Source organism: Acanthochromis polyacanthus, chromosome 16, assembly GCF_021347895.1.
Source record: "Acanthochromis polyacanthus isolate Apoly-LR-REF ecotype Palm Island chromosome 16, KAUST_Apoly_ChrSc, whole genome shotgun sequence".
NCBI classification, from domain to species: domain Eukaryota; kingdom Metazoa; phylum Chordata; class Actinopteri; family Pomacentridae; genus Acanthochromis; species Acanthochromis polyacanthus.
Genome location: NC_067128.1, coordinates 37,844,907 through 37,898,181, shown reverse-complemented (window position 1 = coordinate 37,898,181; position 53,275 = coordinate 37,844,907). Strand labels below are relative to the sequence as shown.

Below are 53,275 nucleotides of genomic sequence, written 5' to 3'. Positions count from 1 at the left end.
CTACTACCAGTATAAAGGTACTACTGCAGTACTACTACCAGTATAATGGTACTACTGCAGTACTACTACCAGTATAAAGGTACTACTGCAGTACTACTACCAGTATAATGGTACTACTGCAGTACTACTACCAGTATAAAGGTACTACTGCAGTACTACTACCAGTATAATGGTACTACTGCAGTACTACTACCAGTATAATGGTACTACTGCAGTACTACTACCAGTGTAATGGTACTACTGCAGTACTACTACCAGTGTAATGGTACTACTGCAGTACTACTACCAGTGTAATGGTACTACTGCAGTACTACTACCAGTATAAAGGTGCTACTGCAGTACTACTACCAGTGTAATGGTACTACTGCAGTACTACTACCAGTGTAAAGGTACTACTGCAGTACTACTACCAGTGTAATGGTACTACTGCAGTACTACTACCAGTATAAAGGTGCTACTGCAGTACTACTACCAGTGTAATGGTACTACTGCAGTACTACTACCAGTGTAAAGGTACTACTGCAGTACTACTACCAGTATAATGGTACTACTGCAGTACTACTACCAGTATAAAGGTGCTACTGCAGTACTACTACCAGTGTAATGGTACTACTGCAGTACTACTACCAGTATAACCCACCAGAACCTCCTCAGATCATCTGGTTCTTCATCTCCAGTAACTTTATTAATGATCAGAGTTCTACCTTCAGACTGGGAATATTTCCAGAGTTCCAGGTCCTTGAAGTCCATAGAGGAGAACGTTTCCTGGAGAATGTTCTAGAGTAGACCTAGAGACAACTGGACAGTTGTCGGTAGGTCTACTCAAACTTCCTGTGAAGGAACAACAACTGGTTCTCCTTTCTCAGGTTATGATGGTCTTCAGACGGTCAGGAGGTCAGATGTTCTGTTCTGATGTGACTCAGCAGACCAGCAGTCTCCATGTTGGTCTGGAATCTAAATCTGTTCTTCTCTAAAACCACAGCAGAAACCCAAAGATCAGAGAGAACCTTCAGAGCTGATGCTGGTGTTTCCTGCATGTTCTGCTGCTCTGTTGGTGTTACTCCTGAGATCAACTGAAAACCTGAAAACAACCAATGAACCAACCAATGTGGAACCTTCTCAAAGTTTAATAGTGTGGATCAGACTTTATTCATGTAGAACGTTCTCTGATTTTAATCACATGGAACCTCCAACCAGCAGATGAATGAAACGTGTGAGAACGTCAGCCCTGAAACAGAACCCAGACGAGAACTTCCTTGTTACATAAGAGTCTCAGCTGCAGCTGTTTACTGAGCCGCTGCGTTCAGGTTCAACTCCGACATTTCATTTTCCTGGAGCCTGAACGTCACACGCTGGTTTCTAACTCTCCGTGGTTCTGCTGCTAGACGTTCTTTAGCTGCAGTAAATCTGTCAGAACATGAAGAACGAATGCCTGCTGAGGGTTTAAAGCTTCAAAAACACGTTTCAGTGTCGCCGAAAACACCGGAGAAAACAAATTATGCAACAGATTGTTTGAACTTTCTATCAGAGTTTGGTTTGGCTGCAGCTCAATAAACACAGAAACACAGATTAAGATTCAGAGTCTGGTTCACAGTCGGGGCATTTTATTCAGAAGTTTGTGCTGAAAACGTCTTCATTTATGTGAATTAAAACACTGAATCCTCTTGATAGCAGAGATTTAAAACAGGACAACATGCTCACATGTAAATCTTTAAACATGTAAAATGTAAAACTACAAACTGAATTTAAATTAATAAATTAAACTTGACCTTAAAACTTGCTTTACCTTTTGTTTCCAGTGGTTCATGTTTGTTCATGTTGACTTAAAGTGTTGTTAAAATTAGTTCCAAGCATCACATCTGCAGAACCTCTAGTTTATTAGTATTAAATATTATATTAAAACTGTATTTTTATCTAATTTACTGTAAATATTTAAACTTTTACTTTATCGTTATTAATTATTTTATTAAAAAGGTGTTTTTATTTAATTTACTGTCAATATTTAAACTCTGAGGACCAAATTTTGTGTCTCTGCTTCAATAAAAGCTAATTAAATACAGGCATGTTTTCTATTCAACCTGCAGACACGTGACCTCCTGCTGTTGTTTGGCGGTGGCGCCCCCTGCTGGAACAAAGAATCACACGCAGCGATTCAAAGTAAAAATGATAGAATGAAATTAGAATCGAACTAATTAATAATTGTGTACAGATCTGTATTTTTTTTGACACAGCTAGTTAACGCTTTTAAAATGATAAATTAACCTCCAGTAACCTCTCAGCAGCGTCACAGATTTTGTTCAGGCATCTTCCCGGAAGCCTTCCGTGCTGACGTCAGACTGTGTGAGGACCCCAGGATGTCCATGCTAGCTGAGCGTGAGTAAATTTCTGCTTCACTTTTAAAGCTTAATTCTCTTTTATTTCACTTTAACTGCGTGTTTAAATGTTCTATCCGGTCAGTAACGTCCTGCGGTGGCTGCTGTCTGAACGATGAGTACCGGAAGTGTTCCGTTTTCAGTCGGTTACCGGTTGTTAGCATTAGCTTCAGAATGTAAACACGTGTTTTCTCTGGAGCCGAATCTGAGCTTTAAAAAACTCACCTTCAGAGCTAAAAAAAAGTCATCTTCAGCTCAGTTGCAGTTTAAATAAATGATCAGAACTTGCGGGTTTTAGTGTTTAGTTTCATTTCTTTATGTTTTAAGCCTCAGTAAACCTGAGACTGTTTGTTTTCAGACTCTGAGGAGCTTCAAATGTTTTAAACTGAACAGTCTGACAGAAACTCAGCTGAAAAGCTAAAAACTCAGCTGAGGTTCTGTCAGATTCTGTTCACTTGGAGCTTCAGGCTTTTTTCCTCTGTTCTTATAGTAAAATGCAGTTTCTTGTGACCTGGTTTCTGCTGAGAAGCATGATTTACTGACTCAGAATGTGTGATTTTTACTTGGTTAAAACAGCTCATGTTTCTCCTGAAGTCTCTAAAGACCGAATTTGTCCTGAACTGATGCTTCCAGGACGTTTCTCTGCCTCACAATCAGATTTATAAGCAGTTTTCTTGTAGAAGAGATGAGAAGCTGTCCTAATATCCAGGTCGTGTTTTTATATTTTTAGAAGATCTTTAGTGTCTGATCAGTGTTGGTAGGAGTCCCTCTGAGAACGAGTGTGTTTAGGATCAGATTATTTCAGTGTTTAGGTTGAAATGATCCTCTTCAGTTTGTCCAGATGTTGGTTCTGTCATCTTTATTCATGAACCATCAGCGTCACATCAACCGATTCAAATACTCGATAATTTAAAAAAAGAAGAGATCAGGACATTTAAACTGCATGGATGAGTTTAAACTAAAATAATATCAGGAGGAGGTTTGCTCCGAAAGCTGTCTGATGGTTAAATAACATCAGAAAAAAACTTGAACAAACAACAGATTTAGTAAAGAAACAAACAGCTGATGTGAAGGAAACTCATTAATTATAGTCTGTAACGGTTGAACTCACTTTAAGATGTAAAAACAGAACATTTTAGAGAAACATGGAGGAGAAAAACATTCAGCTGGTTTTATTTGATGGACTTTAAACTGAACCTGGAGGCGGTTTTAAAATGCTGCTAAAATAAATTAGAGCATTATTTATGTGCAGGTTGTGTCCCGGTCTGTTGTGTTCACCGTTGTGTCGTATTATCGTTGTGTTATCGTTGTGTTGTGTTTTCAGCCCGCAGGAAGCAGAAGTGGTCCGTAGATCCCAGGAACAGCGCCTGGAGCAACGATGACTCCAAGTTTGGACAGAAGATGTTGGAGCGGATGGGCTGGTCCAAAGGAAAGGTCTGTTTAGATCCATCAGAACCTTCTCAGACCTCCACCGATCCTAGTGACAGCTTGATCAATAAGTGATTAAATATCCAGCTGATCCAGATAATAAACTACATCTGAGCTTCATCTCAACCTCTCTGGTCCTGAACAGCTCCTCCATCCATCAGGAGAACCTTCTAACCCTAGACGATATTTAATGAAACCAGTTTTATGTTCTGCACAGACTGAAGTTCATCCTGATTCCAGCTGCTGGAGAAGCAGCTCAGTGTTTGTCTGATCTCAGCTGTGATTGGTCGACGTTGGTCACATGTTGGTTCTGTGTTCAGGGTTTGGGCCGGACCGAGCAGGGATCCACCGACCACATCAAGGTCAGCGTGAAGAACAACAACTACGGCCTGGGAGCCAACGCCAGCCACGAGGTGAGCAACATCTGGACCAGAAACATCTGGACCAGAAACATCTGGACCAGAAACATCTGGACCAGAAACATGTTGATCAGAAACATCTGGACCAGAAACATGTTGAGCAGAAACATCTGGACCAGAAACATGTTGAGCAGAAACATCTGGACCAGAAACATGTTGAGCAGAAACATCTGGACCAGAAACATGTTGATCAGAAACATCTGGACCAGAAACATGTTGATCAGAAACATCTGGACCAGAAACATGTTGAACAGAAACATCTGGACCAGAAACATGTTGAACAGAAACATCTGGACCAGAATGATGCTTTTAGTTTTGTGTAACTGAGGTTTAGTGCACTTAGTCTATCAGAATCAGAAACACATAATTATCGGGTTAATCCAGGTTCATCTCGACTTTGTCTGAAAACACTGAGAGTCGTTTTTAAAAGTGCGTTTGTTTTCTCTGATGTTCTCTGATGTTCTCTGATGTTCTCAGGATAACTGGATCGCTCACCAGGATGATTTCAACGAACTTCTGGCTCAACTGAACAACTGTCACAGTCAGAACAACAGCAACGGTACGGACACACAACGGACACACAACGGACACACAACAGAGGACACACAACAGAGGACACACAACAGAGGACACACAACAGAGGACACACAGAGGACACACACACAGAGGACACACAGAGGACACACACAGAGGACACACAGAGGACACACACAGAGGACACACACAGAGGACACACACACAGAGGACACACACACAGAGGACACACACACAGAGGACACACAGAGGACACACACAGAGGACACACACACAGAGGACACACACACAGAGGACACACACACAGAGGACACACACACAGAGGACACACACACAGAGGACACACAACAGAGGACACACAGAGGACACACACACAGAGGACACACAGAGGACACACACAGAGGACACACAGAGGACACACACAGAGGACACACACACAGAGGACACACACAGAGGACACACACAGAGGACACACAGAGGACACACACAGAGGACACACAGAGGACACACACACAGAGGACACACAACAGAGGACACACAGAGGACACACACACAGAGGACACACAGAGGACACACACAGAGGACACACAGAGGACACACACAGAGGACACACAGAGGACACACACAGAGGACACACACACAGAGGACACACACAGAGGACACACAGAGGACACACACACAGAGGACACACACAGAGGACACACAGAGGACACACACACAGAGGACACACACACAGAGGACACACAGAGGACACACACAGAGGACACACACACAGAGGACACACACACAGAGGACACACACAGAGGACACACACACAGAGGACACACACACAGAGGACACACACAGAGGACACACACACAGAGGACACACACACAGAGGACACACACAGAGGACACACACAGAGGACACACAGAGGACACACACAGAGGACACACACAGAGGACACACAGAGGACACACACACAGAGGACACACACACAGAGGACACACAGAGGACACACAGAGGACACACACAGAGGACACACAGAGGACACACACACAGAGGACACACACACAGAGGACACACAGAGGACACACACAGAGGACACACACAGAGGACACACAGAGGACACACACACAGAGGACACACACAGAGGACACACACAGAGGACACAGAGGACACACACAGAGGACACACCACAGAGGACACAACAGAGGACACACACAGAGGACACACACACAGAGGACACACACACAGAGGACACACACAGAGGACACACACAGAGGACACACACACAGAGGACACACACACAGAGGACACACACAGAGGACACACACAGAGGACACACACAGAGGACACACACAGAGGACACACACAGAGGACACACACACAGAGACACACACACAGAGGACACACACAGAGGACACACACACAGAGGACACACACAGAGGACACACACACAGAGGACACCACACAGAGGACACACACAGAGGACACACACACAGAGGACACACACAGAGGACACACACAGAGGACACACACAGAGGACACACACAGAGGACACACACAGAGGACACACACACAGAGGACACACACAGAGGACACACACACAGAGGACACACACAGAGGACACACACAGAGGACACACACACAGAGGACACACACAGAGGACACACACAGAGGACACACACACAGAGGACACACACACAGAGGACACACACAGAGGACACACACACAGAGGACACACACAGAGGACACACACAGAGGACACACACAGAGGACACACACAGAGGACACACACAGAGGACACACACAGAGGACACACACAGAGGACACACACACACAGAGGACACACACACAGAGGACACACACACAGAGGACACACACACACAGAGGACACACACAGAGGACACACACACAGAGGACACACACACACAGAGGACACACACAGAGGACACACACACAGAGGACACACACACAGAGACACACACACAGAGGACACACACACAGAGGACACACACACAGAGGACACACACACAGAGGACACACACACAGAGGACACACACAGAGGACACACACAGAGGACACACACACAGAGGACACACACACAGAGGACACACACAGAGGACACACACAGAGGACACACACAGAGGACACACACAGAGGACACACACACTGCCGGTCTCTAACATCTCAGTGGACCTTCAGCTCTCATTCTCTGCTTCATCTCTTCGAGGAGCTTCTGCAGCGTCACAGTATTTATTTATCCACATCAGACTCTGAACTGCTTGAAGACTGTTTCTGGAGAACTTTCTGAAGACTCCAGCTGTTGATCCGGAGTTGATTTTTGACCACATGTTTGGTAGAGATGCCTGATCATCACTGTGGAGTCACAACGACATCCTACCATCATCTCAGAGTTTGTTCCTGAAGATGAAGGTTCTCCTCCATCCTTCAGGTTCTAATGATGCGTTGGACGGTTCTTAACCTGATTTTCGTCGTTTCATCTCCTTAGTTGTTTTCTTTGCTTGATGCAGGCCAATAATCTGACCCTTCAGAGACAGATGAACATCCTTTATGACCAGGAGATGAGAAGCTCCTCCCTGCATCAGCTAGGGTTAAATAAGGTGTTGTCATCACTGCAGTGATTATCCAGTGGAAGGTTCTGACCCGTTTGCTCAGTTAAATCCAGGGTGACCCAAAAGTTTGGAAACAAATGAAAGTCTATAATCTAAATAACAGATTAGTGTAAAACAAACATATTTCCACATGTTCATGTTTGTTTCTTACACAAAGACGTGAACGTTTCCACCAACTGGTTACACTGGTATCTTCTGGAATGTATCTTCATTCATGCTTATGAAGGTTCCTCAAACTGGACAGTAAATGTTGCCTCATAGTACTTTTGGATGTTTAAAAAATTAACTGTCAGATACTTTACCATCAAGAGTTTTGAAATCTGACAGTGATGGCCTGCATTTAGAAGTTCTGCTCCAGCAAACCTGGACCTTATGCTTCTATTTATTGTCTTCAGAGTTATTGCACTCTGCAAATACTATGCTTTTAAGTTATTATGCTATAACAAAAATGGGTAAAATAAGAGTGAATTCATGCACCCCCCACTGAAATAGACACTGCAGTTAAACTTTGTTTCCAGACTTTTGGGTCCCCCTGTAAGGTAGAGGCTGTTATTCTGGACAGGAAGTGTATTAATGATGTATTTACACAGAACCAGCTGAGAACCCGTGGAGGGTTTGCTGTTGTGTGTAGAAGTGGTGCCACTGATAGAAAACGTGTTTATTCAGCCATGTGTTGCTGTTGGACAGAAGGGGGCGCTGCAGTGTAACGTTCAGGAGAGAAACTCTGCCACACTGAGCCGAAGCTGGAGCTTTGATTTTATTTAAAAATGTTTATTTATTGTTGTTTTGTTCATGTAGAAAGTGCAGCAGACGACCAGAAAGGATTCAGTCTGGAGGAGAAATCCAAGACCTCCAGGAAAAGGGTCCACTACATGAAGTTCACTAAAGGTGGGTTCAGCCTCCATTAGTGGTGAAAGAATAAACCAGAACCTCCTCAGAACATCTGGGTCTTCATCTGCAGTAGCTTCATTAATGATCAGAGTTCTGCCTTCATCCATAGAGGAGGTTCCACATTTATCACCTTTTAATGGACTTTTTCAGAACTTCATCTGTCCAGCAGATAGAACAAATACTAAATGGTTGTATTTATCTAGAGCTTTTATCCAAAGCGCTTCACATGATACGTCACATTCACACACTGATGAAGCTGCCATGCAAGGCGCTAACCACGACCCATCAGGAGCAGTTAGGGGTTAGGTGTCTTACTCAGGGACACCTCAACATGAACACAACGGGCCGAGGATCAAACCAGCAACCTTCCAGTTACAAGACGGCCACTCTACCCACTGATCCATGCCCCCCCTACCATGACATTTAGGAGGAGAAACATCTGAGTTCTGGTAAAAACTGAGTCCAGATCAAACTAAAAAGGGATATTACCACAAAAACACAGAATCACTACAAGAGAGTCAAAATGATCAGAAAAACTCACAAAGTCATCGTAAAAAGATGCTAAACTACCACAAAAATACGAAAAATCAACACAAATAAGATGAAAAATCACAACAAAAATGCAAATTTTCCAGAAGAAACCAGAATTATGGGATGTATCCTAGTGTGACCATCAGTAGGAGGTTGAACTATTGGAGATGATGGAAGGATCATTTATTAACATCTGATCAGACTGAGGTAGAACGACTAAAACTAATCCAGAAACTGTCCTTAATGTTCAGCGTGTGTCTGAAAGCACCAGATCAGGTTTACATCCATCCACAGTGTGAAGAATAAATCTGGTTTCTGGTCATTTCCTCCATAAACACACTTCTAAACGTCTAATGAAGAACTGGTGAAGATCAGGAGTCTGAACGTCTGATAGAAGCTCTGAGGAACATTACTGTGGCTTTACCTGTAATGTTCAGATCAGCTGTGAAAGTCTTCAGGTTCCTGCCTGGACTCTGCAGTCGTCCTCCACTATCTGATCCCAGATCTGCTCAGCAGCTTATTTATAACCGTTCAGTAACGTCCAACCTCAGGAAGCTCAGACCTGCTGGTCAAGGACACAACTGATAGGAGGCAGGAGGAATGTAGTGTTCACTGACCCACAAAGACATGCAAAACAACCACAGAGAGACAGAAAACAACCACAAAGAGACACAACATGACCACAAAGAGACACAAAACAACCACAGAGAGACAGAAAACAACCACAAAGAGACACAACATGACCACAAAGAGACACAAAACAACCACAGAGAGACACAACATGACCACAAAGAGACAGAAAACAACCACAAAGAGACACAACATGACCACAAAGAGACACAAAACAACCACAAAAAGACACAACATGACCACAAAGAGACACAAAACAACCACAGAGAGACAGAAAACAACCACAGAGAGACACAACATGACCACAGAGAGACACAAAACAACCACAGAGAGACACAAAACAACCACAAAGAGACACAAAACAACCACAGAGAGACAGAAAACAACCACAGAGAGACACAACATGACCACAGAGAGACACAAAACAACCACAGAGAGACACAAAACAACCACAAAGAGACACAAAACAACCACAGAGAGACACAACATGACCACAAAGAGACACAAAACAACCACAGAGAGACAGAAAACAACCACAAAGAGACACAAAACAACCACAGAGACAGAAAACAACCACAAAGAGACACAAAACAACCACAGAGAGACACAACATGACCACAAAGAGACACAAAACAACCACAGAGAGACACAACATGACCACAAAGAGACAGAAAACAACCACAGAGAGACAGAAAACAACCACAAAGAGACACAAAACAACCACAGAGACAGAAAACAACCACAAAGAGACACAAAACAACCACAGAGAGACACAACATGACCACAAAGAGACAGAAAACAACCACAGAGAGACAGAAAACAACCACAAAGAGACACAAAACAACCACAGAGACAGAAAACAACCACAAAGAGACAGAAAACAACCACAGAGAGACACAAAACAACCACAGAGAGACACAAAACAACCACAGAGAGACACAAAACAACCACAGAGAGACACAACATGACCACAAAGAGACACAACATGACCACAAAGAGACACAACATGACCACAAAGAGACACAAAACAACCACAGAGAGACAGAAAACAACCACAGAGAGACAGAAAACAACCACAGAGAGACACAAAACAACCACAGAGAGACAGAAAACAACCACAAAGAGACACAACATGACCACAAAGAGACACAAAACAACCACAGAGAGACAGAAAACAACCACAAAGAGACAGAAAACAACCACAAAGAGACACAACATGACCACAAAGAGACACAAAACAACCACAGAGAGACACAACATGACCACAAAGAGACAGAAAACAACCACAAAGAGACACAACATGACCACAAAGAGACACAAAACAACCACAAAGACACAACATGACCACAAAGAGACACAAAACAACCACAGAGAGACAGAAAACAACCACAGAGAGACACAACATGACCACAGAGAGACACAAAACAACCACAGAGAGACACAAAACAACCACAGAGAGACACAAAACAACCACAAAGAGACACAAAACAACCACAGAGAGACACAACATGACCACAAAGAGACACAAAACAACCACAGAGAGACAGAAAACAACCACAAAGAGACACAAAACAACCACAGAGAGACACAACATGACCACAAAGAGACACAAAACAACCACAGAGAGACAGAAAACAACCACAAAGAGACACAAACAACCACAGAGACAGAAAACAACCACAAAGAGACACAAAACAACCACAGAGAGACACAACATGACCACAAAGAGACAGAAAACAACCACAGAGAGACAGAAAACAACCACAAAGAGACACAAAACAACCACAGAGACAGAAAACAACCACAAAGAGACAGAAAACAACCACAGAGAGACACAAAACAACCACAGAGAGACACAAAACAACCACAGAGAGACACAACATGACCACAAAGAGACACAAAACAACCACAGAGAGACAGAAAACAACCACAGAGAGACACAACATGACCACAAAGAGACACAAAACAACCACAGAGAGACAGAAAACAACCACAGAGACACAACATGACCACAAAAAGACACAACATGACCACAAAAAGACACAACATGACCACAAAGAGACACAAAACAACCACAGGGAGACACAACATGACCACAAAAAGACACAAACAACCACAAAAAGACGCAAAACCACAAAGAGACACAAAACAACCACAAAGAGACACAAAACAACCACAAAGTGACGCAAAACCACAAAGTGACGCAAAACAACCACAAAGTGACGCAAACAACCACAAAGAGACACAAAACAACCACAAAGTGACGCAAAACCACAAAGTGACGCAAAACAACCACAGAGACACAAAACAGCCAGAGATGCAAAACAACCACAGAGACACAAAACAACCGCAAAGAGACGCAAAACAACCACAGAGACACAAAACAACCACAAAGAGATGCAAAACAACCACAGACACAAAACAACCGCAAAGAGACGCAAAACCACAAAGTGACGCAAAACCACAAAGTGACGCAAAACCACAAAGTAAACCACAAAGTGACGCAAAACAACCACAAAGAGACGTAAAACAACCACAGAGACGCAAAACAACCACAGAGACACAAAACAACCACAAAGAGATGCAAGACAACCACAGACATAAAACAACCACAGAGACACAAAACAACCACAAAGAGATGCAAGACAACCACAGACATAAAACAACCACAGAGACGCAAAACAACCACAGAGACGCAAAACAACCACAGAGAGAGACAAAATGACCACAAAGAGAGACAAAATGACCACAAAGAGAGACAAAATGACCACAAAGAGACAAAACAACCACAGAGACACAAAACAGCCACAAAATGACACAAAACAACCACAGACATAAAACAACCACAAAATGACACAAAACAACCACAAAGAGACACAAAACAACCACAAAGAGACACAAAACGACCACAAAGAGACAAAACAACCACAAAATGACACAAAACAGCCACAGAGACACAAAACAACCACAAAGAGACACAAAACAACCACAGACTGTGTTTCTATGACCTAAACCTGCAGCTGATCCTGGTTTTCCTCGTCCTTGAACACGTGTTAAAGTTATTATTCCTCCATGTTAACGTGTTTGTCGTCGGTCGGATCAGAATCTGTTCTTCATCTGCTTTACGTCATTCAGAGCTTCTGGTTTCCTGTTGGGGGCATCTGGCTTCTCCGTTTACTGCCCCAGAAACAGAACCTGAGCTCTGATAAGGAGGAACCTCAGACCAGATGAACACAGGGAGCAGGTTCCTGGACTTTATGTCCAGGTTGTCCTCCACCTCCTTGTGATTGTGATAAATCAGGAACACCTTAATGGAATTTTTGACTCGGCGATGAACTGATTTCATAGTTCTAACACATTTTGTTCAGAACTCCACGATTCATTTCTTGATTCTGCTTCATCTTTACCAGGATAGAGACATGAGTGGAGATGTTTTAAAGGAGAGGATATCAGAAGAGCTGCTGATGTTCCTCAGAGCTCCTAGAGGAGAAGAATGATGAAGGGAGGAGGAATAAGTAGAGCTAAGGTAAAGGTTAGCTAACTTTATTCCAGCAGATAGAGCAGTGAAAACAGTCAGGCTTTAATCTTACTCTTTCAAACCCAACGGAGATCTCAACCTGGACTTCATGTCGTCTTTTTGGCTGATTTCTTCTGCCGTTGTTTTGACGTTTCTTTGCTCCAGATCTGGTGAGGAACATCACCAGATGTTAGTAAATGCTGGAGACAAAGACAACCACAGAGACACCGTATGTGGCACTTTCATTTTTAATATTTTTGAGGTAGTGTCTACAGATACGGACCCGTACCCGTAGCCTGTGGCCTACGGATACGGCACTTTCCATTTGCCAGACAGATACGGACCCGTACGCGAGTCTCGCGAGTCAGGAAGCTGCTAACCACTGCAAACTGTTGAAAGGTAAGCAAAGGTTAAGGTTAGGGTTAGTGTTAGGGTCAGGTTTAGGGTCCGTACCTCCAGCGTCTACCGGGAGTCACCTGACCAGATCTCGCGTATCTGATTGGCAAATGAAAAGTACGGGTCCGTACCTCTAGCAACTACCTATTTTTGACAACATTTTGACATTTTAAGTAAGTTTTGACTCATTTTAAAAAATTTAGTCACTTTAGACAAAGTTGAAGTCATTTTTATCAAAGTTTTGTCATTTTAGCCCAAATTGGAGCTGATTTGTGAGTCCCACTGCCAGAACACATCAGAGTTCTGTCCTCCTTCAGTCTGGTTCCTCAGAGCTGCTGGACTTTAAAATGAACCACAGAGAAGAAAATGATTCAAAGAGTCCAGGTTTAGTAACAGCTGATGTTCACAGATGAGGTTGTCTTTTGTTCTTCTAATCGTTGGTTAGAAGCTGATTCTGGAGCTGGTTTCTGGGTGGATCTTTAACAGGAGCTTAGTTTTTATTTCAGTGTCGGTTAGAAACCTGAGCTGGCATCAGATCAGAAGAACACGTCTGACCTGTCGGTTCACCTGTTTCTGGAAACTCAACACCTGAGAGACGCAACACACACGCGTGTTCCTGTCTGAGGAAACCTGAGTTCTGAGATCCGTCAAATGTTTAGATCCTGTGAGTGTTTGAGGTTCTGTGTGGGGTTGGGGTCCGGTCCAGCCGTTCCCTGGACACGGTTCCCTGGACACGGTTACCTGGACACGGTTAGCTGTCTCCAGGTAACGGCTGTTTGCATGTTTCAGACTGAAGCTGCTGATGGATCTAGAGCTGCTAAGCTGTTAGAGAGGCTGGAAGGTCACTGACACTCTGCTTCTCTCACAGAACCTCCAGGTAGAACCATCAGGTAGAACCTCCACATAGAACGTTCTGGTTCTGAGAATGTTTCTACAGTGTTCTTACATTGTTCCGGTAGCGTTCCTGTAACCGTCCGTCAGCACTGTGCAGAGCCTCTCAGAGCTTCCAGTGTTCCTCCTGTTCCTGTAATGTTCCTCCTGTGTTCCTGTAATGTTCCTCCTGTTCCTGTAACGTTCTTCCAGTGTTCCTGTAATGTTCCTCATGTGTTCCTGTAATGTTCCTCCTGTGTTCCTGTAATGTTCCTCCTGTTCCTGTAACGTTCTTCCAGTGTTCCTGTAATGTTCCTCCAGTGTTCCTGTAATGTTCCTCCAGTGTTCCTGTAATGTTCCTCCTGTGTTTCTGTAATGTTCCTCCTGTGTTCCTGTAATGTTCCTCCTGTGTTCCTGTAATGTTCCTCCTGTGTTCCTGTAATGTTCCTCCTGTGTTCCTGTAATGTTCCTCCTGTGTTTCTGTAATGTTCCTCCTGTGTTCCTGTAATGTTCCTCCTGTGTTCCTGTAATGTTCCTCCTGTGTTTCTGTAATGTTCCTCCAGTGTTCCTGTAATGTTCCTCCTGTGTTCCTGTAATGTTCCTCCTGTGTTCCTGTAATGTTCCTCCTGTGTTTCTGTAATGTTCCTCCTGTGTTCCTGTAATGTTCCTCCTGTGTTTCTGTAATGTTCCTCCTGTGTTCCTGTAATGTTCCTCCTGTGTTCCTGTAATGTTCCTCCTGTGTTCCTGTAATGTTCCTCCTGTGTTTCTGTAATGTTCCTCCTGTGTTCCTGTAATGTTCCTCCAGTGTTCCTGTAATGTTCCTCATGTGTTCCTGTAATGTTCCTCCTGTGTTCCTGTAATGTTCTTCCAGTGTTCCTGTAATGTTCCTCCTGTGTTCCTGTAATGTTCCTCCTGTGTTCCTGTAATGTTCCTCCTGTGTTTCTGTAATGTTCCTCCTGTGTTCCTGTAATGTTCCTCCTGTGTTCCTGTAATGTTCCTCATGTGTTCCTGTAATGTTCCTCCTGTGTTCCTGTAATGTTCTTCCAGTGTTCCTGTAATGTTCCTCCTGTGTTCCTGTAATGTTCCTCCTGTGTTTCTGTAATGTTCCTCCTGTGTTCCTGTAATGTTCCTCCAGTGTTCCTGTAATGTTCCTCATGTGTTCCTGTAATGTTCCTCCTGTGTTCCTGTAATGTTCTTCCAGTGTTCCTGTAATGTTCCTCCTGTGTTCCTGTAATGTTCCTCCTGTGTTCCTGTAATGTTCCTCCTGTGTTCCTGTAATGTTCCTCCTGTGTTCCTGTAATGTTCCTCATGTGTTCCTGTAATGTTCCTCATGTGTTCCTGTAATGTTCCTCCTGTGTTCCTGTAATGTTCTTCCAGTGTTCCTGTAATGTTCCTCATGTGTTCCTGTAATGTTCCTCCAGTGTTCCTGTAATGTTCCTCCTGTGTTCCTGTAATGTTCCTCCTGTGTTCCTGTAATGTTCCTCCTGTGTTCCTGTAATGTTCCTCCTGTGTTCCTGTAATGTTCCTCCAGTGTTCCTGTAATGTTCCTCCTGTGTTCCTGTAATGTTCCTCATGTGTTCCTGTAATGTTCCTCCTGTGTTCCTGTAATGTTCCTCCTGTGTTCCTGTAATGTTCCTCCTGTGTTCCTGTAATGTTCCTCCTGTGTTTCTGTAATGTTCCTCCTGTGTTCCTGTAATGTTCCTCCAGTGTTCCTGTAATGTTCCTCCTGTGTTCCTGTAATGTTCCTCCTGTGTTCCTGTAATGTTCCTCCTGTGTTCCTGTAATGTTCCTCCTGTGTTTCTGTAATGTTCCTCCTGTGTTCCTGTAATGTTCCTCCAGTGTTCCTGTAATGTTCCTCATGTGTTCCTGTAATGTTCCTCCTGTGTTCCTGTAATGTTCTTCCAGTGTTCCTGTAATGTTCCTCCTGTGTTCCTGTAATGTTCTTCCAGTGTTCCTGTAATGTTCCTCCTGTGTTTCTGTAATGTTCCTCCTGTGTTCCTGTAATGTTCCTCCTGTGTTCCTGTAATGTTCCTCCAGTGTTCCTGTAATGTTCCTCCTGTGTTCCTGTAATGTTCCTCCTGTGTTCCTGTAATGTTCCTCCTGTGTTTCTGTAATGTTCCTCCTGTGTTCCTGTAATGTTCCTCCTGTGTTTCTGTAATGTTCCTCCTGTGTTCCTGTAATGTTCCTCCTGTGTTCCTGTAATGTTCCTCCTGTGTTCCTGTAATGTTCCTCCTGTGTTTCTGTAATGTTCCTCCAGTGTTCCTGTAATGTTCCTCATGTGTTCCTGTAATGTTCCTCCTGTGTTCCTGTAATGTTCTTCCAGTGTTCCTGTAATGTTCCTCCTGTGTTCCTGTAATGTTCTTCCAGTGTTCCTGTAATGTTCCTCCTGTGTTCCTGTAATGTTCCTCCAGTGTTCCTGTAATGTTCCTCCTGTGTTCCTGTAATGTTCCTCCTGTGTTCCTGTAATGTTCCTCCTGTGTTCCTGTAATGTTCCTCCTGTGTTCCTGTAATGTTCCTCATGTGTTCCTGTAATGTTCCTCATGTGTTCCTGTAATGTTCCTCATGTGTTCCTGTAATGTTCCTCATGTGTTCCTGTAATGTTCCTCCAGTGTTCCTGTAATGTTCCTCCTGTGTTCCTGTAATGTTCCTCATGTGTTCCTGTAATGTTCCTCATGTGTTCCTGTAATGTTCCTCCTGTGTTCCTGTAATGTTCTTCCAGTGTTCCTGTAATGTTCCTCATGTGTTCCTGTAATGTTCCTCCTGTGTTCCTGTAATGTTCCTCCTGTGTTCCTGTAATGTTCCTCCTGTGTTCCTGTAATGTTCCTCCTGTGTTCCTGTAATGTTCTTCCAGTGTTCCTGTAATGTTCCTCATGTGTTCCTGTAATGTTCCTCATGTGTTCCTGTAATGTTCCTCCTGTGTTCCTGTAATGTTCCTCCTGTGTTCCTGTAATGTTCCTCCTGTGTTCCTGTAATGTTCCTCCTGTGTTCCTGTAATGTTCCTCCTGTGTTCCTGTAATGTTCCTCCTGTGTTCCTGTAATGTTCCTCATGTGTTCCTGTAATTTTCCTCCAGTGTTCCTGTAATGTTCCTCATGTGTTCCTGTAATGTTCTTCCAGTGTTCCTGTAATGTTCCTCCTGTGTTCCTGTAATGTTCCTCCAGTGTTCCTGTAATGTTCCTCCTGTGTTCCTGTAATGTTCCTCCTGTGTTCCTGTAATGTTCCTCATGTGTTCCTGTAATGTTCCTCATGTGTTCCTGTAATGTTCCTCATGTGTTCCTGTAATGTTCCTCCTGTGTTCCTGTAATGTTCCTCATGTGTTCCTGTAATGTTCCTCCTGTGTTCCTGTAATGTTCCTCCTGTGTTCCTGTAATGTTCCTCATGTGTTCCTGTAATGTTCCTCCAGTGTTCCTGTAATGTTCCTCCAGTGTTCCTGTAATGTTCCTCATGTGTTCTTGTAATGTTCCTCCTGTGTTCCTGTAATGTTCCTCCTGTGTTCCTGTAATGTTCCTCATGTGTTCCTGTAATGTTCCTCCAGTGTTCCTGTAATGTTCCTCCAGTGTTCCTGTAATGTTCCTCATGTGTTCCTGTAATGTTCCTCCAGTGTTCCTGTAATGTTCCTCCAGTGTTCCTGTAATGTTCCTCCTGTGTTCCTGTAATGTTCCTCATGTGTTCCTGTAATGTTCCTCCTGTGTTCCTGTAATGTTCCTCCTGTGTTCCTGTAATGTTCCTCATGTGTTCCTGTAATGTTCCTCCAGTGTTCCTGTAATGTTCCTCCAGTGTTCCTGTAATGTTCCTCATGTGTTCTTGTAATGTTCCTCCTGTGTTCCTGTAATGTTCCTCCTGTGTTCCTGTAATGTTCCTCCAGTGTTCCTGTAATGTTCCTCATGTGTTCCTGTAATGTTCCTCATGTGTTCCTGTAATGTTCCTCCAGTGTTCCTGTAATGTTCCTCCTGTGTTCCTGTAATGTTCCTCCAGTGTTCCTGTAATGTTCCTCATGTGTTCCTGTAATGTTCCTCCAGTGTTCCTGTAATGTTCCTCATGTGTTCCTGTAATGTTCCTCCAGTGTTCCTGTAATGTTCCTCCTGTGTTCCTGTAATGTTCCTCCAGTGTTCCTGTAATGTTCCTCCAGTGTTCCTGTAATGTTCCTCCAGTGTTCCTGTAATGTTCCTCCTGTGTTCCTGTAATGTTCCTCCAGTGTTCCTGTAATGTTCCTCATGTGTTCCTGTAATGTTCCTCATGTGTTCCTGTAATGTTCTTCCAGTGTTCCTGTAATGTTCCTCCAGTGTTCCTGTAATGTTCCTCCAGTGTTCCTGTAATGTTCCTCCAGTGTTCCTGTAATGTTCTTCCAGTGTTCCTGTAATGTTCCTCATGTGTTCCTGTAATGTTCTTCCAGTGTTCCTGTAATGTTCCTCCAGTGTTCCTGTAATGTTCCTCCAGTGTTCCTGTAATGTTCCTCCTGTGTTCCTGTAATGTTCCTCATGTGTTCCTGTAATGTTCCTCATGTGTTCCTGTAATGTTCCTCCAGTGTTTCTGTAATGTTCTTCCAGTGTTCCTGTAATGTTCCTCATGTGTTCCTGTAATGTTCCTCCAGTGTTCCTGTAATGTTCCTCCTGTGTTTCTGTAATGTTCCTCCAGTGTTCCTGTAATGTTCCTCCTGTGTTCCTGTAATGTTCCTCCTGTGTTTCTGTAATGTTCCTCCTGTGTCCGGTGATTTTAAATCTTGTGTTGTTTCATGTTTTGGAGGAAATGTTCATATTTTTGTGTTGATTTTGTGTCTTTAAGGTTCATAAGTGGTTGTGTGTCTGAACATTTAGTGTGTCTGTCTTTATTTTAGGTGTTCAGCAGTTTAAAGTTCATTTCTTTTACGTTCTGTCGTTCTGCATCTCGTTGTTCTTCACTTCCTGTCTCTGTTCTCTAACTGGACTTCTCAGTCTTCATTCGGTTCCAGTTGTTTCTGGTTCTGATGATGTTAGAACATCAGAGGTTAAACTTGGTGTTCTTTGTTCTTCCTGGTGGGATCGGGTCAGATGGGTTATTTTAGCGTTCTCCTGGCGTTCTTGGTTGGGTTCCTCAGACCTGCAGGACTTCAGAAGAATAAATACGACGGCGTTATCAGAGGAAGAGGAAGCAGCTGCAGAACAGAACCGCTCAGACGGGTCGCCCTGCTCACCACTCGTTTATTTTCCTTTGCTGTTTCATCCTACAGCAGGGAACCACACAAATACACACAAATACACACACTACAGACACACACACCTACCTGGCCAAACCTCTGAGTTCTTCTATTCTTGTGTAGAACCTCTGATGGTCTCTAAACCTGTTTTTTATTATATTAGAACCTCTGATGGTCTCTAAACCTGTTTTTTTTTTTATTATATTAGAACCTCTGATGGTCTCTAAACCTGTTTTTTTATTATATTAGAACCTCTGATGGTCTCTAAACCTGTTTTTTATTATCTTAGAACCTCTGATGGTCTCTAAACCTGTTTTTTTTATTATATTAGAACCTCTGATGGTCTCTAAACCTGTTTTTTTTTATTATATTAGAACCTCTGATGGTCTCTAAACCTGTTTTTTTTATTATATTAGAACCTCTGATGGTCTCTAAACCTGTTTTTTTATTATATTAGAACCTCTGATGGTCTCTAAACCTGTTTTTTATTATCTTAGAACCTCTGATGGTCTCTAAACCTGTTTTTTTTTTTATTATCTTAGAACCTCTGATGGTCTCTAAACCTGTTTTTTTTATTATATTAGAACCTCTGATGGTCTCTAAACCTGTTTTTTATTATCTTAGAACCTCTGATGGTCTCTAAACCTGTTTTTTTTTTATTATCTTAGAACCTCTGATGGTCTCTAAACCTGTTTTTTTATTATCTTAGAACCTCTGATGGTCTCTAACTCTCTCTGCTGATTAGTTTCTGCTAAATAACCTCTGAACACGTTTTAACCTTCTGGTTTTGAACTCTGCTTCCAGGGAAGGACCTCTCGTCTCGCAGTGAAACCGACCTGAACTGTATCTTTGGGAAGAGGAGTCGATCCTCCAGAGACCCAGAACAGGTGAGATGTTCACTATAAGAGACATGAAGTGACAGAAACAAGAAAGATAACATCAAAAAACAGTCACTGAACAACCCAAATTAAACTCACAATGACAAAAATGAGACAGAGAACAAGAAGAAAACAGAAATGTGACCCAAAATGAGACACAAAACAACAAAAAAACTCAACAAAATGACAAACGAGACGCTACACAAGACAGAAAACAACAAAAAATACACAAAACGACAAAACGAGACCAAAAAATGAGTTAAAATGGGAAAAAACAGAAAATGATACAAATGTGACAGAAAACAAGACGGACGACGAGAGACTGAAAAGAAAAACGTCTGAGTCGTTTTGAACTACTTTCAAGTAATTCTGGATCGTTTTAAAGTGAATTTGGACGTTTTTGGACCAGTTTCAAGTTGTTTAGATTAATTTTGAGTCATTTTGGAGCATTTTTAGGTAATTTTTTGAAAATTTAAGAAGTTGAAAACATTGGTAAAGTTTTACGTTATTTTAAAGAACTTTGGACTAAGAGGAAAATCAAAGCTACAACAAGAAGAGAAAGTTGTTGGAGATCCATCCAGCATGGTGGAACATCTCCTGATGATGAGCAGAGTACAGAGGACACATGGAGACAGAAGAACATCTACAGGATGAGGAGATGGTAGGAGGTTCAGGAGAAACCAGCTGGAGGTGTGAAGATGTTTCAGAAACGTCTTCATGAACCTCCAGCTGGTTTCTCCTGAACCTCCTACCATCTCCAGGACCTGGATGACCGAGAACCTCCACAGAAGTCTGAGGAGACACCATTAGTTCAGAGAGAACATGGTGGTTCCTGGTTGTCTGATCTGGTCTGCAGTCAGGGGTTTGCTGTGGTCCAGTAGGGGGCGTCGGTCCTGGTGGATGGTCTCTGATTGGTCGGTGGGGGTCATGTGAGCAGCAGCAGCCCTTGGCTTCAGATTAGTGGTGTCACGGCAGCAGCTTTAGCCTGTGATGGTGGCGGAGAGCAGCTAAATCCCGTTAAAGGATTTACTCCTCGCTCAGCCGCCGGCCGGTATTAGAGGAAAGCAGGAGCTGAGCAGAAACATGAAGTGATGACGGCGGCAAAACAAAGTTCTTCTGCTCACTTCAAACGTCACTGAAGAGGAAAAAGAAGCACCAAACTAAAGCCTCGTTAGTTCATCCACCTGCTGCTCACATTTATTCATCTCAGACTGACAGGATTCATTCATTTCTGTTCACATCTGAACAGCATGAAAAGTTCACCAGAACCTCCTCAGAACATCTGGTTCTTCATCTGCAGTAACTTCATCAATGATCAGAGTTCTACCTTCAGACTTCAGAATATTTCCATAGTTCCAGGTCCTTGAAGTCCACAGAGGAGAACGTCCCCTGTAGACCTACAGACAACTTTCTCCAGTTATTGATGGGTCTACTGAGTCAGTGTGGAAGGTTTTTCTCATTTTTTGACAAATTTTGCTGATTTTGTGACAGTTTAGTGTAATTTTGGACATCTTTTGTCATTTTGAACAATTTTTTAACCGTTTTTGATGATTTTTGCATGATTTTAGTCAAATTTCATATTCTTTAACCAATATTTAATACATAACATCAGATCAGTTTGAATCCATCCAGGAGTCTCAGTCTGAACACTGAACCTGTTGTCTTGGTGTTGATATGAGCCTTAAAGTTCACCCAGAATGAACTTTTTAAAGTTTCTCTGATGAGTTATCAGAAACCAGAAACACATCCAGGAACCAGTGATTGTTTCTAGGACTCTAAACTGATCACACTAGGACACATCCCATAATACTGATGGTCACTAGGACACATCCCATAATACTGATGATCACTAGGATACATCCCATAATACTGATGGTCACTAGGATACATCCCATAATACTGATGGTCACTAGGATACATCCCATAATACTGATGGTCACTAGGATACATCCCATAATACTGATGGTCACTAGGACACATCCCATAATACTGATGGTCACTAGGATACATCCCATAATACTGATGGTCACTAGGATACATCCCATAATACTGATGGTCACTAGGACACATCCCATAATACTGATGGTCACTAGGACACATCCCATAATACTGATGGTCACTAGGATACATCCCATAATACTGATGGTCACTAGGACACATCCCATAATACTGATGGTCACTAGGACACATCCCATAATACTGATGATCACTAGGACACATCCCATAATACTGATGGTCACTAGGATACATCCCATAATACTGATGGTCACTAGGATACATCCCATAATACTGATGGTCACTAGGATACATCCCATAATACTGATGGTCACTAGGATACATCCCATAATACTGATGGTCACTAGGACACATCCCATAATACTGATGGTCACTAGGATACATCCCATAATACTGATGGTCACTAGGACACATCCCATAATACTGATGGTCACTAGGACACATCCCATAATACTGATGATCACTAGGACACATCCCATAATACTGATGGTCACTAGGATACATCCCATAATACTGATGGTCACTAGGACACATCCCATAATACTGATGGTCACTAGGATACATCCCATAATACTGATGGTCACACAGTGTTCCTCTGGGTTTAAATGGCTGTGAGGTGGTGGGTCGGGCCGGAGGCACGAAGTAACTAGGGGGTTCCGAGGGCATGCCCCCCCCCCCCCCCCCGTAAAAATTTTGCAAATCAAGACTCAAAATGGGGCATTCAGGCACAGTTTGAGCACATTTTGTTGTATTTGTAGCCATTTCCAAAAACTAAATTAAATAAAATGTTCATGTTTCTTTTCTAAAAATTAGTGATAAGGAGAAAATCTGACAAATATAAACCCACTTGTTCTTGTGATCAAAACATGTCAACTAGTCCAGTCTGTTATATTCTGGTCAGATTTCCACTCCATTCCTAAATGCCACATCAGTTCTTATTACACATTTGAAAAAGACGACAAAGGACTTGAATCTGGAATCAAGTGGTGACTTTTACTTTTTTCTAAAAACAACTACATGTTAGGTACCAAATTCATTTTTATTTATAATAAAAAGCTTATGACCTTCATTTTACTTAAAAATGTGAAAGAAAACTTAAACTCTGGGTTAACAGCTGGTTTTCTGAAGGAGTTAGTTCTGTTTTCAAAACTGTTCCCTTTTTGAACACAGAACTAGAATTTGAACACAGAATTTGTTTTGCCATTGAATGATGTAATTTCAGGCACTCTATAAATCATTTTATCAAAAGAAACTAGGAGCTTTATATTCCGTTGAAATCATTTGTCTCGTTGGGTAGAACGGGTTTTGTCGCCTAAATGTTTTAACTGGAGCCATTTTTACAGTCACTGTCAATTCGTATCGCCGCGGACAACAGAACAGTAACTCAGTAAAGGAAGCGAGATCGATGCCCACACTGCGTTGCTCACTTTATTTGGATGACATGCGATAGTTTTGATCCTTAATTTGACATATGTCTGTGATACACACCTGCTTTTAGCCCCGAAAAACGAAACCATGGAGCGCTGCCGCTTCTTGTCCGCCATGCTCGTTGTTCGCCAATCGGAACGACCGACATTTGAAACACGAACTCGCGAGATGTCATAGAGAACTGAGTGTTACCGACCAACGGGGATGTGTCTGCTGTCTTCACCCACGGCGAGAAAAGGCTGAAATTCTGTTGATTTCAGCGGTGAATATACCGGACTTATGTGTCAATGCTTTCTAATATTTAGCATTACTCTTTACTTTTTTTTTTGGCGTGGACCAGTGAGGCGGCAATGTCGGCAAAATTGTAATGAGGCGGTGGCCTGTAGCAGAGAGGCGGCCCGCCTCGTCGGTCATATAGGAGGGGAAACACTGAAGATACATCCCATAATACTGATGATCACTAGGATACATCCCATAATTGATAGTTGATCTTTTGGTAATCTTGTGTCCGTTTGTTGTGATTTTTCATCTCTTTTGTGGTACTTTAATTTTTTATTCGTTAAATCTCCTCACACCCAGAAACTGTAAAAGCAGGAAGAAACTTCTGGTTTGTAGCTCTGAGACAGTTCATGAACTCATCATGTCAGAAAAAACCAAATCTAAGCTGAAGCTCTTTCATCAGGATGCGTTTATTCCAGCATCTGGAAACCTGGATTCAAGTTTCAATCAAAGAAATTCAACCTTGGATTTATTTTCTCTGCCCATCCTTCTAACGGACAGAAGACGTCTCTGAGTTCTCTCCTTCATGTTCTTCTGGTTCCTCAGAGCTGCAGGACTTTAAAATGAACCACAGAGAGTTAAGACAGAAACTTTTTTCTGAAATCAGAAATCAGCCTGTTTCCTCATGAAGCTCTGCAGGGTCAGATGGGTTCTGGTTCTCCAGGACGTCAGACAGAACGCTGCTGTGCTTCATTAAGGCTGGATCAGTGGCTTTGATAGATCAGGTTCCTGCTGACCCAGAACCCATCCAGCAGGACAATGACAGGGCTGTGAACAGCCTCTTCTGGCTGCTTCTGTTTATCTCCAGCATTTGGCTTGAAGGAATTGGCATCTTCAGGATCCATAAATTGCAGAGAAAGGCTTGTGTATTCCCTGCAGGTGCTGAGCCATAACATCACAATGGCAGCGCTCCCCAGCTGATTAACATTGGAAATGTGAGCAATGCACGGCGTAATTTCCTCCCTAATCGTTTGGTTATGGCTTGTTATTCCTCCGCCAGCAGGGACGCATCGACCAGATCGAAAACACACCATCACAATGGCTTCCCTGGAGGTCTGGGCTTCTGTAGGAGAGCTGATGGACCAATCAGGCTGCAGGCAGTCTGCCGAGAACCTGAACCCTGATCTGTACGACACGCTAGAACCTCAGAGCTGCAGAACCCACAAACCTGAACCATCTGATTATCTCCAGTAACTTTATTAGTGATCAAGGATTAATGAGTTCTACCTTCATAGTGGGAATGTTTACAGAGTTCCAGGTTTATGGAGTCTGCTCACCAACTAATCAGCAGAAACTCTAAGAACTCGCACCTTCTGTTCTCCAGGAAATAGTTAGAATTCCTGCAGAAAAACCTGAATCTGAACATTGTTGTATTTTTATTATTTCTGCTTATGTTGAAGTTCAGGCTGAAAAAAAACAGTAGATTTTGTCGGTAGGTCTACTGTAGAACTTTCTCTTTAAGTTTAGTCTCACTTAGAACATTCCAGGTCTGTGGATCCAGAAAGACCAGAAAACTGCAGAAAATAGTTGAAATTCATCAAAAATGCTTCAAAGCGCTCCCTAAATTACTCCAAACTTGACCCAAATGAAACAAACCTTTCCAAAACGATTCCAAACCCGTCTCAACAAAAAAAAGAGAAGAAAAAGTCCAGAATCATTTAATGATCAGAGTTCTACCTTCATACTGTGAAGAACTTCATCAGTCCAGCAGATGGAACCATGACATTTAGGAGGAGAAACATCTGAGTTCTGGTGAAAACGGACACCTGGCTCTTCATAAAGTTACTGGAGGTGAAGAACCAGAAGGTTCTGAGGAGGTTTGTTCAGGTTTGGTGGATTTTCAACAGTGAGGTCATGAAGGGGTTCTCCATCGAATGACTCCAACCTGTTTACTGGGAGTTCTGGTTCTAGTTCTAATTTGGTTCTAGTTTTAGCTCTAGTTGTAGTTTGTAGCTGAGGTGAAACCAGGAGATGTGGATCTGCTGCCTCCTCCCTCATGAATCTTCCAGTTTGACCTCCACCCACCGCTGCTGCTTTCCTTCCTCAGCTGTGATGCGTTTCCTGTTCGCCTCTTATCGCTGCTCACACACACACACACACACACACACACACACACACACACACACACACACACACACACACACACACACACACACACACACTCTCTGACCCACATGGCTGCTGATCAAAGCTGCTCTGATGTTTTGAGACAAACATGAGAACAGATTTATTCAGGTAGTTTTAATGTTCACCTGGACTCTAGGTTCACGTTCTGACCTGTTTCAGGTGAAATCCCTCGTTAGCGTTACCATTCAGGACCTGAAAACTTCTCCGTTTTTAGATTGAATTCATGTCCAATAATTAGTTCACTAACTCTAAAAATCCTCCAGCAGTTTCTGGATGTTTTCTGTCTTGTTTTAACTCACTGGGTTTATTTTAACCTAAAGTCCTGCAGCTCTGTGGAAGTAAGTCATGATAAAGTGGAGATGTGGATCCATGGTACTGGTGTTCAAAGACATGGATTATTAGTATTATTATTACTGATGTTGGACTCAACAGTTGGCGACAAGACGACCAAACGCTGTATTTTAGATCCAGAATCAACTTTATCGGCCAAATTTGTGCCCAAACAGGGAATCAGACTCTGAATCTAATCTGGTATTGAACAGTAACCAGAAAAAAAGAACAACTAAGTACTAAAAATAAGGTAAAAGTTGAGAAGAATAAACATCACAGTGTATGAAGAGTAGATGAACTGTTGATGAACGTAGATGTTCTGATCAAATCATTGAGAGAACACTTGACCAACACAGTATAACATGAGTCCAGCTGAACTTCTGGGCTGTAGATCTGTGTGGTTAGGGAGTGAATCCCTCCTCTAATAATTCAGATTTCCACCGACCAGTCACTGATCTACAGCGTTTGATTTATGGAGAACAAAATGACCTGAGAATGAAGCGTTCCCTTCAATGTTTGGAGCAGTTTAGGAACCAAAGCAGCTTCTTGTTTCTCATTTTAAAGGAGCAATAATTAGACTGTGCTCAATCATTCTGATCAGATGGAACTCTTCTGTCTGTTCTCACATTTCATGGATGGAGTTTATTTAGATGCTGAACCATTAAAGTGGATCCACAGGACGCACTGAGTGAAAGGAAGTTAAAGAAAGACAAGACTCTGAGCTCGTTGGAGGAAAGTGTTCTTAATAAAAGCCCGGTTGTGTTCTGGTCACCTCAATGTAAAACATGCTGCTGTTAGCACCAGAGCTAACGTTAGCTACCACAGTCCTGCTACCGGCTAACGGCGTAGACATCCCATAATAGACCACTTTAGAAGACACTTAAAGTACTTGGGTTTACAAAAAGTCTCCAAATGTTGAATGTGATCGCTGTAATACCACTTTGAGTTTGCAGTAATCTGATAAATGGAAATGAAACAAACATTTTGGTTTAAGTTCACATGTAAGAATATTCATCATTCAGTCTGAACCAAAAGGTATTAGAACTGAAAACTCTGCTGAGTGTGTCAGATATTTGGTAGAAATGTGATGAACTCATCACAAAGCCTCTAAGACAAATGTTTTAAAATTGCGTTCTGTCGCTTATTAACTAATATATTAACTAGTAATATCAACTTTAGTTAAAATAGAACAACATTAACTGTAATTTAAATCTGATCTTTCCCAACTACAGTATAAACCCAAAGATCAGAGAGAACCTTCAGAACTGCTGCTGGTGTTGTTTGTATGTTCTGCTGCTCTGTCCTGGAATCACTCCTGTGTTCTAATGCTACGCTGTGTTAGCTAGTGGTGTCGGAAGGCTCATTGATGATGAGGATTATGTTAGCGCATGGATGAAAGTGGGAGTTTTACTGGAAAACATGGAATTTCTGGATGAGCCCAGACTTTGAACGATTGTGTAGAAATGTAGACTATAGATTCTTAGTGAAGTTGAGGGCTGTCAAACACTCATTCTAGTGATTTGCAGATACTACCGTTTTCTAATTAAAGTCATTGAAAGACACAAGAACGTCCCTGAAAAACCTCCAGAGGTTCTTGAGGTATTTCAGTTAGTTTTAATGGAAAACATGGAATTGTCTCGGTGACCCCAGACTTTAGAAAGATGAATGTTTCTGACCCAAACTGAGTGGATTCAGCTGCAGAATCTCGTTAAATAAATCAGTTTCTAATAGAAGAGTTTACCTGGGCAGAGAACACCTGTCCATCTCCAGGCTGCTCAGTGATCCATCACCTCCCCCTGCCTCCCCCTGCCTCCTCCGTCCTCCCCCATCCTCCCCCATTCTCCCCCTCCACCTCCACACAATTACTCAGCTGATGACAAACGACGGCGGCAGTAAGTGAAGCTTTGGCAGGCTGTGTTCGGGGCTTATCGGAGGGCGAGCAGCGCCCCGGCCGTCCCCCCGACCCCCCCCCCCCCCCCCCCCCCCCGGCCTCCTCGGGGGTTTCGTTAGGAGCAGCGTGGAGGCCGGACCGTTGATTTATCTCCCGGCCCTCGGCCCGGCGCTCAGGCGGCCCAAAGAGCCGACGAGGCTCGGAGCGGCGGCGAATCCAAAGCAGCATTAGCTGAAATAAAGCATTCTGCCGCCCAGTGAAAAATGTCCTCTGATTGGCTAATTAATCAGTCAAAGGGGAGCGACGCGGCAGCGACTTGAGGGACCCGAGCAGGCGACCGCAGCGGGCCTGCTGATAAATAGACTCCCCGCCGATTCATACATCAACAAAACTTAGTCATTTTTTAAAGCCGCCAGCTCTCATGAAAGGTGGAAACAAGCCACAGCTTTATTTCTGCTGCTCTGAAAGACGACGAGCTTCAGAGAAACACTGCAGACAGCCGGGCTTTATTAACACGCAGGTTTAATCCTGAACAGGAGAATTACTCCCATAAAACCACACATTCATCACGATCACGTCATTTTATAATAACTGACTGCATTTAAACTCTTCATGTGTTTTTAGGAAACACGTGGAAGTTTAAGGAAGATTCTGACTCACTAAAATCCATTTATTCATGAGGATCTCAGTGATTTATGGACTCTGGAAAAATGTGTGTGTCAGACTTTACACAATGAGAAGTAATTAAAGGATTTATTCACAACTTCATTAAAGCCATAACTGCAAGATTTAAATAATCTGATCTACTGATTCAGATCAACTTTAGGTCACAAACAACGTTTAGATGGTTGACGACAGAATGTTCCATCAGCTTAATGAAAGAGTTAATAAATGACAAGGCTTCAGCTTATAGACGTTGACAGGAACCAGAACCTGGAGTTCATAGAGGTCTAGATGTTCACAGAGGTCTAGATGTTCACAGAGGTCTAGATGTTCACAGAGGTCTAGATGTTCACTGAGGTCTAGATGTTCACTGAGGTCTAGATGTTCACTGAGGTCTAGATGTTCACTGAGGTCTAGATGTTCACAGAGGTCTAGATGTTCACTGAGGTCTAGATGTTCACAGAGGTCTAGATGTTCACAGAGGTCTAGGTGTTCACAGAGGTCTAGATGTTCACAGAGGTCTAGATGTTCACTGAGGTCTAGATGTTCACTGAGGTCTAGATGTTCACTGAGGTCTAGATGTTCACTGAGGTCTAGATGTTCACTGAGGTCTAGATGTTCACTGAGGTCTAGATGTTCACTGAGGTCTAGATGTTCACAGAGGTCTAGGTGTTCACAGAGGTCTAGATGTTCACTGAGGTCTAGGTGTTCACTGAGGTCTAGATGTTCACTGAGGTCTAGATGTTCACTGAGGTCTAGATGTTCACTGAGGTCTAGATGTTCACTGAGGTCTAGGTGTTCATAGAGGTCTAGGTGTTCATAGAGGTCTAGGTGTTGGAGTTCTATTTTCCACACATCAGGTTCTGATGTTAGAGCCTCAACAGTTGAAATGTGGACCAAAGTCTGTATTTTAGTAGAAACATGGATCCATCCATAGATAAACAATTAGAGGAACTTTATGGAGACACTAGACCAGTTTGGATTTAATATTCAGTACTTTTTTCCATTCTTAAGGACCAATAGTTAAACTTTTATCCTCTCCTGGATCCATTCAGTCATTCTGATCTGATGGAACTCTTCCATCTGTTCTCACAATATTTCACGGTGCAGAATCAAAATGTCTACAAAATGACCTCACATTTTTTCAAAGAGTAAAACAGAAAAAAAATCAGCTCTAAAAACATTAAATTCTCAAAAATCACTCAAAGTGTTTTACAGAACTTGATTTTGGTCCTAAATAAAACTGAATAAACTCTGAACAGAATCTAAGAGGTGGAGGAACACGATTATCTGACGATAGAACCTTTGTTGTTCTTCGATGTGAAGACCATTTGTGGTTTAAAAGATGTTTCCAGACTGTAGTTCTGCTTGGTGCTGTGGGTAATCACTGCAGTCTTGGTAGTGAATGTTTGATGGTGTGGGTCATTAGCCGTCCCTCCCTCAGCAGGAATAATGAGTGTTGGGCTTCAGGCTGCCGTCAGAGGCTCGGTATGCTGCCGGGTCACCGTGACCCGCTGAACTCTCCCACTCCCACTCTGCTCCGGGACAAAGGGCCGAGGGCCGGGCCTCCTCGGGTGGCACCTGTAGAGGGCCGAGCTGCCCACGCCTCGTCCACATGAAGGATCGCACGTCGGCCGGCTCCCTCGGCGCCGCCACCTCCAGAAATGGGCCAGGGGCTGCAGCGTTTGGCAGATGCGACGCCGAGGCGCCGATGGGTGGAGTCTGAAAGTCTGCTGACGGCGCAGGATGTCTTTCAGAACAGAAACCAGACGAAGGACCGTTAGACTGAGACGAGACCGAGCATCAGAACGCCTCAGTAACACGTTTTAGAAGCAGTGAAAGCTGAGATCATTTTAAAGGTCTGATTATTCTACGTGCTGCAGAGAGAAAAGAAATGGATGCAGAACAGAATGAAGCAGAAGAACCAGAGAGAAACCAATTAAAGCTGCTAAATCAGGACCACAACTAACGGCTTCATTCATTATTTTCTACATCAGCTGTTTGCTCTCTAAAATGTCAGAACTTTGAATTAGTTTCTAACTAATCCATAAACCTTCCCAGAACTTTTTCTAGTGGAGTTTGGTGTAAGGAAGATTAACTTTTGGACTTCAACTAACGCGTTGATAAATCAGTGGATGATTTTCTACGTTAGTTATTTGGTCTGGAATGTCAGAAAATGGTGATAGCTGTATTTCAGTGTTTCTTTAGATGTCGTACTCTGTCAAAGATCTTCAGTTTAGTCGTGGTCGAGACGTCTGGTCGTTGTGCTGGTTGGTGGTGGTCCAGAAGTTCTCTGTGAAGCAGCTTTAATTCAGCCTCAGATGAAGTCTGATCGCTCTGACAGGAAGTTCTGATGTTCTTCAGTGTGTTTACTGATGAGTTTCTACTTGTACAACCGAAAATATCAAGAATATGAAGAGAAAAACAGCAAAACCTCCCAGAGACACTGAGCACCAACCTCTGGACAGATGTTATAAAGACGTTGGACAGATGTTACACAGACATTGGACAAACGTTGGACAGATGTTATAAAGACGTTGGACAGATGTTGTGCAGATTGGTAGACATATTCATCCTCTTGGGGAAACTCGAGGTGTCCTGCAGCTCACATCTTACATTTAAGGACACCAATGTGCTGCAGAACATCAGTTAATGAGTAAATCATGCTGGTAGAAGAACAAAATGATAAACAGATGTTTGAAAGATGTGGACTCTGCTCTGTGACTCTCAGACACATGGAGAAAGCGTCCATCTGTCGGTTCAAGCTGTTAGCGTCTGGCTAGTTGTTGATTAGTGGTTCATTAATGGTTGGATAGTGCCTGGTTAGCGGCTAATTAGCAGGTGGTTAGGGGTTAATTAGCAGCTGGTTAGCGTCTGATTAGTGGCTGGTTAGTGTCTGGTTATCATGTGACTAGCGGGTGTGGCGCTAACGGCCCTAACGCTGTGTCTCCATTGGGTTTAATCCGAGTGTTTAGTGCCATAAATCAGGTGTCGGGCTGTTTGTAGAACAAGCCAGGGCGGCCTCGCTGCATGCATAATGTCTTCTTCATTTGTTGCTGATGATAAACGTTCTCTCAGCAGCAGCAAAGTGCCATTTTTCAAAAGGCGTTTTTTGTCTAAACTGCAGCAGAAGGTTTGTTGTTCCATCGTTCGCCCGTGTGGCGTTTAGAGCACTTTACCGGGAGAACCGGAGGGAACCGGCCGCATCTCTGACGGACCGTCGGACCTCCGGTTCTTCTGTCCGCCCACATCGGCCTGTGAAGGATGGCCTGCGGCGCTGCAAGCTCATGGGGGAGCGACAGGCGGCTCATCAGATTTATGATCCTGCAGGACAATGAGAAGATATCGGCTCACATTATCGAAGGAAACAGCAGTAATGCTAACGGGCAGTTTCTGGAAATAATGAGCAGCTGCAGCTCCTAATTAACCCCCGTCAGAGCAGCAAGTTACAGACAGCTAGTTACCTGAAAGTTTAGCAGGAAGCAGAACCGTTCTGCTGGTTCTACTGGGTTCTACTGGTTCTAATAGTTGAAGCCGTTAAAGTTCAGTTTGTTGTTGAGCAGCAATACAGCAGCTTGTTCTGTTAGCGAGACCAACGACACTTTAACTGCTTCGGTCTTTAGAAGAACCTCCAGTTTAGATCCACGTCTCCTCTAGTTTTTAATGATCTATTAGTAATAAAATACCTATTTAATAGATTTATTTGTATTTTAACAAACTGCTGATTGTAGAGACTTTAGTTGTATCTGGGAGATGAAATATTAGAACTATGAGGGTGAAACACAAAAGCTTTATGTGGAGGTTTGTATTAGAGCTGGTTGTTCTGCATTTATGTGGTAGTTTGTGGATTTTTTTCAGTTTATAGCATCATGTTTTGGTCATTTTCCATCATTCTGTATTTAACTTTGGTCATTTTATAGATGTTTGTGTTATATTTTGGTTGTCTTACTGCGATGTGTTTTGGTCATTTCACATCTTTATGTGATTGTCTGCATTAACTTTGGTTGTTTTATGGAGGTTTGTGGTCGTTTGCATTAACTTTGGTTGTTTTATGGAGGTTTGTGGTCGTTTGCATTAACTTTGGTTGTTTTATGGAGGTTTGTGGTCGTTTGCATTAACTTTGGTTGTTTTATGGAGGTTTGTGGTCGTTTGCATTAACTTTGGTTGTTTTATGGAGGTTTGTGGTCGTTTGCGTTAACTTTGGTTGTTTTATGGAGGTTTGTGGTCGTTTGCGTTAACTTTGGTTGTTTTATGGAGGTTTGTGGTCGTTTGCGTTAACTTTGGTTGTTTTGTGTCCTATTTTCTCACATTTTAGTTGTTGGTCTTTCATCTAAGGTGTGTGTTGGTTATTTTGTGACATTTGGTCGTTTTATGGATGTTTGCTTTGAATTTGGCTCGTTTTTCATCACATTCTGTTCATTCTCTGTCATGTTTGGCTGTTTTTTTATCTCAGGTTTGTGTTCCAGTTGTGGTGAATAAAGTGTAGAAGGCCTTTAGTAGAGACTGAAACCTTTGACTGGGTTACCTGTGAGGGTCTCTGTAGGAACATTAAAGCATCAGATGGGTGCTGGGTTAGACAGTGGAAGTGTCAGAGTAAAGTTTGCGTGGCCTCTGGTGAACCTCCTCTCCTCTGAATGCTGGCCTCGCCGTCGCTCTTTGGCTGTCGGCCTCCCGCTGGCTGCTGCTGCTGCATTAGCAGACAGATAGAACTGGAGAGTCTTGAAGGAGGCGTCCTGTTGAATGTCTTCCACCCTCTCAGGAGCCTCCCTGTGTTCCCTGCCCAGCCGGCCCCCGCCAGGGGACGGAGGCGGCAGGAAGGGCCCCACATCCAGCCAGGCCTCCAACGCCGAGCCGCCTTATCTCTGGGCTGCACACGGCCAGCGGAGAGCATCCTCTTCCTGGAGGAGGAGCTCAGAGGTGTTCTCCTCCTGCAGCTCCGTGAACCGTCGAGTCTGAAAGCAGGTCTGGGTTTAAAACGGTCACATTCATTCTGGAAGGAGCCCAGAGATTCTCTTCTCTGGGTTGTAGTAACTTAGATCTTTGTTTGGAGGCGATCTCTGTTTATTACAGCCGATTAAAAACACACTGCATCCCCCGTCACACAGACCCGTACTCCTACTGAGATGAAATGATACAGAACCGTATCAGAGCTGTTCTCCTACAGAACCACAGGGTGATGGGAACATTCAGTACAGCAGCAGACCAACACACAGCTTTACAATCAATAAGAAAACTCACTGCATCCCCCGTCACACAGACTCCTACAGAATGAAATGATACAGAACCGTATGAGAACGGAAAGCAGACTTATGTAGAATAATTTATTGAAGCAGATAACAGAGCAGTGAGGTGGAGACCTGAGCAGCAAACAACAGACATGAAAATACTAAATACAGCAGTTATTTTACAGTCATAACTTAATGAATTCTGACATTAAAACACAGATTATAGCTGCACAGTCTGTCAGCAGAGGTTCCACACCACAAACATTTAGTAATTAGAACAATAAACTAGAATCTGTATTCTATATTACTCCTCACCCACCAGCAGCCCGTTCCACAGAAAATAAACGGACCTCCTCAGTCTCTCTTTTGTTTTTAAGTTCTTTATTTTACCAGATAAGATCATTAGAGAATAATTTCTCATTTACTGTGATGCCCAGCAGGAAGAAAGAGAACAAACAATACACGTAGAAGAAGTGACAGACCCGTGTTTAAACAGATAAAACCGTTTGAATCAGCGGTACGGTCAGTGAAACCATCAGCAGGGTCTGCTGCTGATCATGGAGGGTAAATGTGTGCTTCTGTCTGCTGGAACTTCAGGATAAATCTGATGAACGTTCAGGCTCAGAAATGATTAAAGAATCCGTTAAAGCACTGAAAACATCCGTTAAAGACGACAGATGGATTTAAATCTGAGATAAAAAAATAAAACTAGAATCTGAGCTGAAATACCCGCAGACTGCAGCTTTTATTTAAATTATAATCCCTATTTTTATTTATTTCTGTCATGTTGACGGTTTAATTCTACAGATTTTAATATGTAAACCTTTATTTCTACTTCATATTGAGCTGCATTATATGATCACATAATTAAATTAATTCTGATTTAGACTTTTTGGAAGAGAACAATCGTTTAGATTAATCTGTAAAATGTTAGATTAATGATTCTAAATTTGTCCTGAATTATTCTAAATTTGTCTTAAATGATTCTAAATTTGTCCTAAATGATTCTAAATTTGTCCTGAATTATTCTAAATTTGTCCTAAATGATTCTAAATTTGTCCTAAATGATTCTAAATTTGTCCTAAATGATTCTAAATGTGTCCTAAATGATTCTAAATTTGTCCTGAATTATTCTAAATTTGTCCTAAATGATTCTAAATGTGTCCTAAATGATTCTAAATTTGTCCTAAATGATTCTAAATGTGTCGTAAATGATTCTAAATTTGTCGTAAATGATTCTAAATGTGTCCTGAATGATTCTAAATTTGTCCTAAATGATTCTAAATTTGTCCTAAATGATTCTAAATGTGTCCTAAATGATTCTAAATGTGTCCTAAATGATTCTAAATGTGTCCTAAATGATTCTAAATGTGTCCTGAATGACTCTAAATGTGTCGTAAATGATTCTAAATGTGTCCTAAATGATTCTAAATGTGTCCTAAATGATTCTAAATGTGTCCTAAATGATTCTAAATTTGTCCTAAATGATTCTAAATGTGTCCTAAATGATTCTAAATTTGTCCTAAATGATTCTAAATGTGTCCTAAATGATTCTAAATGTGTCCTAAATGATTCTAAATGTGTCCTAAATGATTCTAAATGTGTCCTGAATGATTCTAAATGTGTCCTAAATGATTCTAAATGTGTCCTAAATGATTCTAAATGTGTCCTGAATGATTCTAAATGTGTCCTAAATGATTCTAAATTTGTCCTAAATGATTCTAAATGTGTCCTAAATGATTCTAAATGTGTCGTAAATTATTCTAAATGTGTCGTAAATGATTCTAAATTTGTCCTAAATGATTCTAAATGTGTCCTAAATTATTCTAAATTTGTCCTAAATGATTCTAAATGTGTCCTAAATGATTCTAAATTTGTCCTAAATGATTCTAAATTTGTCCTGAATGATTCTAAATTTGTCCTGAATGACTCTAAATTGCATTAATCTGTAAACATTAGATGAGTGAACAGAAACAGCCCTCGTAGAACAGCAGAATGATCGCAGCCAGCCTGCTAATCCAGACACGGAGCTGCTGAGGAGTTTGTCGCTGACGGAGCTGCAGCTTTAGATCACCTCAGCGTTCCTGAGATGGTCTAATGGAGGCCCGAGGCAGAGGAGGCCTCCCAGCAGCTCCTGACGATGAAGGAGATGTTTCCCCATCACTCCTCTCCTGAGAGTAATTTCACAGGCAGCTCTAAAGTGGCCTCCAGCCGTCTTCCCAAATCCCAGCGACATGTACTTTGGTGCCGTCAGCTTCCTCTGCTGCTCTCCGCTGCCATTGTGCCGTAACGGGGATATAGATTTTCTCTGGAAACTTGGAAAGTTTGCTCTAATGGCACCTGAAGGCTCATCCTGCTTGTTAGAACTTCTGAGGAGGAAACTTTAAACTGCAGGTCAGTCCATAAAAACAGCCGTCTGGTTTTTTATTAATGATCACAGTTCTACCTTCATCCATAGGGGAGGTCCAGATTTATCACTTTTAATGGACTTCATCAGAACTTTATCAGTCCATCACACAGACACATGGCATTTAGGAGGAGAAACATCTGAGTTCTGGGAAAAAAACGCAACTGAAATTGCTAAAAAAGCTGGAAAATTATCAGAAAGACGAGCCAAAATTACCACAAAGAAACCCAAAATCAGCAGATAAAGAGGTGAATGTATCACAGAAAGACACAAAATCTCCCCAAAGATGCAAAATGACCACAAAAATAGATGAATTTATCACAGAAAGGCCAAAACTACCACAAACAGATGCAAAAGCTGCATAAAAATGCAAAAATGACCACAAAAAGAAACAAAATGACCACAAGGTGCAAAATTACCACAAAAATGATCAAAACTACCACAACACAACACCAATCACTGCAAACAGAGACCAAATCACCACAAAAGGGCCAAAACTACCACAAAGAAACACAGAATCCCCACAAAACACCAAAAATCACCACAAAAGATACAAAATTTCCACCAAAAGATTCAAAATGACCACAGAAAACCAAACCTACCACAAACGGATGCAAAACCAGCATAAAAAATTGCAAAATTACTGCAAAGACTCAAAATCAACACAAAAATAAATGAATACATCACAGACAGAGACAAAATCTCCACTAAAAGATGTAGAATTACCACCAACATCTGGTTCTTCATCTCCAGTAACTTTATCAATGATCGGAGTTCTACCTTCAGGTCCTTGAAGTCCACAGAGGAGAAAGTCCCCTGGAGAAAGTTCTAGAGTAGACCTACTGACAACTGGAGAAAGTTCTAGAGTAGACCTACTGACAACTGGAGAAAGTTCTAGAGTAGACCTACTGACAACTGGTGAAAGTTCTAGAGTAGACCTACTGACAACTGGTGAAAGTTCTAGAGTAGACCTACTGACAACTGGAGAAAGTTCTAGAGTAGACCTACTGATAACTCCTAAATGTCTCTACATTTGTCCCAAACGTCTCTACATTTGTCCCAAACGTCTCTACATTTGTCCCAAACGTCTCTACATTTGTCCAGAGTAGCTGAGAAATGACAGAACTTAGTGTTTGGAGTGAAGCGAGCCTCAGAGAGTAAACCTGGTGAACCTGTGATGGAGTCTTGACTCTTGTGTCAGGTTTCCTTCATATCTTCTCACCTCTGTGACGTCCTGGATCATTTGAAGCTCCTCATCCATCCATTATCTCCAACATAAAGCTGCTGCATCGACTATGGAAGCTTTTATTCTGTGAGACTAATAGCTGCTGGAGCTTCTCCCTGAGGATCTATAAACAGAAGAATAATCCAGAGGAACGAGGAGCCGTAGATCCATCAGATGTGTTCAGATGTTCTGAGCTTCAGTAATCTGGGAGCTAAAAGGCCCAGCGTTGAGTTTATCTCTAATCTGCTGTGAAAAATGCAGTCGGAGTCAGCATTGTTTAGAGCGACTCTCAGAGGAGCCCCAGTATTCTTCTAGCAGATCATTATGCATTGAGTAGGCCATTAGCAAAATGAAGACGGATGGTCCAGAGGTGGAGATGAATGTTCAGAGGTGGAGGCTGCTCGGCCTGGAGTCTGTTCAGGAGATAAAACATGATCTGATGAAGACCTTCATCCTCAGAGGAAGAACCACCTCCTGTCTGCACCTCCATCAGGTCTGAAGTTAAACAGGAGGTTTGATCAGAACGTTCTGGTCCTGTAGAACATCTTCACCTCCATCAGAAGGTCTACGAGGTTTGATCAGAATGTTCTGGTCCTGTAGAACATCTTCACCTCCATCAGAAGGTCTACGAGGTTTGATCAGAATGTTCTGGTCCTGTAGAACATCTTCACCTCCATCAGAGTCTCAGCTGCTCCAGAAACACCTGAAGTCCTGGAAACATCTCAGATCATCTAGTTTATACTGATCTATTAGTAAAAAAAATACGTATTTAATAGATTTATTTGTATTTTAGCATAAACTGCTGACAGTAGAGAGACTTTTTATTGTATCTGGGAGATGAAATGTTAGAACTATGAGGGTGAATTATAAATAAGTCTGTGTCAGAGTTGGTTGTGTCACATTTATCTGGTCGTTTGCGTCATTTTTTAAAAATTATTGCATCGTGTTTTGGTTATTTTGCGTCTTTTTGTGGTGATTTTGTGTCTTGTCGAGGTCATTTCTGTGATTGTATTTAACTTTGGCTGTTTGATGGATATTTGTGGTGATTTTGTGTCACGTTTTGGTCAAAACCATCTTTTCCTTTCTCAATCGTTGGCTAAAAAATAACGCTATGCTAGACTCAACATGTGTCCAGATACAGACGGATAAAAATACGTCCAGAGTGACTCGATTGGTCCAAAATTAATCCATGGTTTTCCAAAACTAATGGCTTTTGTTCAAATCAACAGAAACATGTCCAGAATGACATAAAATGGTCCAAAATTATTCTCGACTCTAAGTTCAGATTGATTTATTTTTGGACGAGACGATGAATGTCAGAACGGTTCCACCTCCTCCTGGTTCCGTTGATGTTCTATTGATGTCCTTCTAACTCCAGACTCTGTCTTTCAGGACGGCAGCAGCAGCGACTCTCAGGTGGACACCGACGGCGCCAGGACTCCGTGTGAACTGGAGCCCGAGACCATCACCAAGACGGTCACCAGCTCCCTCACCATGCAGGAGTACTTCGCCCAGAGGATGGCCCAGCTGAAGAAGGCCAGAGGAGCTTCAGCTGCACCTGAGGAACCCAACCAGGACCAGGACCAGGACCAGACCGAGGAACCCAAGAAGAAGAAGAAGCAGAAAAAGAGGAGGAAGGAGGAGGAGATGGAGGAGAAGGTGGAGGTGATCGCAGAGGACCAGGATCAGCAGGAGCCCTCTAAGAAAAAGAAGAAGAAAAAGAGGATAACAACAGAAAACTTTGAGGTGAACTGCAGCGCCTCCTGTGGTGTGGAGGAGAACTACAACCAGCCACCTGCTGCTGAGAAGAAGAAGAAGAAAAAGTCTAAAAACCAGAATAAAGATGAGTTAAACAAACATGAAGTGTGGAGAAAGTGTGGAGAAAGTGTGGAGTCAGAGGAAGGACAGAAGAAGAAGGACGACGTCAGAGAGGAAGACAGCGAGGAGAAGAAACCCAAGAAGAAGAAGAAGAAGAAACATCTAGAATAGACGGACTCTGTGGACGATTTTAGGAACAGATATCTGGTAGAAACACCTGAACAATGAAACATATCCAGAGATTCAGCAGATGATTCATCAGGAACAGATTTACCGTCTAAAATCAGACATTTAAACCCTGAACAGTTTAAACGACGTTGAGCTAAACTGGATGATCTGTTCAGTCAGCTCTGAACACTCACATGTCTTTAACCTGTTAAACAGCTACTAGTTGTCAGTTATTAAATTAATCTACAGCCATGACATGATTGAACAGGCTGAAGCTTTCAGATGTTCATCCAGATTCTGACCTGTTTCTGCAGAATCTACAATCATTCAGTGAAGCTCATTTTATGCATCATTTAGACCAGGAGAGTCAGATTATTCTAGTCCAGTCTGATCTCCAGTAAAACCAGTACAACCACAGCATAATAACCTCTAAATAACCACAACTCCTAATGGTTCCTAATGTTCACATTTCAGGAATTATCTTTCTACAAAACATCATGAACAACCTGAAATTTATGAAGAAAATAAATTCAGTTTCATCGACATTCATCCTCAGTTTATCATTTCCTCATTACAACTTCCAGATCACAGAGTGTCTACAAAGGAACACAACATTTAGTCACCTGGAGCTGAACCGTGGAGGATTTACTGGAGGATAAAAAATCAGACAAAAATAGACAGAATATTACAAAAATGAGACGCAAAATGACAAAAATTTAAAGAGTTAGAAAGTGGCAAAAAGTGGACACAACAAAATAAGATAGAATGACAACAACAATACACAAAAAAGTAACAAAACAAAATGAGAAAAATGAGAAAAAACACCAACGAGACAAAAAGAAAACACAAAATGATGAAAACATGAGAAACGACAGGAAACAAAATAAGAATTTGGTAAAAAATTTTGACAAAAAAGTTGAAGTGACAAAAAAACGGCAAAACGACAAAATGTTACGAAAATGAAACACAAAAGAACAAATAAACAATCTAGTATTTTACTTTCTGATCCAAACAACTTGTCATGGTCTAGAAATGATTTTAAATTTATAGTTTTACTAATTTACAATCTGCAGTTAATGTCTTCTCTGTAATTTTTACACTTTGAGGACCGGATTGGACCCTCTGGAGGACCACTTTTGGACCACGGGCCTCATGTTGGACACCCCTGGTCTATAGATTGAATAAAGGTGAAGTTTGCTTCTATAATCCAGTGACTAAATCTTTGGGTGCATCAGTTTATTGACGCAGTGTTTCTCCAGCCTAGCCATGCTAGACCCAGCTCTGAAGACACAAGGGTGTAGGAACGCTGGACAGGGAGGGAGGCGGGCTAAAAGGTTGTCTATCAAATCCCTCTGCAGCAATTGGGTAGGTATACAACCAATCAGTGCAACAAATAGGCTGACGTGGCTCCTAGAGCGCCGGCGGAGTGTGGCTAAGTCCCATTAGCTTCCCAACCAGCGGAGCCAACTGGTATATTAAGGATTTTCCATATCCCGTCGGCATAAGTCCAAATACGTCTTTCTTCTCAATGAAACACTTCAGTGCCGTCCTTTGTTCATCTTTCAGGTTGAATTTTAGCTTCAAATCTTTAAGGGCTGTGGCCAAAGCTGAGTCCAAAGATAACTGTTTATTGTTTCCGGTTGTTTCTGTCAGAATCATCACGCCTCTGTCGTCACTTAGTTACGCCCGCCTTCTGACTCTACACTTCATGGTGATTGGTCCGGCCAGTTTTAGGAGCATCCAGCCTCGAGCCTTATGGAGGGTAACTAGACCCACCCTGGCAGAGAATTAAATTCGTTGCCGTAGGTTGTCTTGCGCGGCTAGGCTACTGTTTCTCTGTAGATTCTGTTTGACTTTTTCCAGCTGTTTGATGATTTCTTCTTCATGTTTTCCATTAAAGCAACCCAGAGACGGTTTTGTTGGTTTTCTTTTAGAGCTCAGAACAAACAGGACCAGGACCCGTGTAGTCCTGGACCTGGAACAGGTGGGTAGGTAAAGGTTAGAATGTCAGCACTGGTTTATGTCAGATGATCCACGAACAGCAGCTTCACAACACAAACATGACGCATGAAGTTCTGGAGCCATCTGACAGAAGAGGAGGAAGTTAATGAGCTGTGAGTCAGAGCAGGAACAGGAAGTCCCAGGTTTACAGTCACTGGTTTAGTCTGAGGAGGAAAACCTGCTGCTGCAAACATCCAGGTGTTTCAACCTGTCATCACATACTCAGCTGTGATTGGCTGAAACCACACAGTTCATTCTGACCCACTGGTTCACCAGAGGAAAGTTAAAGTACTCTGTAGAAACACCATGATGCTGCCTCCACCGTGCTTCACATCATGATGCTGCCTCCACCGTGCTTCATGTCCTGATGCTGCCTCCACCGTGCTTCACATCATGATGCTGCCTCCACCGTGCTTCACATCATGATGCTGCCTCCACCGTGCTTCACATCATGATGCTGCCTCCACCGTGCTTCACATCATGATGCTGCCTCCACCGTGCTTCATGTCCTGATGCTGCCTCCACCGTGCTTCACATCATGATGCTGCCTCCACCGTGCTTCACATCATGATGCTGCCTCCACCGTGCTTCACATCATGATGCTGCCTCCACCGTGCTTCATGTCCTGATGCTGCCTCCACCGTGCTTCACATCATGATGCTGCCTCCACCGTGCTTCACATCATGATGCTGCCTCCACCGTGCTTCACATCATGATGCTGCCTCCACCATGCTTCTCAGTGGGGATGGTGTGTTTGTGATGATGTTCAGTGTTTGGTGTCCATCATCATAATCTTTATTCCAGACTCAAAATGGTCCATAAAATTACATACAAATACAAAATTTATAAAAAAACAGTAACAAAACAAAAAAACAATCAAACAAACAAAAAAACAACAACAACCAAAAAAAAACAAAAACACTACACATGTAAACTATATAAACACTCTCTTCAGTGTCTCCAGAGCACAGAAGTGTAGCGGACACTGCTCTGCCCAGGTGACAAAGGCTTGAATAACTTTATTATCAGAATCCATGAGTCGCTTAGAGAACTTAAAAATAAAATTTCTAATAACAACATTCAGTGTTCTGACATTATTATGCACAAACAACTGGCTCGCACTGGTCCACCGAGGGACCTTCATTAGAAGCCTAAAGGCATCATTGTATGCCACATGCAGCTTTTTAAATGTGGCTTTTGTGTAGCCACACCACAAGTGGGCAGTATAAAGTGGTGTGCAAAAGGCTTTAAACAAAGCAACTTTAACATTACGTGTACACGATCCAAATTTTCTAAGGAGTATATTAGCTTGTGCATACAATTTACAATATATGTCCATCAAACATATCATCTAGTCTGATGGACATAAAGCTCCATCCTGGTCTCCTCAGACCAAAGAACCTTCTTCCAGGTGTCTTCAGAGTCTCCACATGTCTTCTGGTGAACTCTAGTCCAGATTTAGTTGGAGCTTTTTCCATCAGAGTCTTTCTCTTTTTCTCCATGAAGCTTTGACTGGTGAAGAACAGACAGCCGTTGTTGATGAACAGTCTGAAGCTGGAACTCCTTCAGAGGAGTCATAGAGTCTTGGTGGCCTCCCTCTGTATCAGGTGATTCCCTTTAATATTTATGCAGTCACTTTAAAAAAAAATTATATTAATTAATTGAATTACTTTCAATAAACCTTTGATATGAACATCCTCCAGTTTCCTGTATCAGTGTGTGTAATGATGCTGGTTGTGTGTTATTGTGTGTATCAGTGAGTGTGTAGTGATGCTGGTTGTGTGTTCTTTGTGTATTTCTTTCTGGGGTTCCTTCATCCTGTGATGTCACAGACTGCAGCTCAGCGTTAGCTTGTAGCTAACTGGTACCATTACACGTTTATTAAGCTAAGCTAAGCTAAGCTAACCTTTATTCGTCCCACAGTGAGAAGATCTGCAGAGTTGAATGTAGTATAAGAATAAACCAGAGTATACGTTAGTACTACTAATCTACATGTCTAATATCACAGTAAGTGTGCATGTCAGTGGTTTTACAGATATAAATACTGTACTAGGAAGTAATACACTGTGTGAACAATCACAACACAGCTTACATTGTGTGTTACTGTGTATTTTACTGTGTATGTGTTTGTGTCAGTGTGTTTTTCTGTGTGTATTAGTGAGTGTGTATTAGTGTATTAGTGTGTATTAGTGAGTGTGTATTAGTGTATTAGTGTGTATTAGTGAGTGTGTATTGTGTATTAGTGTGTATTAGTGAGTGTGCATTGTGTGTGTGTATTGTGTGTATTAGTGAGTGTGTATTAGTGTATTAGTGTGTATTAGTGAGTGTGTATTAGTGTATTAGTGTGTATTAGTGAGTGTGTATTGTGTGTGTGTATTGTGTGTATTAGTGAGTGTGTATTAGTGTATTAGTGTGTATTAGTGAGTGTGTATTAGTGTATTAGTGTGTATTAGTGAGTGTGTATTAGTGTATTAGTGTGTATTAGTGAGTGTGTATTAGTGTATTAGTGTGTATTAGTGAGTGTGTATTTGTGTATTAGTGTGTATTAGTGAGTGTGTATTAGTGTATTAGTGTGTATTAGTGAGTGTGTATTTGTGTATTAGTGTGTATTAGTGAGTGTGCATTAGTGTATTAGTGTGTATTAGTGAGTGTGTATTAGTGTATTAGTGTGTATTAGTGAGTGTGTATTTGTGTATTAGTGTGTATTAGTGAGTGTGCATTAGTGTATTAGTGTGTATTAGTGAGTGTGTATTTGTGTATTAGTGTGTATTAGTGAGTGTGCATTGTGTGTGTGTATTGTGTGTATTAGTGAGTGTGTATTAGTGTATTAGTGTGTATTAGTGAGTGTGCATTGTGTGTGTGTATTGTGTGTATTAGTGAGTGTGTATTAGTGTATTAGTGTGTATTAGTGAGTGTGTATTAGTGTATTAGTGTGTATTAGTGAGTGTGTATTTGTGTATTAGTGTGTATTAGTGAGTGTGCATTGTGTGTGTGTATTGTGTGTATTAGTGAGTGTGTATTAGTGTATTAGTGTGTATTAGTGAGTGTGTATTAGTGTGTATTAGTGAGTGTGTATTAGTGTATTAGTGTGTATTAGTGAGTGTGTATTAGTGTATTAGTGTGTATTAGTGAGTGTGTATTAGTGTATTAGTGTGTATTAGTGAGTGTGTATTAGTGTATTAGTGTGTATTAGTGAGTGTGTATTAGTGTATTAGTGTGTATTAGTGAGTGTGTATTTGTGTATTAGTGTGTATTAGTGAGTGTGCATTGTGTGTGTGTATTTGTGTATTAGTGTGTATTAGTGAGTGTGTATTAGTGAGTGTGTATTGTGTGTATTAGTGAGTGTGTATTTGTGTATTAGTGTGTATTAGTGAGTGTGTATTGTGTGTATTAGTGTGTATTAGTGAGTGTGTATTGTGTGTGTGTATCCTGTCAACAGGAAGTCCTGCTGCGGTTTCTGAGGAGCTGATTTGTTCTGGTTCAGCTTTAATCTGATCCAAAGTTCTAAAGTTCCTCAAACATGAATGTAGTTTAACCAGTGATGAGGACAGAGATCAATAAATAACAGGTCATTAAATAAAGATCCTTTCACAACAAATCATTTAATAACAGCTCTTTAACGTGTCTAGACGTTGGATTCAAGGTGAAGCAGCTCCATGAGTTTCTCTGACTGCTGGTGTTTTGGTTTGTGTACGGTAACCATGGAAACCTGGATCCCTGCAGTGTAAAACACACAGAGGAGGAGTTAATGTGAAGCTTCATCACAACATAAACACCTCCTCTGATGGGGTTGGACGTCATGCTGTTTGTCTTTAAGGGAACTTCAATTAATCTCCAGTTTCTGTTCAGAAGAATCTAAACACACCTCATGGAATTCTAGGATATGTTGTGTTAGGATGATATTCAACAACTTTATTAGACAATAAATTAGTTTATTCATGAATGACCCAAATATAGAAAAAAGAGCATATGTGTGTGTGTGTGTGTGTGTGTGTGTGTGTGTGTGTGTGTGTGTGTGTGTGTGTGTGTGTGTGTGTAGTTTTAAAAACTACATGGATGTTTTATTTTTGTAACTGGGGATTATTTTGCAGGTTTGTTGACAAAAACTTTCCATAACTTAGTTCAGTTCATTCAGTTTATTTTTTTCCGTGCTGTACGTTCTAATTTGAATTCATCTTTATTTCCATGTGATTACATGAATATTATTTATCAAATCAAAGTGATTTACTGGTTTTAAAACCATGAAATGAGTTGGAACTGAGTAGAATGAACCTAAGAAATGCTGACTGAACACTTTTAAATAAGGAATGATTACTGCAGAAAGAAAACTACCTATCAGGAGGAAATACATTCTGTGGTTTGCTTTTATTTTTATTATTTTTAAAGTTCATTTCATGAGTTCTCTTATTTTTCTCAGACCAGTTCTGACGCTGATGGAGTTCATTCCTGCAGACTCATATTTATTTATTATTTTTTCTGCAGCCTCACAGATCATTGAAAGATTCAACAGGCTCCGTTTTCTTCAGCTTTTAAACCAGTGAACTTCCAGTGGGTCAGAGTGTTCCACAACCGGTCGGTTCACTTGCATGTTTTTCTGGAAACTCAAGTTACAAAATCTGTTCATCACCGAAGCTTCAGACATGTTAAACAGATTAGATGTGAACACAGTTCTGTGTTTTTATCCGCTGTACTTCAGGTTTAATGAGATGTTTTTATCCGCTGTACTTCAGGTTTAATGAGGTGTTTTTATCCGCTGTACTTCAGGTTTAATGAGGTGTTTTTATCCGCTGTACTTCAGGTTTAATGAGGTGTTTTTATCCGCTGTACTTCAGGTTTAATGAGATGTTTTTATCCGCTGTACTTCAGGTTTAATGAGGTGTTTTTATCCGCTGTATTTTATATTTTTATTTGCCTTTTTTCTTTGTTGTTTTTCAGGTTTTATTTCATATTTTTGGCTCCTGGGTCCAGTCTGAGCCTCTCTCTCTCTTCTAGGAGGAGCCCCTGGACTCCTGGAAGCCTCCTCCTCTATAAAGCCTCCATCCTCTCCAGCCGCTCCAGGATCCGCAGCAGGAGCCGCAGCGGCAGCAGAACATCCGGACCAGCTGCTCTCTGACCCGCACAACCTCCGAACCTCGGCGGGGTTCTGGGAAAGTCTGTGGAGACGCTCGGAACAAGTTTCAGCGCAAAGACGCAAAGTTTGGAGCGGTGAGCGCGTCCATGGCTGCTCTCATCAGCGCGTACTCGTCGTGGCCCGAGTCCTTCGAGTGTCCCGGCGGGGACGGGGACGCGGCGGACGGTCACGGGCCGCACCGGACCGCCGCGGACAAGACGCCGGAACCGCGCATCAGGAGACCCATGAACGCGTTCATGGTTTGGGCCAAAGACGAACGGAAACGTTTGGCGGTGCAGAACCCGGACCTGCATAACGCGGAGCTGAGCAAGATGCTGGGTGAGAACACTGTTGTTATCATTATTATTATTATTATCATTATCATTATTATTATTGTTATGATTATTATTATTATTATCATCATCATCATCATTATTATTGTTATTATTAAACAGGTCTCTGAGTTTCTCTTCAGGCCTTTTTCTGTTTGAATCAACTTCTTGCTTTGCGGCGCCAAAAGCAGAAACGTATTTAAATCTGTAATAAAAATAAGAAATATGATAATTATGATAATAGTAGTAATAAAATGTAGAAATTAAATTAAGGGTAATTTTAGAAGCAGCTGCTCAGATTTGATCTCTAAATGAATCCTTCAGTTTTTTACGTCTCCAGAATCTCCTGGTTCAGTTTCCTGTCACCAGAAACGGTTTGAAGTGATTTAAAGTACATGAACACTAAATAGAATTACACATTTATTTAGTGTATTTAAGGTATTTGTGTGTGGATTCATTCTCAGTGTTTCAGCTCCAAACTTCAGGAAACATGTTGGAGAGAAAACAGCAGAGAGTTCCTGGAGTTAAATCCAATAAAAGAAACTACGAACTGTCACCAAAACCCGCACTTTACTTTAGATCCTGGACTAAAGTAAGATAAAATAAAATAAAGACAAACCAAGCAGATCTGGAGACCAGAATCTTCTTCAGTTCAGTTTCTGGATACAAGATAAAATAAAATAAAATATATTATTATATAATTATAAAAAATTAAATAAAATAAAATGTATGATTATATATATTATAAAAATAAAATAAATAACCCTACAAATTAAATTAATTAATATCCATGGAGACCAGAACCTTCTTCAGTTCCTGGAAAACAAATAAAAAGTGAACCTGAACCATAAAGTTTTAATCCTCCTGCTTTCTCTGAACGCTTCATCAGAACCTCTTTCATTTCATTCTAATTTGTTTTTTAACAAAAAAAGATTTTCACCAAAACTCAAATTAATTTAAAACTTTAATTAATAATTAAAAGAATCACAGGAAACCTTTTTATTTTCTAAAATGTTTTCAGAGAGAAAAGACCATCGGATCAGGAAATAAATACTAATAAATTATTCTTGCAGCTTTTCAGCGTGCTCTCAGACGTTTTACACGTTCACACTATAAACCCGTCAGACAGAAACGTCTTTACTTTCCTTTCATGTCAGACTGGAAGCTTTTAAACGTGTTCACAGTTCAGCGGGTTGTTTTTTTCCATTAACCCTGACCTGGTTCTGGTTCTGGTTCCTGCAGGGAAGTCCTGGAAGGCGCTGACGCCCCCCCAGAAGCGTCCGTACGTGGAGGAGGCGGAGCGGCTTCGGGTGCAGCACATGCAGGATTACCCCAACTACAAGTACCGCCCCCGCAGGAAGAAGCAGCTGAAGCGGATCTGTAAGCGGGTCGACCCGGGCTTCCTGCTGGGGGGTCTGGGTCCGGACCACGGCCCCCTGCTGCACCCGCTGGACAAAGACGAGGGCAGTGCTCCGCTGCCGGGGGTCCGCAGCTTCAGGGACGGCCCGTCCGGCGGCGGCTTCGACAGCTACCCCTACGGCCTGCCCACCCCCCCAGAGATGTCCCCGCTGGACGCCGTGGACCAGGACCACCACGGACCCCCCTCCTACTACGACGACGGCCACCTGGGCAGCCCGCCCCCCTACCACGCCGACTTCCCCCAGACTCAGGGCCACTGCGGGTCCCACCTCCACCTGCCCCCCCAGGTGTCCTACTACGGCCCCGGCTTCCCTCAGGTCCACGGGGGGCTGCAGCCGGGCCAGCTGGGCCAGCTGTCCCCCCCGCCGGAGGCCCAGGCCCACCTGGAGACTCTGGACCAGCTGAGCCAGGCCGAGCTGCTGGGGGAGGTGGACCGGGACGAGTTCGACCAGTACCTGAACTCCACCGGCGGCTTCCACCCGGAGCAGGGCGCCGTGGTGACGGGACACATCCAGGTGGCGTCCTCGGGCCCCTCAGAGACCAGCCTGATCTCGGTGCTGGCCGACGCCACGGCGGCGTACTACAACAACTACGGCATCTCGTAGGACGGAGGACTGGAGGACGTCTGAAGATAATTTAAGTGTTCTGTGTGAATGTTGTCTTGGTCCTGCTCATGTGGGAGTCTTACCTCAGTAGCTGTAACTCCATGAGGTCTTAGTTTTCTTATGCAATCTAACAGAACCTTCTCTCTACTTAATAATATATAATCAAGCTGAGAATAATAACGGTAACTATGACTGTATGCTGATCTAGGTTTGTGAAGGACAATAATTTAAAATAAAGAACATTTTTATATTAATCTGTTTGGATAAATCACCGACATGTGACTCATTTCATCTGATGAACCCGAAGGAAACCTGGAACATTCTATGAGTTCTATGTTCTATGAGTGGAGTGATGCTGAGTTAGAATAAAAAGAACAGCTGAAGGTTCCCTCAGTCATTAGATGAAGTTCAGAAGAAGCAGATCTCTGACAGGAAGCTGTTCTCATTACATCTGCAGGAGAAGAACTCTGATTTAAAGGAACCTTGAAGCTGCAGACAGGATGTAATGATGTCTGCTAGAATTCATATTTAGTAGAATTTAAGCCCAAGTCTGTGGATTTCAAACCAAGCTGCAGACTGTTTGGTTTCTTCATCCTGAGGTCAGATTTAAACACCAGAGGAACGTTTGAAAACTGAAGAATGTCTCTGTAACTATGGAAACTATCAGAACACTAACGTTGAATAGTCTGGGCTCATGCAGACGCTTATGATAGAACAGTCATTTACCACATTAGCGATGTCTACACTGGATTTATCTTTCATTTAATGTGATCTTCACTGAAAAAAAAACTGTTCTGTCAACAATAAGGACATTTCTAGACCCCAGACTTTTCAACAGTAGATTATATGAAATCCATTTAAATAATGTTAAAAACTGGTTGGAATGAATTCTTTTTTTTATGAATAATCATCTTAGAATCCCGTGTTTCAAATCCCGGCCTGGGATCTTTCTGCATGGAGTTTGCATGTTCTCCCTGTGCATGCGTGGGTTTTCTCCGGGTACTCCGGCTTCCTCCCACAGTCCAAAAATATGCTGAGGTTAATTGGTTACTCTAAATTGTCCGTAGGTGTGAATGTGAGTGTGATTGTGTGTCTGTATGTGTAGCCCTGTGACAGACTGGTGACCTGTCCAGGGTGTCCCCTGCCTTCACCAGAGTCAGCTGGGATAGACTCCAGCACCCCCCATGACCCTAGTGAGGATAAAGCGGTGGATAGAGGATGGATGGATGGATTTTTTTTTAAATTTCTTTATTTAGGATGGGACAGTGCATATTAATCAACATGAGTCCAACAAAGTCCACATGTAAATATGCCAGAGTTAGCCAGAGTGGCTAATTTTCATCTGTAGTCCCAGGGCAGGTTGATGTTACAAGATTAAAACAAGGCCACACAACATGAAACAAAATTAAAAGTCACAAACATTGTGCAAGCAACAATATACCAACTGAATAAGACACAAGAAAAAAAATGGATGGATGGGATGGATGGATGGATGGATGGATGGATGGACGGATGGATGGATGGACGGATGGACGGATGGACGGACGGATGGACGGATGGATGGATGGATGGATGGACGGATGGATGGACGGATGGATGGATGGATGGATGGACGGATGGACGGATGGATGGAATCCCGTGTTTCTGCTGCTCTAATTAAAATAGCTCGTTCAGGTCAGTTTGTTGGTTGAACATTTTTATTAGAAGTCGTCTGAACTTAAAAACTTTAGTTCAGAATGTTGCTTTGATTTCTTATTGATCTCAAACACTGTATAAATACGCCACCGTTCCCTTGGAAATGTCCTTAGTGTTGACAGAAAAGCAGTTTATGGTGTTGAAAGGCTCATTGATGTGCGGTCTGTTAGCACATGGATAAAAGCTGGAGAACATGGAAGCGTCTGGATGACTTTTGAACGGTGCTGTAGGTCAACTTTAACTCATTTAGAACAACTTTAACTGTAATGTAAATCTGACCTTCTCCGACTCCAATGTAAACCCAAAGACCAGAGAGAACCTTCAGAACCTTCAGCATGTTCTGCTGCTCTGGTGTCACTTCTCCTGATATCAGCAAACCTTTTCCTCGACCTGCACCACCGTTCAGAAGTTTGGGCTCACTTAGAAATGTCCTTACTGCTGAAAGAAAAGCAGTTTAATCAGTGAAGACTGCACTAAATCAATGTGTTGGATGACCCCAGAGTACTTTCATTAAAAGTTGTCAAAACTCAAAATAATTGAATAATAATTCCATGTTTTTGTGCGAAGCCAAAACAGTTTTTAGACTCGTTCAAAATGACAAAATTGTCTGCAGTAAGTCAAAAAAATGACAAACCTTTGACAACAAAACGTCCAGAATGAGTCCAAATTTGCCCAAAATGACAGAAAAACAAAACAATGTCCAAAACTGTGGCTAATGTAAGCTCAAATTTCTGCATTAGTTGATAAAAAACTGAACTCAAGGTGAGCTTGCTTCATAAAATCCAGACGTTGCTTTCACTGCTGCTCTGTGGGTAAACCTGAAGAACAGCAGTTTATTCAGTGAAGGTAGCGTGAAATGAACGTATGACCCCAGACTCTTATTTATATCTATATATACTGAGACTGTGTCACTGATTTCCCAGGAGGCTTTGCTGCTCTAACGTCATCAGATAATGAAGCGTTAATGAGCTGAGCAGCAGCTGAAGCCTCCTGTTGGTTTAATGAACTGAATAAACGGTTCTGATGGTGAGTCTGACGGGCTTTCTGTCTCCTCCCGTCGCCTGCTCGGGTTTCTAGCGGAGGATTAGCGTAGCTCCGATCCTCTTTGTCTTCTTCTGGTTCCTTTCTGGGCTGGATGGACCCCTCCTCCGCCCCACCCCCTCACCCTCCTATCTTGCTGATGCAGACCTTTAGCTAATCTGCGACAGAAATAAGAAAATAAATTCCGACTGTTTCACTCCCTCTCTGTTCTCCTGAATTCTTCTGTCTCGATAAAAGGAATTCGGGGGCTTTTGACAAATCCTGGAGTCTGGCGGGTCTTCCTGCATTTTTGGGAACGGTTGAGTCGTGCTTCTTGTAAAGAGGATGTGTTGCAGCGCCGCTGTTTCCTGCCTGATAAGGAAAGCCTCTCCGTCAGGATGTTTGGGTCGGCTTTAAAGAGCCTCGCAGAGGGAAGGGAACCCGCGGTTCAGCGGCGGGAGGAAACGCCGCCGCGCTGATTAGCATCTGACAAACCTGCTTTACCCCTCCATGCTTCAGCCTGAGGACGGGCCGGGGCAAAAACGGAGCTTTAGGGGACGAAACTGAGCTTTAGGGGGAAAGAAGGGAGCTTTAGGAGGCAAACCTGAGCTTTAGGGGGCAACGCCCGACCTTTAGGGGGCAACACCGAGCTTTAGGGGGCAAAACCGAGCTTAAGGGGGCAACACCGAGCTTTAGGAGGCAAACCCGAGCTTTAGGGGGAAAGAAGGGAGCTTTAGGGGGAAAGAAGGGAGCTTTAGGGGGCAACACCGAGCTTTAGGGGGCAACGCCCGACCTTTAGGGGGCAACACCGACCTTTAGGGGGCAACACCGAGCTTTAGGGGGCAACACCGAGCTTTAGGGGGCAAAACCGAGCTTAAGGGGGCAACACCGAGCTTTAGGAGGCAAACCCGAGCTTTAGGGGGAAAGAAGGGAGCTTTAGGGGGCAAACCCGAGCTTTAGGGGGCAACACCGAGCTTTAGGGGGCAACACCGAGCTTTAGGGGGCAAAACCGAGCTTAAGGGGGCAACACCGAGCTTTAGGGGGCAACACCGAGCTTTAGGGGGCAACACCGAGCTTTAGGGGGCAACACCGAGCTTTAGGGGGCAAAACCGAGCTTAAGGGGGCAACACCGAGCTTTAGGGGGCAACACCGAGCTTTAGGGGGCAACACCGAGCTTTAGGGGGCAAAACCGAGCTTAAGGGGGCAACACCGAGCTTTAGGGGGCAACACCGAGCTTTAGGGGGCAACACCGAGCTTTAGG

The 53,275-nt window shown here is 42.5% G+C and overlaps 2 protein-coding genes across 2 annotated transcripts; both read left to right on the top strand.

Annotated features, from left to right (window-relative positions):
* Positions 1-2,288: 2,288 nt before the first annotated feature.
* pinx1 (PIN2 (TERF1) interacting telomerase inhibitor 1) lies at positions 2,289-43,530 on the top strand. The gene is made up of 7 exons (XM_051936973.1): positions 2,289-2,373; positions 3,697-3,806; positions 4,121-4,213; positions 4,697-4,778; positions 8,170-8,259; positions 20,182-20,264; positions 39,239-43,530. The coding sequence occupies exons 1-7, from the start codon at positions 2,355-2,357 to the stop codon at positions 39,833-39,835; spliced, it is 1,074 nt and encodes a 357-aa protein (XP_051792933.1). The 5' UTR covers positions 2,289-2,354; the 3' UTR covers positions 39,836-43,530.
* Positions 43,531-46,214: 2,684 nt separating this feature from the next.
* sox7 (SRY-box transcription factor 7) lies at positions 46,215-49,553 on the top strand. The gene is made up of 3 exons (XM_051936974.1): positions 46,215-46,529; positions 46,700-47,282; positions 48,518-49,553. Exons 2-3 carry the CDS (start codon positions 47,051-47,053, stop codon positions 49,297-49,299), a joined length of 1,014 nt encoding a protein of 337 aa, XP_051792934.1. The 5' UTR covers positions 46,215-46,529; positions 46,700-47,050; the 3' UTR covers positions 49,300-49,553.
* The last annotated feature ends 3,722 nt before the right edge of the window (positions 49,554-53,275 follow it).

Bases quoted from the DNA above. Each gene is read 5' to 3' on its own strand.
- pinx1 (XM_051936973.1), top strand. The intron at 3,807-4,120 runs GTCTGTTTAGAT...TTCTGTGTTCAG, and splicing joins TGGGCTGGTCCAAAGGAAAG to GGTTTGGGCCGGACCGAGCA. The intron at 4,779-8,169 runs GTACGGACACAC...TTGTTCATGTAG, and splicing joins CAGTCAGAACAACAGCAACG to AAAGTGCAGCAGACGACCAG.
- sox7 (XM_051936974.1), top strand. From the start codon at position 47,051: ATGGCTGCTCTCATCAGCGCGTACTCGTCGTGGCCCGAGTCCTTCGAG. The intron at 47,283-48,517 runs GTGAGAACACTG...TGGTTCCTGCAG, and splicing joins GGAGCTGAGCAAGATGCTGG to GGAAGTCCTGGAAGGCGCTG.